Source organism: Salvia miltiorrhiza, chromosome 1 (assembly GCF_028751815.1).
Source record: "Salvia miltiorrhiza cultivar Shanhuang (shh) chromosome 1, IMPLAD_Smil_shh, whole genome shotgun sequence".
Lineage (NCBI taxonomy): Eukaryota > Viridiplantae > Streptophyta > Magnoliopsida > Lamiales > Lamiaceae > Salvia > Salvia miltiorrhiza.
Window position 1 is genome coordinate 46,312,711 of NC_080387.1, and position 72,089 is coordinate 46,384,799.

The window sequence follows — 72,089 nt, forward strand, 5'->3', positions numbered from 1 at the left end:
CACAGCCCAAAACCGTTTACTTCCTTTGCAAATGTTATTTGGAAATTATTATATTTTTGAGTTATTAAAATATATATCTATGAGTCGAGTTGTGATGAATTATCTAGTCGCGCCCCTACTTAGATAAATGACTTTAAATTATAGATTATATCCTCAGCAATGGAAATTTATTTTATACTCACATACATTAATTTAAAATTTAGCCATGAATAAATATTCACATAATATTCTTTATTTTGAGCCTAAATAATTTAAATTCAAATGTTGAACCTACTATAGTTATTAAGAATTTTCTTTCATGAGCCAAATTGTTTTGCAATTATTCAAATTTCAACATTAATGATTTCAAGGATTTGGATACCTTTCGTATTGCAAATTTCCGATTCCTGTTTTATTTATTTACATTTGTTTAAAGTAGTCTCCAAGCCATCAATTATAACATAGAGAATATAATCATGTCACCACTGACTTCCTATAACTACGAATATTTCTTTGAACTGCATAGTATTATTAATCAGGTACAAATAATTTACATTGAATCACGTGATGGAATATTTTTCAATCTACATGTACAAATATAAAAAATTTGTAGTTGAATATTATTAATCATATCACCGGTGAGCCAAATGAATTTGGGTTATACAAATAAAACAAATTCAATCACACATTTTTTTTCAAACTCCACTCATGTTTATTATTACCCCAATAACTATTACTATTTTTTAAAATCTAATTATATTTAATTTATCATTGACTCTTTCTCTTGATCTTAGCTATATCTATGTAATATATAAAAGAGGAGTTTTCTCCCTCCTTTTTTTTCCCTTTTTTTTTTGTATCTCTTATCCCATCAATCTTTTTACAATTTTTTTTTTCTTTTCTTTGTATAATTTTAATTCTTTTTTCAACATTTTTATATTTATTATTTCTTGTTTCTATTAAATATTTTAATTAATTTATTTAAATATACTCCCTCCGTCCCAGTAATGTTGTCCCCTTTCTTTTGGGCACGGAGATTAAGGAGTGTGAAATTAGTGTTGTAAAATAGAAGGCCCCACATGTTTAAGAAAAAATAAGTAAAACTTAATTAACTTTGTTTCTCTCTCCACACAGCCGCTGAAACCCTTCCCCTCCCCCAACGTCTCTCTCCCTCGGCACTCTCTCCCTCAACATACACTATGCAGACGCCGCACCGCCGGCGACGCCATGCTTCACAGGCGCGACGCCGCCTTCTTTACCCTTCGGCAGCAACCCCCTCCCTCTCTCTCATCCTCACGCTCAAAACAACACACTTAAACAGACGATGTTGCTCACCTTCCCTCCGAATCACTTTCTTTCTCTCTAATTCCGGCGTCGGCAACAACCTTAATAAGATTTCTATTTTTACAAAGCTTTCGTTTTGAAACATCACGTGTTCTTATTCCCTTAATAAGATCCCTAATTTACAGTGAGCCCTAGTTTCTGGGAAAAAAAAAACAGATGAGAGGCGGAACAGAGGGTGAAGGGGGGAGGAGCTCAAAGGCGCCGGAACACAGAGGGCAGAGGAGATGGAGCTGGGAAGGTGGCGGATCCCTAATTTTCGACGAGCCCTAATTTCTGAAGAGGCGGTGCCGGCGGAACAGACGAGCAAGGGAGAGGCGGTGCCGGTGGATTTACAAAGAGGGAGGAAGGGGCGGCGCCTGTACAGAGGGGGAAGGGCGAAGGCGAAGAGGTGAGAGGGCGAGCACTAATTTCTGAAGAAAAAAAAGAAAACAGAGGAGAGGCGAAGAGGGCGGAGGTGAGAGGGCGGACAAGCTCAAAGGCGCCGGTACACAGAGGGGAGGCGACGCCGGCGAAACAGAGGGAAAGGGGGGAGGCGACGCCGGCGAAACAGAGGGAAAGAGGGGAGGCGGCGCCGGCGAAACAGAGAGAGAAGGGGGGGAGGCGGCGCCGGCGCCAGTGCCGGCGGAACAGAGGGGGAAGGGGGAGGCCGATTTACAGAGGGGGAAGGTGGGGTGGGGGGAGGGGCGGCGAAGGTGGGGGGGGGGGCGGCGAAGGGTAGAGAAGAGGGGAGGCAAGAGAGTGTGGAGAGAGAGAGAGATAAATTAGGGTTTAGTGGGGGAATTAATTAGGATAGTGTTTAATTAGAAATTAATTAGTTCCTAAAACTTTCCTAAAAAGGAAATGGAACAAGATTATTGGGACAACCCAAAAAAGAAAGTGGGACAAGATTATTGGGACGGAAGGAGTATCATTTAATTTATCCACAAATATATTCAGCAATATGCTCATCATATATATTAACTTCTGCTCCATCTCTGCAATTTTACAAAGCAAAAACTATACTCACAAAATAATCAAGTTTTTCTCTCTAGCAGCAGATCAATCAACATGGTATTTGTTTTGAATCTATGAAATTTCTATTTCAAGGCAACAATTTATCATTTTCTGTTTTTACATCTCTGCAACTGCAAATTTTGTTGTTCTAAACATTCAATATACATATATATTCAGAAAATCACAAGCACACACCTAATCACTAATCATTTTCCTTTCAGTAGTAATCCATATATTTTAAGCATAAATAATTAAAAGAATAATGAGAAATTAGAGAAAATGGGGGAAATCGGGTGTATGATTGCTGGAGAGCAGGAGAGGCGAAGGGGGGAGCTGGCTAATAGGCGTCGCCGGGCACTGCCGCGCCACGGCGGCCGGCGAAAATGGGCAGGGAGGCGGCGACGGTGGTTTGGCAGCACCAGATCTGGAAAAGGGGAGGCGGCGGCTGGGGTGTGCTGCTGTCGATGCAGAAGCGGCGATGGTGGCAGCTGCCGTCGACCAGTCGAGGGGGAGATGAGAGGAGGAGTGGTAGGCACTGACAAGGCGGCGGGAGTCGCCGGAGAAGGGAGGCGGCCGCGGCCAGGAGAGGGACAGAAAGGGGGACGAGAGATGAGAGAGAGAGAGACACACACACACACAAAGAAGAAGAGAGGGAAATGGTGCGTGAGTTAGACATTTCCGTCAAAAAGGGGGTGCCAATATAAATTTGCATCTGCAAAACCACAATAAAAAATGGACCAAAACTAGAATCAAAAAGTGGGAAGTATTGGTTTCTATGGCAGGACACGTGGCGGAAGATCAACGTCCCCGCCTAGTAAGCGGGCGCCTAGGGTAGACAAAGCCCCCAAACCAACACAACACAACACAAAACCAAACCGTATTTAACGTCCTTGTTTCGTGTTGGCGCGTTATCTTGGAGTCACGACTACTCTCATGCCCAACTCGACAAATTTCTGGGTTGACCTTCATTTATTTTTCCAAACCTCAACAAAAAATTAAATTATCTCTTTCTCATAATTTAAACAGGAAAACTTTATTTTCTCCAAAATGACTTTTTTTTTTTTTGTGTGTGGATGACTCTTCATGGAAGCAGCCTAAGGCTTACTTTCTTTGACCAATACAATACCCCAACACACACACACACACACAGATTGTATCTATATGTATATATAGCCTGCTTTGAAATGTTTTCCGTATATTCGCTGCGAGTGCTGGAGTTTTCAGCAACCAAAAAGGCCAAAGCTTTTCCACTCCAAAGAAAACAAAGTGCTTAAAAATCCAATCTTTGAATCCCTCAAACCTCGTGGTTTTTGAAAGTGGGTATAAATCTTTGAATTAGACCCACCATTTTCTGCATTCCCATTTCAAGAAATTATTCAGAAATTTCTCACTGTCAATTTGTGATACTCGGAAAAGAATTCAAACTAGTCCTTAGAGTCCCCTTGTTGTACGCGTGCTCATTCGTATTTGAAGGTTCAAGTAGACTCCAATATTCAAATCCAATATTCCTAGAGACATATATATAGAGGGCGGTTGATATCATTATTGCATACACACATCACAAATAGACAAGAAGATATTTGCATACATATATACCTTCTCACTCCGAAGGGACTTCAAGATTAGCCAAGGGTCTTCCATTTTTGGTGAGTGATCCTTGTCTTAGCTCACGTTATTATTATATTTGATGTTTGGCGAGATAAAACTGGGGTTTTGATTTCTGGGTGTGTAGTGAATTACTGTGCTCAATTATGGTTGAATGATATTATTGTTGACATGTAGTTATCCAACAATTTTTGCAGGTGGGGGACTGAAAAATTTAATGGGATTGTCTCTCTCATTACTTGTATCAGCTTGGCAAGAAACAGTGAACCATAGACTTTTCAACTTGGCCTTTGGGGTTGAATTTGGGGGTGCAAAAAAGTTGAGAACCAACAGCTTTGGGAAATCAGGAACTGTGGCCATGACCATAACAAAAGGGCTGAGCAGCATGAGCAGGAAGAATTCTATAAAGTTGAGGAATTGTGAGCCTGTGAAACTGATTCTTGAAACCTCACTTTCATTCAAGGACTTGGTTATGAAATCAGAAGGTGGAGATGCAGCTGAGGGCCACAGTGATAAGTTGGCCTCTGCTATTGATCTCCCTGAGCCTGCTATAATGTTTTCCCCACGCCCCGTTAGCGAGCTGGATGCAGCCGCGGTGAAGCTCCAGAAGGTGTACAAGAGCTACCGGACTAGGCGAAACCTTGCTGATTGTGCAGTTGTTGTGGAGGAGCTATGGTTTGTGTTGTTGACTCATTCTGTTTGCCTCTCATGTTATGTGTTTTTTTTATCATTTGAGTTAACTAGTGGTTTCCTTGATGTGTGTAGGTGGAAGGCCTTGGACTTTGCAGCTCTGAAACGGAGCTCTGTGTCGTTCTTCAACGATGAGAAGCCGGAGACGGCTGTTTCGCGGTGGGCTAGGGCGAGGACCAGAGCAGCCAAGGTGGGAAAGGGATTGTCTAAGGATGAAAAGGCTCAAAAACTGGCACTTCAGCACTGGCTTGAAGCTGTAAGTCTTTGAGATGAATGAGTTTAGTTTCTCCAAAATTGGTGTTTGAGAGTTATATAGGGTTGTGATGTTATTATCTCAACTTATGTGTGCAGATTGATCCACGGCATCGTTATGGACACAATTTGCATCTATATTATGATGTATGGTTCAAGAGTGAAAGTGCTCAGCCTTTCTTCTACTGGTTGGACGTTGGAGATGGGAAGGAAGTAAATCTGGAGAAATGCCCGAGGCCCAATCTGCAAAAGCAATGCATCACATATCTAGGACCAGTAAGTCAGCACTCAAAATGACATAAGATTATGAGGTGGTATCCAAATTCTAATGAAGCATATATATCTTGGTGAAACAGAAGGAGAGGGAATCATACGAGGTGGTGGTTGAAGATGGGAAGCTGCTGTACAAAGCAAGTGGTGTGTTAGTGGAAACCATTGAGGGATCAAAATGGATATTTGTGCTTAGCACCACAAGAACTCTGTACATCGGCCAGAAGAAGAAGGGCCTTTTCCAGCACTCCAGTTTCTTAGCTGGAGGAGCCATCACAGCAGCTGGGAGATTGGTGGCTCATGGGGGTGTTCTTGAGGTAAACATACTTGCAATTTGCAAATAAACTAACACCACCACTTTTCTTCATCTAAACTAATGAATGATTTGCAGGCAATTTGGCCTTACAGTGGTCACTATCTTCCCACCGAAGAAAACTTCAGAGAGTTCATAAGCTACCTCGAGGAGCACTGTGTCGATCTTGCAGATGTGAAGGTAATGCCTTGGAATCACATTTTCTCACCAAATACTAATGATCATCACATGATAGTATACTCAACTTTGGTGTTTCGTGTTGTTGGTGCAGAGATGCGCGACTGATGATGACCGGCCTCCTGAGCCAATTCCAAGAAACGCATCCGAGAGCAGCCTCGATCAACAACGTAATGCCACAACACACGATCAAGATGTTCCATCAACGGAGCACCAAGATAAGCTGCGGTACAGCTTTGCCAAACGCATGTCGTGCAAGTGGAGCACGGGGGCTGGACCGAGGATCGGGTGTGTGAGGGAGTACCCCGCAGAGCTACAATCACGAGCTCTTGAACAAGTGAATCTTTCACCAAGGGTGGCCAATGGAGGTCTTGCCAACTACGGGCCAATCCCATCGCCCCGGCCTAGTCCAAAGCTTCGACTTTCGCCTAGAGTTTCCTACATGGGATTGCCAAGTCCGAGGACTCCCATAGCTGCAGCTCACTGAGGAAGAAAGGAAGGTAGAAGTGGGATTTGGAAGAAGCACCTTCTTCAATAAGGGAACTAACTTAAATCTTTCTTCTTTTATTCAATTTGTAAGTTTGTAAATGTCTCATTTGCATGCCAAGTCTTCTTTTTGTCCAGTTTTGGCTCCTTTTGACAGTTGCAAGCTGAGGTTTTAGTCCGTATTGCTTCATTTTTTTGTATGTTAACAAGATTCATACTATTAGTTAAAATGTTGTACATTTCATCTTCTATTTAAATGAAGAAATAAAACAGTTGAAAACTTACGAGTGCTTGCAAATATAAAACATACACACACAAACAGTGAGACACGCTGTGAAACAAGTAAAAACCAAAAATATAGAACCAACGATTTTGTAACAACCCCATTCTGTTTCTTATTGATATAAATAGCCCACCGTTAGACTGTGTGTAGCAGCGGCCTTTCTCCATGTGGTAGACGCCCACATGCCTAAACATTTGAAAATAAAATGAAAAATACAAGATAGGAGACCGCCCATGCTTCACAAGAGACCGGTCCAATCATCTTCTTTTTATTGTCATTTCATCCTTTTTTAATTATTTTTAATTGCTTTATTTTCTTTAACTATTGCTTATTTTTTTCTCTTATTTATTTATTATTTATATTAATTAAAATTTATTGTTTTTTGAATTGGACTTGTATGTTACATTAAATTATAGATATTGCCACATCCCACATGGTAATTAAATGCGTAAATTTTCATTGTTTGAAGAATGAATTGTATATTTTTAATTTCGTATTCGGATTGTTGTAATTTTTATTCTTAGTTTGTAACGTTTGAATTTTTATCATTTGGTCATTTTTGAATTTTTATCATTTTCTACTTATTTTAATTTATGTTCAACATAATTAAAACTATTATAATTACAAATAATAAGAAAATAATTATATAAAACATTGTAGTTGGGTGGTTGGAGTGATCATTGATAAATCATAAAAAACATGAGTGTGACTAGGGGTGAGTAAAAACCAAACCGCAATTCAAAACTGAACCGAACCGCACCATTTTAGTATGGTGCGGTTCCGAAAATTTTCAGTTCGGTTTTTAATTTTTGGTGCGGTTTTGCACCGAACCGATAAATATATATACTTTATTATATATTTATATTATAATATATATATGAGAAGGGCTAAAATAAGAGCATTTATTAAGATATAAAATAAGAATCATTTTCAGCTCTTAGATCATCAAGATCTACGGTTGATTCGTAATCCTATTGGATGGATTTATGGTCCTCAGTTCAAATCCCAAAGGTAGCAAAAATTTATTTTTCACTCAGTTCAAATCCCAAAGGTAGCAAAAATTTATTTTTCACAATTCATACCTTTATACAGCGAATTCATACGGTTATACATAAAATTCATACATTAAAAATCGCTCTTATTTCTTATTTTAAGATGTGCTCTCATTGTAGCCCACCCCTATATATATATATATATTTAAACTTAGATTGACACTATATCATTCATTTATATCTGCTTTAGATTTAAACTTAGATTATATATGCATACTTTTATGAAGTATTTTTGTAGTTGTTAGTTGTTAGGAATTCATATCAACAAAACGTAATGAATTAATGAAATGATTTGCTGGTTCACTGCATGGCGTTATAAGTGAGGAAGTCTACTCAGAACTCCAATCCTCACTTTTGTTCCTTTATTGTTTGATTTTGAGGGTTAAAACATTATTTTACGGATTTTAATAGCGTTTTTTTCGAATAAACAAAAAAGAATGTATCGGTTCGGTTTGACACCACCTATCGGTGCGGCGCGGTTCCAATTTTCAGCATCGGTTTGATTTTCAGTTTTTAAAATTTGGTTCGGTTTTCGGTTTTCAGAATTTGGTGCGGTTTTGCATCGAACCGAACCGATGCTCACCCCTAAGTGCGACTAGATTGAATAGATTGTGAATGATGTGTAAGAGAAAAAAATAATAATTAAAAATTAAAGAGATTGGATAATTGGGCCAGTCACTACCCCTTCCAAAAAAAACAAATAACCTAATTTATGGTGAGAGTGAAGTGATGTTTTCTTTTATTGATCGAGTAAACATTGCGACAAACATAAATGTTTTAACTATTTTCTTTTGTCAGAAGAGAAACATTTTTTTACCTCTTTAATCATTACCACTTAAAAGATCAATAAAGTTATTGTTATTTTTAGATGGAAAAGTTATATGGTAATTTAGGAAGGAAATATTTATTGAGCACCAGAACTTTTATTTTAAGAGTTTATGTTACAAAATTCTTGTGTATTTATTGTGTTTCACTAAGTCCTCGAACTTCAATTTTCATTTTTTTTTAGCCAAACTTCAATTTTCATTTTAATAAGCCGGCAAATATTAAATTCTATATTTAATAAGTCATTGTACATTTACTCTGTTTTTTGTCGGCCCCAGTACTTCTACACTTATTTTAAATTTTGCGTTTTTATGATGCCTTTAATAAAGCAAAATATCTAGTTTTTTTAATAGACTTGTTTGCAGACGTTTAAGAGCTAAGGAAAACACAATTTGGGCCTCAGTATAACATATAATAATGGCTTAGTGAAGCAAAATTCGAAGGTTTGGCAACATAGAGAAACAAATAAATTTGTTGCTAATTGTAGCCATCAGTAGGGTTACTTTCTCCAATTTGTCACACAATCATTACATTAAGATTGTGCATATCTTGTTATATGATTTTAGAATATTTATTTTAGCACATAATAATAATAATAATAATAATAATAATAATAATAATAATAATAATAATAATAATTTCTTGTATTTTGGTTTTTCAATCGGCTGAATTTTATACCGAATTAGCAAACAAAAGGGCAAAACGTGTTAATTTGGGGAAGGAAATAATCGACTTTGTTAATGACGTGGCGGTCATCAAAGTAGGTGCAATAAAAGACAGTACACAATAAAGAGATTTCATTCAATCACTTTCCAATTTATTCCAACATTCATGCATACATATGATATCTTTGTGACTTACATTTCATGTTTAACTATAACCTATGTTGCATAGGTACGGAGGTGCGGATGTGGGGGCGAGACGATACGAGTATGGGGATACAGATTTTTAAAAATTATAGGGTGCAATTCGACAAGGATACATCTAATTATTAAAATTTTATGATATATAATGCTTATAAAATATATACAATTTAAATTTTCTTAAATTAATTAAATGTAATTTATATTTTATTTTACCCAAAAGTTAAGCATTTTCAATTATATAAGTTAATTGAGCAACAATATAACGATTCAAATATTATTAGTCCAATATATAAGTCATAACTGAAAATAAAATTATCAAAATAACCTTATGTAGGCCTTTCGTGCACGAGATACGTGAATTTCGTCTATGGAATTTGCGAATCCGGTTTATTTTTATAAATTGTTTTAAAAGATATGCCACGTGACGAATCGGGTGCGAATCCAACGAGAATCCGAGAGAATCGCACCCTAAAAGAATCCGATTCACCGTACATGCTAATTTTTGAAGAATCCGTGCATCATAGACTATAACCAACATTTATAGATACCACATCTCTAATAGATATTGTACTACTGTATTCGATGACATCATGGCACATTATTAAAAAATAGAAAAAGAAAAAAAAAGGAGGCCTTGTTTAGCATATTCCTTTAGAAGGATGAAGAAGTAGTTTCTCCAAGACTCCAAAACAAAATATCATGCCTATTCAATAATGACTTAGAGCATTGGTGACGCGTTACACGATAGCACCTACTCGTGTAAGGTGTTGCTCGTGTAAGGCGTTGCAAGGAAGCCTTACACGAAGGCTACACAATAGATCGTGTATGCCCGATAGCGTTGTTTTTCCGACGCGTGTTTTACAAACACGCACCCTATTTAAAAAATATATATATAGAAATTCGATTTTAATTATATTTTTAATTAAAATTCTGTCGTAATTTTAATTATGTTTTTAATTTTTTAATGTAATTTTTAAGTTTTTTATTTTAATGACATTTTAATTATTAGTAAAATGTGTTATTTAAATTTGAGCAATTAAATTTAAGTGAAAAGCATAAAAATCAAAACTAAAAAAATCATGTAGGTTATCATGTAATCCCAATGCAACCTCCTTACACAATGTGGCCCCCCTCATCAAGTAAGCTATCATGTAAACCCAACGTGGATGCTCTTATCTACACATATTTTTGATATCATAAAGCATGATCAAGATAAAAGTTCAATTTTTTTCCACAGACAAGGGGTTCATGATCACGAGAAAGCAAGAAAATGCAAACATATAAAGAACTTCAAGCACTAAGCTATCTTGGACCAAGAACTAAATTAGATATTTTCTATACTAAATTCTGACGATACACTTGAAAAAGAAGCTAACTTTGCATTAAAAAACATCACAATCTTATAATATAAACAGAGGGCAAAAAGATACCAACACCTTCATAGATAACCGATCCTTAAGCTATATTCTCAATAAGAAATGAGGTCTTAATTCATCTATCACACAACTAAAGCAACTCGGGTTTCTGTAGCCTATAAAATCATTCATGATCATCCAAAATTACCAAGATTCATCTATTCAAAATCCAAAAATTCTCGATTAATTACCACATGATGTTACGGACAGGTTGAAGAAAGAAAGCATCAATCCACCACTTTTACAGAATGCCAGTTTCTGATCAGCAAAATTTTGATTCAGAATCATTCAATTCAATTCATCTCAGTGCGCGTACACACTTATGCATACTCGATACAATCATACATTTCACACTCTCTATAAATCACCCCAAAAGGGAGGTAATAAACAGGAGGTTAATCACCAGAATCAAAATCCAAAGTCCACCAAGAACCAAAATTAGGCATACAAAATACATACACGTATATATATAGAGAGAGAGAGAGGGGGGGAGAAGGGGAGAGATAAATACATCACCTATAACCATAGACCATGAGAGTATACCTGTCTTTGATCCACCTAAAACTCTTCTTGAAGGATCCCTTGACTTTCCCCTCAACTGTATAAGCCTTGTAGCTAGCAACCCTCTTCTTCCTCTGCAGCTCCGGATCAGTCAGAGTCCAGATTCTCGAATCCACACAATTCGTTGACTTCCCCTTTTTGAACTTCCACTGCTCTCCGCCGCCGGCCACCACGATGTCCAGCTGGCCGTTGTTCTGCGCGGAGGAGGAAGCGTACGACGCGCTGTAGCACCTCAGATCTTGCATCCCGCTAGGGTTTGAGTTGGGCTTGAAATTGGGGTCCGCCCCATTGTTGTTGCCGTAATAGGTGTACGTGTTCTCCGCCTGCATCGATCCCTCGTTCCTGTATGATTTGGATCTGTAATCCTCCATTTCTGCAAGAGTTTTCAACTTCTTTTTTATGGGAGAAAAATATAAAAAAGAAAAAAACGTTTGCGAGTGAAAATCTGAGTGCTAATTGTTATGTGTGGATGGTTGATATATAAGCATGTGATGATTGCGAGAAGCCCTTCTACTACTGTTTTTGGTGTCGGTGGGCTTCGGCATTTTCAACACGCTGACCGCTGCAAAATTCCTTTCTTTTTTCTTTTTTAAGTTGGAAAATACCATTTTATATTCCAAAATCTTAGTTAATTACTATTGTGAATTGTAAATTACTATTCAGATATATAGTAAATACTATTGTGAATTGTAAATTACTACCTACACTATTATTATTGTTGACAATACTATCATACAAGTGATGAAAAAAACAATGTTATTTTTATGCAACTTTAATTTTGACTGATTTAATCATGGATAATTGAGACCACTAACTACAAAATTCTCAAATCAATTTTTTAATTCCACATATGCTTGAACAATCACGAAATTTTAATTCTGCAACATTACACATATGCCAAATTGGAAAATTTTCAACAATGATAATCTGTGTATTAATTGCGTAGAGATGCAATTGTGAAAATTTTCAAAAATATTGGGATATCAAATGGTATATTTTCCATTTTAAAATTGTTGCATTTGTTTTTAATATCTGAGTTTGAAAAATTCCACCGTCCGCATTTATTTTAAACCATATTTTATCTAAAAAATATTTAAAAAAAAATACAAGTGCTTTAATAACTAGCTCTTACGAACTTCAATAGGCGAATAATATACAAATTAATAGTATATGTAAGGTCAGACTAATACTATTCATACTTATGGCAAAAACAACTTGTATATTTGAGATAAAAGTAGAATCTAAAATAAAACGGGTTGGCTTCTGATCATTTGACCAAACTTTGATAGTCACGTTATATTAGAGAAATCTGGTTCCCGGTGTTAATTGAGGTGACATCATTTTGTTAGAAATAATTAAATGGAAATAACAATGCTATTATTATTCATATATACTGTTATTTTATTTGACAAATTATTTATGTAAGAAAGCGAGATATATCTAAAATATTCTCACTTAAAATAATATTTGGCATTGGTCAATTTGAACCTCTTAGTACCACATATAAACTCATTAAATTTATGTGTGCAGTCAATTTCAAAAATAAAGGAGACCGCATTTATTTTAGTTTAGAAAACGTAATTTTTTCCGGGTTCTAATTATAGGCTTGTAGACTTTATAGTTGAGTTTAATAAGAATTGCATGATCTAGAATATTGTACCTAAACCTTCATAATTATAGACCACATTTATTTTAGTTTAGAAAACGTAATTTTTTCAGGATATATTTTTTTTTTTGAGGGGAGAAAAACAACTTAATTAAAATCCCGATGAAGAATATCTAAAAGGCAGCTCCGGAAGTCTGACTTCCAAATGGTTACATCATCAGTAGTAATAGCGAAATTCGCTAGGCTATGGGCAGCGCCATTAGCTTCACGCCGGACATGCCGGAAACCAAAAACACAATGTTCCTTTGCATGAGCAAAGGCATCAAACAGATCCTCGCAAAGTGCATCGAGACTTCTCTTCTCATCTTCAAGCACATGAACTGCAAGAATGGAGTCCGTAAAGACAATCATAGGGCCAAGATCATGATGGAGGTTGAAGCCAACACCCAAGAGAATGGCATGGAGTTCACCCATGAGAGTAGTGTGCGTATGACCGATCCTTTGCGCCATCGCAGCAATAGGTCTACCTCTAAAATCTCTGAAAATGAGACCCACTCCCGTGCGAATTCCGTTCTCGTGAATAGACACATCAACGTCTAAACGGAGAACACCTTTCTGAGGGGGAAGCCATTTTGTCGAACCTTCCTTAGGTAGGAGTACTTGTTGGTCCGAAAGGACCCGGGCGCGAGTCTCCTGGAACTGGAGCAGAAAACGATCGCAGCTCCCCATGAAATCCGGGTCAGGGCACGGCGTGTTCCCGTGCTTAGCTTCGCAAGTGAAAGTCAATATCTCATGAGCTGTCTCAGTCTAGTTGTTAGGATAATCAAGTCCAAAGTCTATGTTTGAAGAGGTAAATATTTTTTAGATAGTAAATGGTAAATGGTAAATGCTGGGTATTATATAAATATTGAGTGTGAATGAATTTTAAAGTACTATAAATGATGTATTGAAAAAGGAAAACACATAATTTTTGTGGAAGGACGAAAAATAGTAATAAACACACGATCTTTGTGGACGGAGGAAGTACTATTTATCAATAAATTTAAATTTGAAAATCTGAATTTTATTTTAAAAAGTTGAAATTTTGAAAAAGGAAAGAAGAAGGTTGGAGCTGCCGCAGGCTTGCAAATCTGCTTCTTCTTGAATGGAAAGTAAGCTGAATAGATCGATGAGGTTTGCTTTGGATGCTCAATTCTTTACCCACAATGTGTTGGGGAGCGTGGAAGCTTTGCTTCTTCTCCAGATTTTTTTTGGTCATCATTCATCAATATCACTTCTCCTTAATAGAATCGATCTAATTCTCTGAACAATCAGAATCAATAATTTTCCGGCGAAGCGCGGGAGGCTGTGCTCGGCGCGACGAGATGGTGATGAGATGGGAGCACTTGAAATTTCATTTATTTTTGCAATTGGAGTGCGTTCTCTTTGATTGTAAAATTATTATGGGAATATGAGGGATAACTAAAATTTCACTCTTAAAATCTTCCTTTGTTTTCCCTCATTTCCTACTTGACCCCTTACTTATTACTCATTTTCACTACAAATGAAGGATAATATTATCACACCATTTTTGGAGAGATAATATTATCCCTCATTTGTAATGTAAATGAGGAATAAGTAAGGGTTAAGTAGGAAATGAGGAAAAAGATTGGAAAGATTTAAAGGGTGAAATTTTGTTTTTCCCTCATTTTCCTATGATAAATTTACAACCAAAGAGAACGCACCCTTAATGTTTTTAATTACTAATATATTATAGGTAAATTAGTCTATCTATAATCTATAATATTATTAAAAAGATAATTTCCAATTTAAAATTAATTTTAAAATTGAATGAAAATTTTATAGTTATAATAAAATTGAAAATTTATTTGTAAAATATATATTTTTTTTTTACTTTTTTGTTTATCTTCTTATTTTTTCTAAATTTATGAAATTCGACTAACTATAAAATGTTTAATATGCATATCAAATTAAAGATTACGATTATAACTTTATTTTGATATGTTTATGTAAATATTTGATTTAAAATGTAAAATTTATACTAGTATTTATTTAAAAATTAAATTTTTTAAAAATTCTTTCTCATCTCTCACCTTTTTTTTTTGCATAAATCTATTTTTAATTATTTTTTATTTTAATTTTAGTTTTTTAACTTTTTTTTATTTTTTGCCTTTTCATAATATTAATTTTTATTTTTATTATGATGAAATATTCTTTATTTTTTCAATATTTTGCTCAAATATATTCAATTAAAATTAATTTTTAATTATATTTATAATTATGATGTGTGCGTGTGTTAGCCAAGCGATAAGGGGTTAATGCTTGAGGCCAAAGGTCTTGGGTTCGAGACTCTTATGGGGCGGCATTTAAATTTCTTTATTTAATACTTTTAATTTATCAAAAAAAAAAACAGTAACATAAGAAGTACATATTTATATAAGAAACAATACATCCACGTGAAGAAAACATAAATTTTGGCCATTGATTTAAAAAACACAAAATCTAACTATTTTCACGTTTTAAGACTGTTTTATCCTTAATTAGAGCGGACCGAATTTAGGTTTGCACGCAGGTTAGGTACACTTGGCACTATTAGTGCCAAAAGTACCAATAAAAAAAAATCATGTTGGTACGCTTGCCATTATTAATTAATGTCAATAGTGACATGCACCAATGATACTAGTGACCATCTTAGTGCCAATAGTATCATATACTTGTATTGATATATTGTCTTGTCTTCATTTAGGGTTTAGATTCCCCATTCAGAGTTTAGATTTCTCATTTAGGGTTTGCATTCTCCATTTAGGGTTTAGATTCTTCATTTAAAGTTTAATCATCGAATGATACTCTTGAGACTAATATTACCATTTGTGCCAAAAGTACCAATTTACTTGATTTTTTTTTAAATTGATGTTGGTACTTTTGGCACTAATATTGTTATTTGTGTCAAAAATACCAATTTACTTAGTTGTTTTTTTTTTAGTATTTTTGGCACTAATAGTGCCAAGTGTACCTAATCCGCGCGAAAACTCGAATCCGATCCGTCCTGAATAAGGGAAAAACAATCTTAAAACGTAAAATAATGACCAAATTTTGTGTTTTTTGGATGGGTGACCAAATATTGTGTTTTACTATTCAAAATGGCTATCTCAAAATGAGACTCTATTTATAATTATGATAATTTAGTTAGAATTAATTTTATATAAATGTAGAAATATAAAAACGTATTTCATAAGGTGCAATTGTTAGTTTATATGAAAAAGGTTATTAGAATTAATATATTTTTATTTTTGTGATTATCATTAGTGTTTTATTAAATAAAATGATTATTTAAAACTATTAACACATGTTTTAGTAAGAGTGGATTTTTAAAATGGCCACTTTCATATTGTAAAATTAAAAATTGTCCACTAAGATAAAAATATTAAAAAATGGCCACTGTTACCAAAATATCCTTCCACATTAAAAATTAAAAAAAAATGTCCACTTTACATCACCCCTTTAAAAAATCCCGCAATTCACAACCAGTGTGAATTCACAACCAAAATTTTTTGGTTGTGAATTCACACTGGTTGTAAATTGAGAATTCACAACCAGAATTTTTTGTTTGTGAATTCACAACTAGTCGAATTCACAGCCAAAATTTAATTCACAACCAGTCGAATTCACAACTAGAATTTTTTGGTTGTGAATTCGCGACAAACGAATTCACAACCAGATTTATGTTGGTTGCGAATTCACAATCAGTCGAATTCACAACCTGAATTTAATTCACAACTAGAATTTATTTTGGTTGTGAATTTGAGTTTTTAAAGTTTGAATTCACAATTAAAACTGTAATTTATTTTGATTGTGAATTTATAGATTTGGTTGTAAATTCAAGAATATTAAGTTGTGAATTCATCGAGCTAGTTGTGAATTCAAGAACATTAAGTTGTGAATTCATCGACCTGGTTGTGAATTCTTAAATCTAGTTGTGAATTATTACGATAGTGAATTCACGACTAAACTGAAACACTAAATTCACAACTGAACTGAACTGAAACATTAAATTCACAACTAAACTGAAACCCTAAACCCTAAACCTAAACCCTAGTTGTGAATTGTTACGATTGTGAATTCACAACTGAACTGAACTGAAACTAAACTGAACTGAAACATTAAATTCACAACTAAACTGAAACCCTAAACCTAAACCCTAGTTGTGAATTGTTACGATTGTGAATTCACAACTGAACTGAAACACTAAATTCACAATTGAACTGAAACTGAACTGAATTGAACTGAAACATTAAATTCACAACTAAACTGAAACCCTAAACACTAAACCCTAAACCTAAACCCTAGTTGTGAATTCACAACTGAACTGAACTGAACCGTAAACCCTAAAAACTAAACCCTAAACTCTAAAACCTAAACCCTAAACCCTAAACCCTAGTTGTGAATTGTTACGATTGTGAATTCACAACTGAACTAAACCCTAAACCCTAAAAACTAAACCTTAAACCCTAAATCCTAAACTCAATCTAAACCCTAAACCCTAGTTGTGAATTGTTACGATTGTGAATTCACAACTGAACTGAACTGAAACACTAAACCCTAAACCTAAACCCTAGTTGTGAATTCACAACTGAACTGAAACTGATCTGAACTGAAACTGAAACTGAACTGAACCCTAAACCCTAAAACCTAAACCCTAAACCCTGAACCCTAAACCCTAAACCCTAAACAGTCGAATTCACAACAAGAATTTTTTGGTTGTGTATTTACAACCAAAATTTAATACATAGCAAGAATTTTTTGGTTGTGAATTTACAACCAGTCGAATTCACAACTAAAATGTAATTCACAACCACAATTTATTTTAGTTGTGAATTCAAGAATATGAAGTTGTGAATTCGAGTTTTAGTTGTGAATTCAAGAATATAAAGTTGTGAATTCATAGATGTGGTCGTGAATTCAAGAATATTAAGTTGTGAATTCATATATGTGGCTGTGAATTCAAGAACATTAATCAATTTTTTATTTCTCGAAGTATTGAAAATGAACTTCTAATCCTAAAAGAATCACTAGATGAGAGAGAGCAATTGAAATCTATTTCAAAACTTAAAGAGAGAGAAATCAGATATTTAAAACATAAACAAATGTGAATTATTATTCACAAAAAAAATAAAACTAAAAGCTTCACTAGGTCCGGTAGAAATTAAGACGTATGATACTCCAGTTCCAAGATCAATTTTCCATGGACAAAAGGTTCTCCTTCTGCAATTGCATATTTCTCTTGTTTCTGTTAAGCATGTTTGTCATTTCTTGTCTTGTTTATGGCTGCTTGGTGACTTTAAACATGTTTGGTCTCATCAAAGTAGATCACCTAGAAGTTGCCTGTATTAAAGATTCATCACCTACATCTTGATTTGATAATTTATTTTGCATCTCATTAATATCAAAGAAGATTAGCCCTTTGATGATGTAAACTGTGTGCCCCTGCCTTCTGCTTTGTGCCCCGTTTAGTTTATTTCACAAGCACACTTTGTTAGTTTGCCACTCCCAGTGACCTGTTGAGATCTTTTAGCTTTAATCTTGATAAGAATTAATTCGTGAATAGCAAATGAAAGGTTACTTAAAATATTGTCCTGAAGTAGGTTGACAGCTGCTTTTGTAGTTTCAGGTTCGCCTTGTGTATACCAATACTAATTCCAGATTGAGACCAGAAATATTTTGTTGCTGATATAGAAGGACTAACTATCGTCGTGGCGTGAGGAAGCATGAGATATTACCCCAAAATGTGGATCTACCACCAGTATTGCCAAAGAAGAAGAAGAAGCCCTTTCCCATTCCTTTAAAGAAGATTCAGGAAGCAGCAAGAGAAGATAAGAGGCTTGCACAAATGGGGATTGAGAAACCCCTCGAGCCTCCAAGAAATGAACTCAAACTTAGGTCTTGAGCATTGACCATCATCTACATATACATCATTCATATATGATTAGAAACATGATTATTGTTTCTAGATTCATTCGTTCATGATTATTGATTCATCATATATTATATTTAGAGATTTCAACACCTACTTACAAACCCAAATATTATATTTTAGAGGCTAATTAAACACCTAATTTACAAACCCAAAATTATGAGCTCCCTTTACCACAACATATTACCACTTCTTCTTCTTCCTCTTAAAAAAAATGGAACTCAAATTCCCCAGATATTCATCATCATCATCCACCCCTCAATTCACATAATCGTGCAGGTATCGCTGGGCCTCGTTTCGTAAATCGGGTGGTAGCTGTTGGACCAGAGGGGCACCGACGGCGCCGGCGCCGGTGCCTCCATCCTAGCGGCGGGCTTCTCTTCCTTCTTGTCCTCGCCCACGCTCACAAGCTCCGCGTGACCCACGCCCTTCCTCAGCTACCGCGTGAGCTCCACGGCGTCGATTCTCTCTCCCGCCACCACCACCTGATCCTTCGACGCCCCCGCCAGCGCCGCCGATTCCACGCCCGATATCCCCACCGAAATTTTTAGGGCTTTGGATCGGGATTTCTCGTCGTTCATCGACACCCTCACCACAATCTTAATCTGCATCAAATCGAAATTAATTAAGCTGAATTGAAGCGATTTAATCAATTAAACGAAAATAGGAGTAAGGAAAAGGGAATTCTCCAGTTTTTGTAGTAAATTACCTTCATTTTGTCGATTGATGAATGTGATGCCGACGAAAGGAGTGAAATATTTTGCGAGGAGATGAAGATTCTGTGAGTAGTGTGAGTTGATTCGTCCCTTTGCAAGGGTTTCCGTCGAATCCGAGAACACCGCTTCAGATCTAGGGTTTCCGCAGCAAAACCCCCTAGCTCCGCCGCCAGAACCACCAGATCCTCACCAGCCTCCGCGCCACCCACCGCCGTCCGACCCCATCCTCTATTACCCGCGCCAGATCTGCCCATTCAGGGGTGGGGCGAGTCAGCAGTGGCGGAGCAACGCTGCTGCGTGCGCGGCTCCCTCCGTCTCAGAACAGCAGTGTAGCGGTGGTGGTGGGCGGCAACTGTGGAGCGGTGGTGGAGCGGCGGCGAGGACGAGAAGGAGAGGAAGAGGGAGAGAGAGAGAGAGACGTGAAGGTGAAGAGAGAGATGAGAGAAAGAGATAAATGAGTGGCCATTTTTTTAAATTTTAAAGTAAGGGGTATTTCTGTCTTTTCAATCAAAAAGTGGACAGTTTTTATTATTTTTATCTTAGTGGACAATTTTTATCTTTATAATACGAAAGTGGATAGTTTTATATATTAACTCTTTTAGTAACATTTGATTTTTCATTTAGCGTGTAGGGTGATATTACTTTCTATATATCTCAATCTTTCGTGTGTGTGTTTTTGTCCAAAACAATATCGATCTTTTAAATAATCTATACAAATATTTTAAATTTTAATGTTAATATTAATTCTATCATTTGAATTGGAGCGTAGGCACCTATAAAGTGAAATGACTTTCTCCCATCATAAATTTAGTTATATAATTAAAAGTCGGGCTAATTATATATATATAAATGTTATGCTACATACCTTATTTAAACTCCTTATGTGAGCACCGTTCACGTTTAGCATTCGTTAGCGTTATCTTTTATGTTTTAGACATTTATTTTTATTTTAATACTTCATAAATTGTTATTGAAATCATTAATTTTATAAATTATATAAAAATCAAAGTTCGATTTGTTCATATTCCCTTTACCTTCACATATTTTAAAGGTTGGGGTAATTTTAAATAAAATGCAAAAATAGGGAGAGTAATATTCGTAAATAATGTTAACTCGTTTTCGTAAGTATAGAACACTGATAAAATGTTTTTAAGTTCGATGTATTTATATTAAGGGATATTTGCCGTAAAATACACGAACTTTCAACAAATTCTGATTTTTCCCATAACCTTTAAAATTTGAAAAAAAATATACAACCTTTCGATTTTTTCTGATTTTTCCCATGGGCATAAAACACTCTCAAATAGAAATTAATTTTTGGACTTTTGACTTAGATTTTTTGATACCTAAACGTGTACGTCGGCTTTATTATGGCACCTTTATTATCCCCCACGCTTATGTATCAAAAAATATAAGTCAAAAGTCCTAAAATCAACTTCTATTTGAGAGTGTTTTATGCCCGTGGGAAAAATCAGAAAAAATCGAAAGGTTGTGTATTTTTTTTCAAATTTTAAAGATTATGGGATAAATCAGAATTTGTTAAAAGTTCGTGTATTTTAAGGCAAATATCCCTTATATTAATTTGTATCGGCAAATTGAGCTGACAATTTGAGATATTTTTCGAATTGTTTCTAAATCAAGTATCAGAAATTTGAGGCATCCTCAAAGTTCGAGTGTACGTTAGAGGTTTGTGAACATGGGAATTTGGAATACTATGCAAAAGTCGTCTTTTATCTCATCATGTCGTTGTTGTATATATTTTTTCCACTCAATTCCATTTAATTAAGTCTTGCTTAAGTTGTCCTTGACATGTATAGATATCTTTGATTTTTGGCCAACTCCCCTTACATTTTTCCACAACATCGTTTAAAATTGTATGATTTTTGATACTTTTTCCGTCTCTGAAAAATATGAATAATATGAGTGACACACGAGTGTTAAGAAATACTCTCTTCGTCCCTCATACATCTTCCTTTCTTTTCATTTTGGTCCGTCTCCAAAACATCTTCTTAATCCACTTTTAGAAATAATTACATTCACTATTATTACTCTTACAATCTTCACTTTTTGTGAACTCATTCTCCACTCATTAAATACAGAATTAACTTTAATTAAAACTCGTGTCACTCCCTTAAGAAGATGTTTGAGAGACGGAGGGAGTATTAGATAAGTGGAGAAGAGGTCCTATTTTATATAGTGTTATGGTATTTTAACAAAAAGTAATGATGGATAATGATGATTTTTTTATAAATAAGTATGAAAGATAGGAGTAAAATGAAAAGAGATGATTCAAAATGACAAGATGTGCATATTTTTTGGAGACAGATAAAGCATATGCTAAACAATATAGAAAATAAATAAATTAAGATATATAGTCTAAGATGGGTAAATTAAACAACATTTATAATGTGTGTGTCTAGGTAAATTAGACTAGACGGTTGTACGTGTATTCAATTCAAAATTTAAATCCATCAATGTCAAAAAATGGTCATGATCACCTTTTGTCAAATGATTCAAATGCGTTCAATCAATGAAAATAAATATTACTATGTGTAGCTAGCACGATCTGGACATGGATGTGAATACATTTACCCAAATTTGATTTGTCCATATCATAATTATCATTCACAAATATACCTCAAGTCCTCAACTGATTTGATCTCATGATAGTAAAGTACTCCATTCGTCCCATTAATGAAGACACACTTTTCTTTTTGGGTTGTCCCAATAATAAAGACACATTTCTAAAAAATGAAATAATTAGGACATAAGATACACTAATTAATTGCACCTTAATTAAGGTATAAATAAGAGACAAAAAAACCCTAATCTTATTTCTGCCAAATTTCGTCCTCTCCGCCTATCTCACTCTCTCGTCTCTCTCTCTCAATCCAGCTTCTCCGGCGAGCCTTCGACCACCGCCGAGCACCCCTCGCATCTCCGACCACCGAACGCCCCTCGCCCCTTCGGTGAGCCTTCGATTTACTTGATTTGATGGATTTACTTGATTTTTTGTGAAACTCTTACACATTTGACCGATTTGACAACTATCGGTTATAAAAGTCAACGATTTGACAACTATCAGTCAAGAGTATATATGATCGGTGGATGGTTAGATCATATGGCCGACCAGGCGGACACATGATTTCACCCGGCTGACACATGAAATCACCGATCGAACACATGATCTAGCCACCCAGATCATGTGTCCGTCTGGTGAAATCATATGTCCGCCCGGCCGGTCACATGATCTAGCCACCTACCGGTCATATATACTCTTGATTGATAGCTATCAAATCGTTGACTTTTATGACCGATAGTTGTCAAATCGGTCAAATGTGTAAGACTTTCACAAAAAATCAACCAAACCCATCAACATTAAAAGATAAAATAAGTACTTCACATAATTTGAGCATAAAATACTTAAGGGTTAAGTACCAAATACCCCCCCCCCCAACGTTGGGGCCCCTATCGCGTATAGGACCCTATAGTCAGGGTCCGCGCTGTTTACTACCTCAACGTGGCTAAACCTAAGCAAATCCCCCCCTCAAATACCAAATACCCCCCTGCATTAAGTCACCGTTGGGGGGTATTTGGTACTTAATACCTGACTATAGGGTTCTATACGCGATAGGGGCCCAACGTTGGGGGGGGATTTGCTTAGGTATAGCCACGTTGAGGTAGTAAACAGCGCGGACCCTGACTATAGGGTCCTATACGCGATAGGGGCCCCAACGTTGGGGGGTATTTGGTACTTAACCCAATACTTAAATTTATAAAGTAGGACATTTTTTATATACAACATAATAAATATGGCATTTTTGCCTATTAACACTAATTTTTTAGGTAGATGTTTTAGATCACTTTCTGGGAGAACACCTTAGATTTGTCATCAATTATCTATTTATTTGTTATTTTTTTGGAAAAATATTGAGCAGGAAGAAGATTGGTTGAAAAGTCATTTGAAATTTGAGAATTTTTTCTTTTGGATGATCTTTTATGCTGTTGAGGGAAGGGTGAGTCCTTTGAAATTTGAGGACATGATCTTTATGCAATTGAGGGAAGGGTGAGATTTTCTAATCATAAAGATCTAATTTAAAAAGTTTTAAATTTTGCCTAATACATTAGGAGGCATTTGCACATTTTTCATAACTCATCCTAAACTCTAAACCCTAAATCCTATGCATATACTTTATTTGCCGTTACATAGCCCTAATTCATTTTCAACTCTAAGATTATAACAATTTTCCCACAAAAATACTCCATAAAACTATGCATATAACTTGTGGGTTATATTATAATTTTATGATGGTCGAACTTGCAAACATAGTTTTAATGTCTTTATTTCATGTAGATTTTTCATTATTTTCGAAATAATCCGTGGTGAACTACTTTTGCAGCAAATCTGATGAAGATTGATCTAGAATCTAGATGGTCGAACTCCTCTAAATAAAGTGTACAGCTCCTAAATTTACAAGCATGAACTATTAATCACAAATTTTATACTAGTATGAATTTTATTTTTCGACTTGGAATTCATATATTACTCTAGTTAAAATTATCACATCAGTAGTGGACACGTTATGCTTGCCCATTATGGATAAGTAATAGTTTTTGATGCTAATAAATAAGCGTAACTTGTCTGTACTATATATAGTAAATTACTATGTTAAGTGCATATAAAATCACAATAATATTGTTTTTGAGTTGGGGATATAAGAAATCGAATGAGTATAGCATGCATCATAAATTGCGACCTGCCTTGCTAGGTATTCACATTTCAAATACTTGCAAAATATTCAATCAATAAATAGAAATTGCAATGTAACACTTCATTCTTTTGTTTTTGGTTCAATCTGGCAAATTGCTTCTCTTATATCAAGGAAAAGAACTTCAAATCCCTTTTTTTTTTTTTTTTTTTTTTGCGCATCAAAAAGGCTTTATTTTATTCACTTTGTGGGTGATATTTTATCAACACACAATATAAACTTCTATTTTCTTTTCCATTAATCACGATCTTTAATAAGTACTCCCTCCGTCCCATGAAACATGACACACTTCTTTTCGGCACGGGAATTAAGAAATTGGTATTTTGTGTGTTAAGTGTGGTAGGTGAAAAAAGTGAAAATGTACATAAAGAGTAAATTTTTTGCCATTTTTAGAAACGTGTCATGCTTCGTGGGACGGAGGGAGTATAATTTAAACGAATGCTTACAAATTTCAATATTTAATGAAGTTGAATTTTATACAACTCCTTTTCGCATTTAATTATATATATATATTGCTTGCATATTATCTATATAATATATACTAGAATTTCTAAAAGAAAAAATCGCAAACATTATTGCTTCTCACAATCACACGAGATAAGTACTCCCTCCGTCCCACTTCAATTGACACACTTGCCTTTTTTGTTTGTCCCATTTCAATTGGTATTTTCCTAAAATAGTACGTGGTCTCTACTTTATCTAGTCAAATAAAACAAGTGGACTCTACCTACTTTACACTCTTAACCCTTTATTCTTAATTTCCGTACCCAACTCAAAAGTGTCAATTGAAGTGGGACGAAGGGAGTAGTATTCAATAATTCATCTACATTTCCTCACAAAAAAAATAATTCATCTACATCCTACATCCTGTTATAAACTAGAGAGAATAGAGAAGAGAATATGTATTGAGCATCTTCAATATGAGGGCCAAAGGCCTCTATTTATACAAGTATGAAGCTAGGGTTTTAGGGAGATTTCTTGGTCAACACACATAAGATAAATCTATAAGATATATTTACAATATTTTCCCTTGATTGACCAATCCCTAAAACAAAAAATGTTGTCTCATTAAAACCTTGCTAGGAAAACCCAATGGGACAAAACCTAGTCGAAGGAAAAAGAGTACAACTACTTCCCCTGAACTTGAAATCATTGAATATCTTTGAGTCGACGCATGCCGATCTCGTGTACCAACTTTCTGAATATCGAGGTTGGTAATGCCTTGGTGAATAAGTCCTCCAGATTATCACTTGAGCGAATTTGTTGAATGTCGATATCGCCATCCCTTTTGAAAGTCGTGTGTGTAGAAGAGCTTGAGAGAAATATGTTTCGTCTTATCGCCTTTGATGTGTCCTTCCTTGAGTTGCGCGATGCAAGCAGCATTGTCTTCATATAAAACAGTATGTTTGGCCTTTGATGAAGCTAACCCGCACGACTCTTGGATATGACTCGTCACATTTCTCAATCATACACATTCTCGACTTGTTTCGTGGATTGCAATGATTTCAGAATGATTTGAGGATGTTGCAGTCAAGGTTTGCTTCACAGACTTCCATGATATAGCAGTTTCAACACATGTGAAAACGTATCTAGTTTGTGACTTAGCTTCATGTGGATCGGATAAAAATCCTGCATCCGAGTACCCCACTAGAGTATTTTCGGATTTTTCTTGATAATATAATTCAAGGTCAATGGTACCCTTTAGATAACGTAGAATGTGCTTAACACCATTCCAATGTCTCAAAGTGGGTGCAGCACTAAATCTTGCTAAAAGATTGACAGAAAAAACTATATCTGGTCTAGTATTATTAGTCAGACAAGTCAACGCTCCAATTGCACTTAGATATGGTACTTCTGGACCAAGTATTGTTTCACCCTCTTCAATTGGTCGAAATGGATATTTCTTAGTATCAAGAGATCTAACGACCATTGGTGATGCAAATGAATGTGCATTATCCATGTAAAAGCGTTTTAACACTTTTTCTGTATATGTAGATTGATGGATAAATGTTCCTCCACGGATACGTTCCATTTGCAAACCAAGACAAAACTTTGTCTTTTTCAAATCTTTTATCTCAAATTCTTTCTTTAAATATTTAGCAGCTTTATTGAGCTCTTCAGGAGTCCCAATTTAAATTTAAATAATCAACATAAACTGCTATGATTGCAAATCCACTTTCGGTTTTCTTAATAAAAACACAAGGGCAGATATCTTTATTCTTGTATCCTCTTTCAAAAAATACTCGCTCAGTCTATTGTACCACATACGACTAGACTGTTTCAACTCATACAACGATTTTTTTTTTTGCAGTTTAATTGAATACATGCTTTTGGGTTTTGACTGCAATCCTTTAGGCATTTTAAATCCTTCGGGATTTTTCATTTATATGTAATTTTCTAATGACTCATATAGATAAGCAGTTACTACATCCATAAGGCGCATATCAAGCCTTTGTGACACAGGCAGACTAATCAAAAATCTGAAAGTAATAGCGTCCATTACAGGAGAGTATGTTTTCTCATAATCAATTCCTGGTTTTTGTTAGAAAAACCTTGTGCTACGAGTTTTGCTCTATATCTAGTAACTTCATTTTTCTCGGTTCTCTTTCTAACAAAGATCCACATGTATTCAACATGGATTTTAGATTCCGGAGTTAAGGCTATATATCCAAATACTTTCCGGTTATCACAGGAATTTAATTATCTTTCTATAGCTTCTTTTCACTTTGGCCAATCAAGTCACTATTTGCATTATGCAACAGATTTTAGTTGAGGATCATCATTTAAAACATGAAGAGCTATATGAAAGGCAAATATATCATCAACAATGATATTTTCTCTCTCTAGTACCTGATGTAAATAATTTATTGAGATCTCATGATTTTCATATACTTGTAATTCTTTAGGAATTACATCGCTTTCATTTGGTTGATTAGTCGTTTTCGTCATTGTTTGGTTTCCATCTTGCCCCTTTCTTTTTCTAGGCATAGAATCTTTGGAACCAACTGGTCGACCACGTTTTTGACGAATTTTAGACTCATTTGCTGCCAAATTTATTTGTCCTTCAAGGACATTAATTTTAGCTGGAGTATTTGCAGCATGTATGTGAGATTGTGTCACTTTTCTTGTATCTACAAAAGCATTAGGAATTTGATTTGCAATCTTTTGCAAATGAATGATCTTTTCAATTTCTTGTTCACACTGATTTGTTCTATAATCAAAATGTGATAAGTTTTTCTCATTCCAAGAGAGTTACTTGTGCTTTTCTGGATGTAGATTTGTTCCTTCTAATGTTGGAAATGTCATTTCGTCAAAATAACAATCTGCAAAACGTGCAGTAAATAAATCACATGTTAAAGGTTCTATATACCTTATAACCGAGGGTGAATCAAATCCAACATATATCCCAAGTCTTTGTTGGGGACTCATTTTTCTTCGTTGTGGGAGGGTGCAATTGGGACTTGAACCACACAACCAAAAGTTCGTAAGTGAGAAACATCAGGTTCTCGGCCAAAGATAATTTGCATTGGAGAGTATTCATGATTGGTTGATGGCCTTAGTCGAACTAATGTTGCAACATGGAATATGGCATGACCCCAAATAGTAGTTGGGAGTTTTGATTTCATAAGTAATGGTCTAGCAATAATTTTAAGACGTTTAATAAACGATTCCGCTAAACCATTTTGAGTATGGACCTGAGCGACTGAATGTTCAATCTCAATTCCAATAGCCATACAATAGTTTTCAAATGCTTGAGACATAAACTCACTAGCATTATCAAGACGAATTCTTTTAATTGAATTGTCTGTGAATTGAGTTCTTAATGTTATGATTTGAGCAAGTAGTCTAGCAAATGTTGCATTTCTAGTAGAAATCAAGCATACATGTGACCATCTATAAAAGGCATCGATTAATACCATAAAATATCGAAAAGGTCCACAAGGTGGATGTACAGGTCCATAAATGTCTCCTTTAATTCTTTCTAAGAAAGATGGAGATTCAGTATTATCCTTCGTATATGAAGGTCTAATGACTAACTTGCCTTGCGCACAAGCATCACATGGGAATTCATTTGTAGAGAGAATCTTCTGATTCTTTATGTTGTGCCCATATGAATTATTGATTATTCGGCGCATCATAGTCGCTCCAGGATGTCCAAACCTATCATGCCAAAGCTTAACGCTTTTTGTATCATTGAACTTTACGTTCATGACATGGTTTGTCTCAATTGCTTTTATGAATGTGTAATACATTCCAGAAGGTAGTGTTGCTAATTTTTCTTTTGTCAGCTTATAGCTTAAAACAAAAGAATTTATGTAAAGATATTCATTGCTACATTCCGCAATTTTCTCGATGTGGTATCCATTATTGCGGATATCCTTGAAACTTAGTGAGTTCCTTTTAGACGTATAGGGCATTTTTAATATCTAATTTAGTATCATTTGATAAAATGATACAAGCTCTTCCGGAGCCTTCAATGATGTTTGATGCACCTGACATTGTGTTAACATTATGCTCAACTAATGTCAATTTAAGGAAATACTTCTTTTGAAGAATAATTTGTGTATTGTCACTATCACCAAGACAAATATCATAAGATTCCATATGATGTTAGTGTATAGATGTTTATGCCTTGTTAAAAACCTCTCCGCAAAAACCTTAAAGGAAAAATTCGGTAGAGAAAAAGAGTACAAGACATATATTTACGCATATATTACACTAGTTGTCTCGTTAAAAACCTTAACTAAGAAAACCTCGTAGGAAAAAAACTTAGTAAGGAAAAAAGAGTACAACCATTTGGCCTTTAGGGCACGGTCTAATTTTCAAAAGCATGTAATATGTGTTTCTATTCAAGAGCATGTAATATTCTTCAGGAATATTACTTGTGCTACTTTAATAGCATCAACTTAAGATCTTGCATGTAATATTATTCAGAACACTACTTGTGCTCAAGGTTTAATTTTCGTGAGCATATAATATGAATTGCTCTTCAAAAGCATGTAATATCCTTTAGGAATATTACTTATGCTACTTTAATAGCATCAATTTAAGATCTTGAATGTAATATTCTTCAGGAATGCTACTTGTGCTATTTAAATAACATCAATTAATTTTCAAGATCATTTTGAAAAAAAAAAAATAGACTGTATATATATAGTATATCAGAATATAACATGTCAAACCTCTAAATAAGAGCACAAAAAATACTGAATTTGGCATAGAAATTGATATATACCAATAAACTTTACATTAAACAAATTGATTTGATTTATTTAAATGAATATCAATTCATCGTATTAAAAGAAATTATAAAAGAATGAATTTGATAAAATATTAAAGTAATTGATAATCTAATCAAATACAAGCAATTAAGTAAATCTTTATGCAGAAACGGCTTAAGACCTCCATAGATGTAATAATATTCAATTCAATTGATTAAGTAAAAGAAATCAATTAAAAAGAACGTATTTTATTATTCATGCGTATTTATATGGATTGACATAAAATTAGAAAAGTAATATGAGAATATATATTCAAGTAATAGGCTATGGAGACAAAGCAATTAATCGAAACAATTTCGATAATCATATGTAAAAGCAATTCAAAACATCCATTGGTTAAACAATATCCAATTTGATTGGTAAGTAATCAAGATTTAAATTAATCACACGAGCAATATGATTTATAAAGCAATAATTAAAATGGGTTAATTTTATGATTGAATCCATCTCAACAAATGAATATGTTATCAATTACTCCATATGCGTGAAAGTAAGTGAAGGAATCCATCACCCATGGAAATCACCCTTTTCTATAAGCCAACAAGCCCGATGCAGTTAACAATAATGGTGGTTAGAGTGATATAATCAACTTTAAGGAGATTAATCACAATGCATGCACTCACTTCAATTTGGATCAACGCATTCAACATAATTAATGAAACAATTAAAATCGTTGATTGAATCAATTCACAAATCGATGTATATGAAGAAAATATATATTGATGGGTTCGAGTGTTCGGAAAAAAATTAACAATTCAAATAACACACTTATAATCGACAATTATATGAATTACCTTATCGGAAAGACACGATTCTTTCCTAGGGCATACCTTCAATATTTACTCAATTGATTAGAGACTCATGCTGATAACGTGTTATAAACTAAGAGAGAAACGAGATAATAGAGAAGAGAATATGTATTGAGCATCTTCAATATGAGGGCCAAAGACCTCTATTTATACAAGTATGAACACACATAAGATATATTTACAACACATCCGACTTAAATCGAAAATCTTCAATTTATTTGTCGTAGCTAATTTAATAAAAAACGTATCCAATACAATTTCGGAAAGCCCAACAGATTATTACTCCTATTAAACTAAATCAGGCCCACTCAACAAATTAAAACTCAAAAGACAAAACAAAAATAAATAAATAAACTCCTCCCTCGCTCTCTCTCTCTCTCTCTAATTCCTTCTTCAGCACTACCGCCTCAGCCCCTTTTCTCCCAATTCATCAATAAAACTGGTGCTGTCATTGGATTTCAGAAACTGCAACGGCTTCCGGCTCTAGCTTCAGGTAAAATTGTGGATTTTTTGTTTCTTGTTTAGCTTGAAACTTGAATTCTTTTATCATGGTTGCTATGTTCGTCCTCTCTTATTAGAATTGTGTAGTAATATTCTTTTTGATTATGAGTCTTCGTGCTGCTCTGTTGCTCAATTATGTTCGTGTTAGTGATATCCGCATTAACTGGATCAAAACTTGTAGTTTAAAATGTGCATTAGGGATTATTGATAAATATAAAAAGTTGGTAGATGATTTAAAACAATATAAAATATTCTTTTAACCTCACCCGAGTCTACTGCTTCCTCATTCTTCTCGTCGCACCGCTTCATCCGCCCGCTCGCTGGCACCGATTACACCCCATAGCCCTGTCGCCAGTAGCAGCACAATTCCCCCCACTAAGCTCTTAAGCCCTAAAGCACATCTATGTTCAAAGCAAAAGTGCTGCGCAACAGAAGGGGCTAACGTGAAATCTTCGAAACATAAAAAAGGAGAATGTGTTTATGCGTTTCTACTGTTGAGAAACTGAAATAAAATAATCTAAAATGCTGTTCGGTTGGAGACCCTTAGGATGCAAGTTATGATATTGATACATGACAAGAAGTTTGTATCAATTGGTCAAAGATTTTATGTATGAGAAGTTTATTATGAATTAAGAACATATAAGTGCCTATTAACGATGAAGTGGTGAAATTGGAACTGGATTATCTTTAGTGAATGAGGCAATTTACATCTTGTGCGGGTATGTTTCATACACTTAGCATTTTTGCTGTAAGAGTTTTCTTAAGTTGGTAATGAGTTATGGACGTTGGACTTTGTGTTTGGATCTGATCTCTGGATAAAATAATATTGAGTTTTGAAAATAACATAAATGATTGCTTACCTGTTTTCTGTGGTTTCCCATTTTTTAGCTTTAATTCATGAATTCATACAATTTTTGGCAGGTCAAGTATCATTGCGCTTGGTGAAAGATAGAACATGATTTATACGGCAATTGACACATTTTATCTGTCAGAAGAACAGCTGAAGAATTCACCGTCTCGTAAAGATGGTATCGACGAGGCCACTGAAACTACACTTAGAATCTACGGTTGCGACCTCATACAAGAGAGCGGCATATTGCTTAAGCTGTATCCTTTTGCTATGCAGTCTTCTGTTTTTAATTGATCTCTGTCATTTTGATGCTTTGGTGTAGTATAATTTTACATGTTTTTGTTACATGTAGAAACTAAATCTTAACTTCATTCTGAACTGCAAAAATTATATAGTAAAGTGATAATGCAGTTATTTTTATTTTATGCCCTTCTCCTCCACATTGGCTTTCTTATTTCCTTATCTATGCTCAGACCACAAGCTGTTATGGCGACTGGTCAAGTCCTATTTCATCGTTTCTACTGCAAGAAATCATTTGCTCGGTTTAATGTCAAGGTCTCTTTTGTTTGCTAATTTTTTCTCATATTTTGCCTAATCACATTTTTCATTTGTGAGTTTTTTTTTATCTTTTATGCCATGGTGACTTAGACTAGATTCGTTTACTTGCAGAGGGTTGCAGCTAGTTGTCTTTGGCTTGCTACAAAACTTGAGGAAAGTCCTAGAAAAGCAAGGCAGATACTGATTGTCTTTCACCGGATGGAATGTAGGAGAGAGAACTTGCCAATAGAGCATTTGGACACATCTTCCAAGGTTAGCTTTAGATCTTACTTTTATATCTAAGATGCATGTTTTCATACTTTTGATTCACTATGAGCTATTTTATTCTTCTGGTTATCATTCTTTGTCACAGTCTATAATGTGCCTGAGTTGATATTGTTTCTATATTTTATAATGCGGAGTTGAATTCATGTCTTTTGTTCTTTAACAGAGATACGTGGATCTGAAGGCAGATTTGATTAGAACAGAAAGGCATCTTCTCAAAGAGATGGGTTTCATCTGCCACGTTGAGCACCCTCACAAATTCATATCAAATTACCTTGCTACACTGGAAATTCCCCCAGAACTCAGACAAGAAGCTTGGAATCTTGCAAACGACAGGTGTATTTTTTTATACCATATATAATTTATTTGAAATTTTGGATAAATGATGTGAGACTGTCCGTTCCTACTTTAATGTTTGGTATTTGTTCTATTGAAAAGTTAGTTTCATCAATAGCTTAGTAGGTTCACATTCTCCATCCAAAGTCTGACATTGCAATTTTAATTTGGATATGGGATGTACTTATGTGGATGTGTGGACCAAGATTTTCACTCAACCAATTCTTCTTGACATTTATCTCATTTTTTAACACAATTCTAATGATGTTCTTATGTTGCATGCAAACAGTTTGCGCACAACCTTGTGTGTCAGATTTAAAAGTGAAGTTGTGGCCTGTGGTGTCGTATATGCTGCAGCCCGCAGATCTCAAGTGCCATTACCTGAAAATCCCCCTTGGTGGAAAGCATTTGATGCCGACAAATCTGGAATTGATGAGGTTTGCAGAGTTTTGGCGCATCTGTACAGTCTTCCAAAGGCTCAGTATATTCCTGTTTGTAAGGAAGGGGGTTCCTTTGCCACACCTACTAATCGACCATGGGATTCGCCACATCAGTCTGCTTCAAAGGTAAAAACAATACTGTTTAATTTATTCTTATTTTTTTTGTTTCATGTACCAAAACACATGTCAAAGCATTTTGCAATAGCTATTAAGCAAATGTAGGTGATCTGCTCGTATCTCATACTTCTTTTCAGGATAGTCGATTAGCAGGAACAACCACAAATGAAGACACCAATGCTGCAAAGGCACCTTCCACTGTTGTCAATGCAGAAGCTGGTAAGGATGAACTGGTTAAAGCTGCTCTCGACAAATTGAAGGATTCAAAGAAAAGTGACGACGAAGGTAAAAGCATAACGAATGGCGGCGAGTCAAGAGATGAACCTGAGGCTAAATTGGCATCGGACACTAGGACAGAGACAGGTGGCGAAAGGATAAAGGAGAGGGATAGAGACAGGGAAAGGGAGAGAACTAGGGGCAGAGACCATGATAGAGGGCGGGAATCCGACAGGGAACGGGGACGGGAAGACTATGAAAGGGGCAGAGACAAGGTTAAGGAGAGGGTTCATCGTTCGAGGGACAAAGGAAAAGATTCTGGTCAGTGAATGTAATGGATTGCCATTATTTCAGTCATCGTATATGTACTCTTCTCTAAAACTAACGTATAACTGACCTAATTACACAGGACGCATGGAGAAGTCCAAACATCATTCTTCTCGAGGTACTTTTGCTTATCCTTTATTATATTTCAGTATGTCTAGGACCCTAGTAGTTGTACAAGTTAAATGCTAATTTCTATTCTCTCGTGGAGATATTTGTTTAGATCACCACAGCTCGTCTTATGCATCAAAAGATAAAGATCGCCGCAAGCATCATTCATATGCTTGACATATTTGAGATAGTCATTCATTTTGAGCGACAGTGTTCTTCTTCTTCACAAGCGTTGCTGCAGATTACAGTGTTCCAATTTAAAAGCTGCTTGTACCTTGTAAACTAAATACTCGATAGATTGAAGCACAGCTCTGTTTTAGAACTTGCCACAATTTCAGTATAGCATTTTGATCTTTCCATGTAATGGCTCCACAGAGCAGTTTGGTGAATCTTGATCGAGGAATGTATGGTTTTATTTTGGCCGCAGTCCACTGCAATTTTAAGGTATGAGATCCACAAAATTATACACATGATACTGAAAATTTTTCTTCTGGAGCTCCTTTCGACTTGATAACTCGTTCAACTGATCACTTCTTTGATGCCCAAAAACTGTTGAATTTCACATCCATTTGAAATAATTACTTTTAAAAAGAAAAGTAACTATTTATTAAGATTAATTAAAATATTTAATCATTAAAAATATATTTACTTTTGAAAATTAATCTAAATAGAAATTCAAGATGTAATGAAATTATAATAATGAAAATAAAAATATCCCATCATGAAAATTAATTGACTATCTATTAAGATGGAATGAAATTATAATAAGAACAAAAATATTATCATGAAAAGCAAGCCCTTCCAAAGTCAAAAGCCAATCCTAACAATTTTCCTGAAAAGGGGAAAAATATAATTAAAGGCAGAAGTCGGGAAAAAAAAACACAAGATAATTTTCCTGTTATGAGCACTAACAAAAAATTATGTACAGACCGTCCAAGTCACTTGAGAAGGAGACATCAAGACAGGTCCTAGGATTCCAATGTCTGAAATTAGTCCTTAATACAGCCAAATAGTCAAAACCACCCTAATCAAGAGCACCTACCATTTGTTTGCCAAAGTCACACTTGTTTTATGTGTGGGGCAAAAACACAAAATCCACATCCAGCTAGCCATAAATCATTACCAGCCTTGGTAAACAAATGTGGTTTGGGGGATTACATGCTTTGCCTCATAATATTCACTCCTCGTGGTGATCGCCTGAGGTCATCACATCTCCTCCCTTCCAAATCCACACTCTTATGTGGGCTACAAAAACTCCCTGATACAGCAGATTTACCCTTTTCGTTCGGCAGTGAGCTCTCAACACCAGGACCATTATCTCTACACTCCATCTTTGCTTTTCCATCGACATACAAGTCATCAGGACTAAGAGGAATGGATGCAGGATCAAGTTCAAAGGAACCTATTGGCACTCCTTTCCTCTCCGCGCCAGTCATTTTGAAACTGGGAACACAGTGGGAGAACTTGTACAGCTCTGTCGGCCCTATTAAAAATGAACTTGTCTCATTTTGCTCACCCCTTTGGAAAAGGCTCACAAATCCAGCAACCTTATCCAAGTGGACAACTTTTATGCCAATACCTTCAGCAAAATTAGAGAGCACCTCTACAATTTCATATCTGAATTCCATATGATTCTCCGGGTTGGAACTCCAACTGATATCCCAATCTTTAAAAAGAGCCCAAACCTCCCCTTCTCTTGGGTATATAAAAAAAGAACCTCTCTTTCCGCCTTTTTCACAATGCACTTGATGAGAGAGTGACGCGCGCGCTGATATTTTGTCAGTTTTACCAATCTTAAAACTTCCACAACCGGCAGGTAACTCGTTCTTTACCCATCTTTTAAAAGAATCATGAATAGGAACAGCTTCCAGCCATGTAATATGCAATTCAAATGGAGAACCAACCTTCCTAACCTTAGCATAGAATCTTGGCATGCTATCTAATGTATCATATAATGCCCAAAACTGATCCGCGCGAAATTGGCTTTCATCACGCAACTTTTCAAAGTCACTAAATTCTGGATCAGGACACTCCAAAAAGTGTGTTTCTGAATCCTTACGTGGAGATAAATCTAGGTCAGAATCACTTTCAATTTGAACTGGGTCAGCAGGAGCACTGGACCTACCACCAGTTGCCCCTCTGATCTCAGCTTCTTTATCAAAGCCCTCATCCTTGTCCTTCAAACTTTCTTTGGAGTGAGCAGCTCCTGTTTCTTTGTTTTTAAACTTAGAAGAACCTGGAACTGTATTTTGATTGCCATGCTTTGAGTCTTCCCCATCTGCCTCTTGGGTTGTTTGAGCTCTCTTGAGAGGTCTAGAATGATGATCTTCATCAGCTTCCTTGTACGATACATGCTGCCTGCTCCGTGATGATCTACGTGCAAATTTAGAATGAGTAGATTCAGATTTCAGATCAGTAGCAGCAGCATCACCAAGATTCTCTTGCTCAGTATCAGAACCGTCACTAGATTCCAGCACAAACTTTCTCCCTCTCTTCTGGCCTTTGGTCCTTGTATTTCTTGATTCTCTACGAACTGGTCCCCCATTGGATGTTACGCCTACCTTTTTGCCATTCAAGTCCTCAGCAGTACTGGATACCTTGACACTCTCAGAACGACCTCCTTTCCGGACACCTGGCTGTGGTTGCACATTTTTCATGTTGGCAGCCCCTTGTGATCCAGCATGTGACATTGAAGGCGCTTTGACATTTTGCCTACCAATTTCACAATTTGCCTGATAACCATCAGGTTTGAGTATGTCAGGTTTTGATGGCACATGCTGAGAACCTTGGCGACCCACCTCAGCTGGGGAAACATATGGAGCACTAACTTCATATGCAACAAAACCCTTCGAGCATTTACTATTAGTGCACTGCAACAACTTTTTGATATATTGTCTGTGATACTGGTAGTTTACTTTGCAGAAAGGGCAACATGTCCAGAAAACAGAGGTAGACTGAGTATTCTGATAATGATTCAGGCTGTTGAAACCATTAGATGTGTTTTTGCTTTGAGCTCCGTACTGGTTATTTGGCTGAGAACTTCTGTTCGTGTGATGATTTGGAGGGTTTGTTGTACCATGTCTGGACCAGACCCTAATCTTATTGTCATATAATGATTTCTTTGCTGGATCTGAAAGCAGTGCATTGGCTTCACAAATTAACTTAAAAGCCCCCTCGGCACCAGGAAATCGATTCTTATCAGGATGGAGAATAAGTGCAAGCCGACGATATTGTTTCTTGATTATTGCCTCATCAGCCAACTTTTCAACTTGAAGGACTCCATACCAATCTTTTTCGGATCCTAGAATCCTGTTTTGAGCTGAGCAGTGCACATCACAGATGCTCAGCATCTGGGTAATATTTTCAAGTTCAGGGTAGAGGTTTTTTCCTTTCAAAGCAATCTTTCGGGCACCTTCAAAGTCGTTCATTTGCATCTTCTTTTCAGCAATTTCCTTGGCCCTCATAGCCTCATCTTTGTTGCACTCCATTGAAAATAACTAGTTTCCAAATTCCACAATGAACTACCTAAGTACACCAAACATGTAGATCGTCAGTTGTCATCTTCTGCAAGCATATTCGCAATCACACTATCCATGAACACTACTTACAAGTTTGTGTAAGCTAACAGTCTAATCTCATTAATAAACTAGAATATAACATAAACACAAGGCACAACCAACACTCCCAATACCAAATAATAAGAACAACCAAACTACAACACTCCAAATACCTGATAAATGGAAAAACACAGGAAACACATTTAAAATAATAGTAATACCCTTGTGGTCTGGAAGCTGATTTAATAGCAACGGCCAAGCACCACGAAGCGCTTGGCCTTCACAAGAACTTGTTGTATCCAAGCAGCAAAGGTGATCACAAATCCATAAATAACCAGAGCTTCAACCGCCAGTAAATAATCCTGATCAAAATATAGCAAGTCATCAAGAGGGAAAAAAATGCAACACAAAGCAGCATACAAGTTTCATGTTGAAGACTAGGAGACTAGAGACATGTGTGTAACATGATAGATAGAAGCACAGGGAAAATTGAGTTGAGAAGATAACATCCATCCATCTTATAAATAACTTCCCATATACGAGCTTATCTAATTCATATTATTTCTCACACAACAGTATCATTGAAGAAGCTACAATAATCACATGCACTGGACGTCACAATAATTAAATGGCACACATAAACCATGATTACAAGAGTAAGAACTTCAAGCTTCATCTATTATGCTGAATAACAGTCTTACCATACCCAAAATGAACAGATGTCTTTTACCGATTAATCACTTTCACATGTCAAGAAAAAGCCTAAAAAGCAGCAGCAACCAAACAAAACTTAGATTATCCATTTAACCGAAAAAGCTCCATCATAAGGATACATCACATCATCATCCCCACATTCTCATTTTTCACATAAAACTGGCTATTTCTAAAAAATATATGCTGCGAATTTTCTCTAAAAGAACTGAAGAAAGGAAACAAAGCATTGCTCAAACATGCACAAGAGAGTGCTCAGATATGTAACACAATCAAACAAGAGTTTTGACGGGCGAAGAAAGCTTGCGCGATTATCTAGAAACTTCAATTTCGAAAACATGGAGTCACATTTACAAGCGGTTTCCCAAATACCACTACCACACCAGAAAAGGTATCATCAAAATCACGCTCCGCAGTCAAATAAGCGCACACAACGAAAACAACGGAAACCCTAGAAACGACCGAAAACATAGAAGCCATAAAGTCACAGGCAAACCGTATAATACAAAACTAAATCAAGCATCTCCGCACTTGAATTTTCATAAACTAAAGCAAATGCAAGGACATATTTAACAAATCTCAAAACCATGCAAGTAATGTACCTTGTGTCTATTCAGAGAAAAGAGTGAGAGGGGAGGAGGCGAGGGAAAAGAGAGAGTCAACGGTTGGAAAACGAGTGGGGAGTGAGAAGATGGTTTTCCTGTAGTGTTTCAATGGAGATTTGCTGCAACAGAGAGGGAAAGAAAAGGAGGGAAAAAGAAAGAGTGAATTGTTTTTGGAGAGTGGTAGAGAAGAAAAAAAGGGGGAAGAGAGTTCCTCAGAAATTTAATTTGCCCCAAAAACTATTGTGAGTGCGTGCCATTAGCAACTTGCAAGGATGAAGTAAGGGTTTTTTCTAGTGATCACAAGATATAATGGAACAATCTAGAATATGGGCTTGGGCTTTTAGACCAAATTTGATTAGATTGGCCCAATGGGCCTTGATTCTTATAGAGGTGTAGGGAATGTCTATCGGGCCAATTCATTTAGTTTCGAACTAATCCAATAAAATTCGGGTTATTTTGGTTCCGTCTAATTAGGTGGGCTAGCCACTTGAGCCATAAATTTTGCGAAATTTTTAGGGTTAATAGCCGAAAAATACACGAACTTTCACCGAATTTGCATATTGCACATGACCTTCAAAAATAGCCCCAGAATACACCACCTTTGAATTTAATCGCAAATTGCACCCGCGTTGACTAACACCTTGATCGGCGGTGACGTGGCCATCGGAATTTGTTGACGTGGACGATTTTCCGATGTATTAAAACGACGTCGTTTTGTCAAGCTCTTTTAAATTTAAAAAAAAAAATGGAAAAAATCATTTTGTTCCAATTTTTCCAGTTTCCGGCGAGGAGGCCCGTTTCATTTTCCAGGCGATTTCTAGACGCCGAGCACCAGGCCAGCGCCCCAGATCCGCCGCCTTTTCCAAACGCCGAGCACCACCTCCACCTCCACCGCATCGCACAGCGCGACCTTGTCTCTGACCGCTGCGTTCCACCACCACCGTTCATGAACGTCGCCGACCACCGAGCCCTACACCTTCAATTCACCGCCAACTCTGCAAAATCCCCAAATCCAGAACCAAAACGATTCTCGGTCAACGATTTTAGGAGGTTTTGTTTGTTTGCTTGTTTGGGGTTCTAAAATCGCTGCTCTGCAATTTCTAAAATCGAGTGGTTGGGAGGTCGATGAAGGAGGAGGGTTTGCAGAGTGCGAGGCGGCGAAAAGTCGCGGGGGAAGAGGGAGGGCGGCGAAAGTCGCGGAGAAAGAGGGAGGGCGGCGGGGCGGCGGAAGTCGCGGGGAAGAGGGAGGGCGGCGGGGCGGCGGAAGTCGCGGGGAAGAGGGAGGGCGGCGGAAGTCGCGGGGGAAGAGGGAGGTGGCGGCGTCGATGAGGAATGGCGCCCCAGATCCGCCGGCGGTGGTGGAAAGCTTGAGGAATGGCGCCCCATATCCCCAGATCCGCCGGCGGTGGTGGATGAGGAATGGCTTGGTGGAAAGCCTCTGATTTTTTGTTTTTTTTTTTTAATTTTTTTTTAATAAAAATGACATGTGTATTGCCAAATCAATTAAATTGCCACGCGTATTGCCACATACAATAAAAATGCCACGCGTATAGTCCACGTCATTGCCGGTCAACTTTAATTATGGCCGGAGTTCTCGCCGTGTGCAAATTACAACAAAATCAATAGCTCATGTATTCTGGGGCTATTTTTGAAGGTCATGTGCAAAATGCAAATTTGGTGAAACTTCGTGTATTTTTTGGCTATTAACCCAAATTTTTAACATGCATAAATTTCATTAATAAAACGATGATGTTTCACCTATAAATTGGACGAGGTGATTTATCGTTCCGTCGTCGAATTGTATAATGGGACATTTTCTAAAAAACGATAAGGACTCGTTTGGTATGCAATATAAGATAAGGTTTGATATTTTGATTGAGATGATTTTTACTATATGTCATATTAATACCATGTTTGATAGAATGCATTAAAATATCTGTAAAATATGATATGTTGCTTGGTATGATATAGTAAGATCATGAAAAATGAATACTCCCTCCGTCCCACGAAGCATGACCCAGTTTCCTTTTTTGGTTGTCCCACGAAGCTTGAACTGTTTCTAAAAATGGTATAAAATTTACTCCATTTATTCACCTTTTCATTTTTTCACCTACCACACTTAACACACAAAATACCAATTTCTTAATTCTCATGCCGAAAAGAACTAGGTCATGCTTCATGGGACAGAGGGAGTAATAATTATAATTATGATTTGTATTACGCATGCCACCTCCTTAAGTAGTATACAGAATCACTCAAATCAGTATAATATTTTTGACTTTTAATTTATAAAGACAGTGTGTTTCGTACTACTTCTTGCCAAACAGGATATCTAAAATGTCATAAGTATATTATATACCATAATCACTCATATCAAAGGAGCCCTAAAAGTATGAAATATTAGAATAGAAAATGAAATTCGAGGATATTTTTTAGAAAACAATGAAAATTAAGGACACATAACATGATTATCTTAATGGAATGTATTTAAAGTTAATTAGGAGTTAATTCGATCATATTTTTACAACTATCTTTAAATATGAATGGATTATTGACATTAAAATATATGTACTTTTCGTTTTTTTTTTTTTCTCTTCATTTCGCACTCTAACTTAAATTGATACAAATAATATACTAATTTGAACATTATTATAATTTTATCACGATTTTTTATTAAGTATTTTTTACCATACCTTGGACAGAAAGATGAATTTTGATTTGACCAAACTATATGTACATTGTATGTATATATTCGAATCGTTGGACCTAACTATATAAATCATTGATATTTATTTGAAGAAAAATACAATTCTTTCCGTTCCTAATCTATAAGGATGATATCGATGTTAGTGTGGTGATATTTTATAAAACGATGGGTTTATTTGAAAGTTATGACAAAAACAGAAAATTTGCAGTACAATTTGCAGCAGGGCAGCTTAATTTCTCTAGTTGATAAGAATATCGTTTACAATGATTACTAGAGAGTAATTCAATTTCAATGAATCTATCTTAAAAGTCAAAAAGACCGATAAAATCCATATCTATATAATACGCCCTCCGTCCATGAAAGAACTTCCTAGGAGGGAGTGACACGGGTTTTAATAAAATGTTGTATAGTGTATTGAAAGTGGAGAAAAGGTTGTAAAGTGTATTGGGAATTGTGAAAAAATATTAATAATTTATTGTGTTGTTTTAATTAATGTTATTTGAGTGGTGAGAATTGTCTTTGGTGGGATATTGTCCCAAAATAGGAAAAAGTAGGAAGTTCTTTCGTGGACGTCCCGAAATAGAAAAATAGGAAGTTCTTTCGTGGACGGAGGGAGTATAAAGAAGAGTTTTTTCCTTCCAATTTTTACCTCCATTTTTCTCTCTCTTCTTTCACTATATTTCTCTCTATTTTTTTTTCTTCAATTTTTTTTCTAAACATCTTCAAATTTAATTCATGAAAAAAAAAACTTAATATACTACATCTTAAATTTAAGTTTGTGAAAAGATCTTTAATATGGTATAAAAAATCATCAAAAATAAATTTAAAACTAATAAATTATAAAAAAATTAAAATTAATTTTTTTTTGTTCTCTCATCATTAACAGTTTATAATTTTTTATTTATATATGTTTATGAAAAATATTTATTTATTTATTTATTATGGCACTTAATAATAATAATAATAATAATAATAATAATAATAATAATAATAATAATAATAATAATAATAAGGGGTAATTGCATGGAAAAACACCAACTTTGATCAAAATCCAAATTTAACGCAAACTTAGGATCTTCCAATTTAATACACCAACTTCCAATCTTGTCCAAATTTGACACGGCTCAATGTTTAAAATTCGAAAAATGACCCCTTTTTGAAACTAATTACACAAAGACCTACTTATGTTTTAATTTGGGATATCTTAGCCCAAAAACTTTATATCCTTATGATGTTTCTTCTAATTATGGCTTGAATGGTATATCGGCTGGAAACTTTCCTCGTGCCCGATAGATTATTTTGTAATCTGGGTCTGGACTGTGAGACAATGCCACGTACTTTCAAGCAAAAAGTTAAAACAAAAGATCCTTGTTGAAAATGGTATCAGAGCGGGTTTTTATAGAGGAATTATATAATTTTTAATTTATTTTATTATTAACCCATGTGGGAGGAGACTCCACTGAAAATTTATGGATCCGGACGAGTGTCCGAGATGTGTACACTACAGGAACTCTCTCCAAAATCTGGAGATAGAAACCAGTCGCTTCATAAGCGATCTCAAATGGAACAATCGAGTCCTCGTTACCAACCTACGATGAGGAGAAGATATCGAGCTTATTCGCGATATCATCGCGAGTATCCAATTCTATCATGAGCACCTCATGAGAATGGCCGCTGCCAGAACGGCCATTGAACGAAGGAGAGACGAGGCCCATCAGTCACACGATTGATGGAACCAAAAAACAAGGCGGGAGTAGCTTATCCAAGCTACCACAAGATCGAGCCAGACTCTTCCGAGAATGTCAACCTACGGGAGATTCAAAAGACGGTGGAATATTACGGCGTCAAGCTGTACGATCTACCGATGGAGCTGAGCAGAATATCACTCAAACAAGAGGAAATACTAACCCTCTTGCGTGATATCCAGACAAGAATGGAGGAGATCGAAAGGCGAAAACCATGTTCCGGAAAAATTCGGAATCAATGGTCCAAAGATCCGACGAATCCATCCATATTTGATGCAACACCCAAAGAGTTGCAGCCGAAGGACATAATCCGAATCATGAAAGGCAAATATCATGAATAGCCTTGACAGAATCGGATTGGAAGATCTACAAGAGTTAGCAGAATCTTTTGCTAACCTCAATATGGTTGATCTAAAGATGAACCAAGGAGATGAGGTTCCCAAAACCGAGCCTCAAGAAAAAGAATCGTCAAAGAAGGGGTCAGCTCAAGACGATGCAAGCCAGTTCCAAAGAACCAGGCGACGGAGGCCTCAGATGCAGGATACTCCTGTAGGAAAGGTCACACTAGAACCAATCCATCCATACGGATTGATTCTCAACCTTGACGAAGCCAGTTTCAAAGAATGGGAGGGTCTCATCGACGAGTGGGCTTCATCATTAAAAGTCGTGGTTGCTACAATTGATTACGACAAAAAAGAATTTGCCAGAGTCTTCGAAGCTAGCTTGGCAGGGATGGCAAAACAATACTGGGAAAAACTTGAAGTTTTGACCAGGGAAGAGTTGTTTAGTAGCACGTCCTTATATGACGTCATTAAGGAAATTACTAAACAGATTAAAATCCATTTCTTGGGAATGGGTTTTTTCGAAGGATCCGCAGAGGAGAAGCGCAAGAAATATCAACAGGCACTTTACAATCTAAGATTGATGGTGCTAGAGCCCAAAGCTCTCGATGAATTTCTGCGTCTATATACCCTATATGTCCATATGGGGGAGGTGGAAGATCAGAAGGCCATGGACCTCTTCTTTCCAAAGTTTCCAAGTCCATGGAGGGAAATGCTCATCAATGAGTATGTTTCACCAGGAGGATATCCACTTGACAGTGCTTCGAGGAGGATGTCTTATGTTCACAAGAAGCTGTCCGAATGGTGCCAGAAGGCAGCGGACCAAAGGAATCTCAAAAGGTTGAGGAGACTCAACAAGAAATCCCCATTGATGTGCGACAACATTGATCTTCCAACAGAGATTGGTGCTGAGTTGCTGTATCAAAAGAGGAGCCGAAAGAAACATAGGTACCAACCCTATGAAAGGAAGTCCAGAAGAAGTTCTTGGAAGCCAAGAACTATGTGGACTAGACAGAAGGCACGCTCCTACAAATCAGGCCAACGGAGCGGACCATCAAAAAACCGATTCTCATCCCAGAAGAGAATCCCGGCGAGGAAAACTTTCAGGCGTACCCAGGCCAAAACAAATGAAAGTTTTAAAGATTGCAACTGCTGGACATGCGGTGCAAAAGGGCATATATCTACCAATTGCCCAGACAACGAGAAAAAGATGATAAGGAGATTCGAATCCACACCGGATATCGAAGACGCCATCTATCATCAAGAATTGATACCCGTGTATCAGTTCGAAGATATATCCTCTGATGAGAGCATATATGAGCAAGAAGAAGTCTTTAGTTCTGAAGATTCGGAGATGACCGATGGATCAACCGGAGACGAGTCAGACTAAAGAAGAACACGAGGTTCATCACATCCAGAAGGAAGATCAGAATGGATTCACTAGCCATTTTCTGATTCCCCAGGAAGAAGTGGTGAAGAAGCTCGTAAGGAAACTCAACCGAGAAACTGGAGAGGTACAGACATACCAAGGGTTTTCTAATGGGAGATTGAATCGAGTTTTAAATAGCTTGATTCCAGCCAAGAGGAAGCATCATGTGTATTTTGGTGTCACAAACCAAGAAACGGCGCTTCCAATTGATATTACAAGTAATCAGGTGGAGATCCAGCTGATTCCTGCCGAAGATATTATGCAGGATCTTAAGAAAATGAAGCCAGAAGTCGCTAGAACGATGAAATGGATTCATATTGGAGCAATTCAGCTGGTAATCAAATCGTCCCTCTCCCCAGGGACAGACCAACCAATTGACGTCGCACTTTGCGATAAAAGAATTAGAGATGCTAGAGCGTCAGTTCTTGGAGCATTCTCGGGCAATCTCTATGCCAAAAGGATTATAACAGAGTTCTATCCACAGATCTCTTATAATCTACAGGATTCATCCTTTAGTCGAGCCCTGACCCTCTATCAGGACTACAAAAAGAAGGAGCTTATGACGGGAGGAAATAGGCCATACTCACTGACTTATCAAGTCTCGTATGCCTTATCGAATTCTCATCACACAGAGTTATTTCTGGGAAAAGAATTTATTGAAATTCCAGAAATATTCAAGGAGGTTGCCAAGGCAGTACATCCAAACTGAGTGGAGATTCCTCAGATCGGAGAAATCGACATCGATATTGGAGACAAGCAGGTGCTCAACCACACTCAAAGTCTCAGACTGGGAGCACCGAGGCTATCATTCCAAGGAAATAGGCTAACTTCAGGGCCTATAACAAGAAGTTTCTCTCAATCATATGAGAGAAGGGCGATTCAGGAAACACCAGCTCAGGACATGAGAATTAAGCTCAAATGTCCCGAAGGATGGAGACAAGTTTCCACAAGATTTGATACAACAAGCAGGGAAAACCAGTTTCCTTGTAGTTCGTTGTATTATTTGGCAAATCCAGGGGATAACCGATACATCGGAACTCTGGAGGTTGGAGGTTTTGAAATTCAGACCGAAGGCCAAGCCGGACAAGAAGCAGACGTCCTAATTCTAGGACGAGATTTCCTTGATAAATATAAGCCATGGTCATGGAAATCAGGAAGAATGGAGATCACAATCGGACGGCAAAGATTGATGATCTAATGACAAGTCCATTCTCGATATACATCTCTGTAGGGATGTTATACGAGAAATACAAAGCAGAATATTTTGCTGCTTATGTGGATTCAGGAGCAGGAATCTGTACAGCAAAACGAGGAGTCTTTCCAGCAGAAGTTGAAGAAGATCTACCTCGAATTGCAGGAAGGGATTTCTCCAAAAAGATCTTACTTTTATCAAAGGGAGTAAAGCAAACGGAAATATTGATCGGCGGAGCAGGTCAGACACCTTGGTACAAGGTTAAAACTCCACCAATTTATTTCCATGATACCGGAGCAGATATATTATTCAGAAATAATTTTCTGCAAAGCTTCAAGCGATACATACAAGACAATGAAGCCAGGAGGCTAGTGTTCACAACCAATTGTGATCACAAGATCATTGTGCAAAGGCTCAGTGGAGCTTTTCATCGCTCAATGTCAATCAGATTTCGCAGCAAGCGTGGTGATGATGGCAGACTCCGGAGACCCCAAATGAAGGATCAAAGGAGATTCGGAGAAGTTCTGCTCAAATGCAGAACTGAGGGATTCCCAGATCTCTCCGAGGAAGAAACTCAAATCCTCAAAGTATCCCTGATATCACACCAAGATATCAAGGAAGAAGAACATGTGTCCATTGCCGATGTCAAAAGGAAAATCCAGAAATGTTATCACGAGGATCCTTTAGCATGGTGGGACAAGAACCAGCTCAGAGCAACCTTGAAAGTCAAAACTGGAAAGGAGCATGAGTTCGTAAGGTTCAGACCTATCCTGATGAACCCTAAAGATCAACAGGATATGATGAGTATAATCAAGGAACACCTTGATTTAAAGCTGATCGAAGAAAGAAGATCGCCCTACAGCAGTCCTGGATTTCTGGTGAGAAATCATGGGGAGATCAAACGAGGAAAACCAAGATTAGTTATTAATTATAAAGGGATTAATGACATTCTTGAGTTTGATGGATACTTCATCCCAAGCAGAGAACACCTCATCAACTGCATCAGAAGTGCAAGGGTATTCTCAAAGTTAGATTGCAAATCGGGATTCTACCAGATTCGCATGGAGGAAAGGAGTAAGAAGTTCACAGCCTTCTCAACTCCACAAGGACATTATGTCTGGAATGTCATGCCAATGGGGTTAGCCAACGCGCCTCAGATATTCCAAAGGAAAATGGATAATCTCTTTAAAGATTATTCTTCGTTTATGTTTGTTTATATTGATGACATCCTTATTGCATCAAAAAACATTCATGAACATGTTAAGCATCTGGAGATCTTTGCGGATGTTTGTCAACAAGAAGGACTAGTGCTGTCTGAAAAGAAGGCAGTCATAGCCACCCAGAAAATGGAGTTTCTGGGGATTGAGATCGATGAATCTGGGATAATTCTGCAAGATCATATTGTGGAAAAAGTCCAGGGATTTCCGGAGGATCTCAAGGAGAAAAAACAGCTCCAAAGCTTTCTCGGAGTTGTCAATTTTGCAGGGATGTTTATCAAAAACCTTGCAGAACACAGAAAGGTCTTCAGTCCACTACTGAAGAAAGATGTTCCATTCATATGGAAGGAGGAACATCGAGAGGGTATGAAGAAGTTGAAAGAGATTTGCAAAAATCTCCCAAAACTTTCAATACCACAAGACGGGGATGACTTGGTCCTCTACACCGACGCGAGTGATTCATGATTTCCTTACAAGGGATGGAGCTCCCTGAAGTGGAGGCCATCGAGGCAATACAGGCGCAGCTCTTTGAAAGTCTAGAGTTGCTACAACAGGAGTGGCACAAGTGTGTGCTACATACCAAACAAGCAGGGAAGATACAAGCAGCTGATGAAGCTCAAGTATCTAACCAAATCGATGTATGTTTCATGAAGATGTTCAATCTTCAGGAAGCAACCAACAAGCCGCTCTTGCGCGCTGTTCGTGAAAATCGGACTAAAGCAATGCTTTCCGTACAGGGCGGATTACCTGTAGCAGGGGATTCAAGTACCCCTAGCACAAGTCCTGAGACAATGGTTTTACAGCCAGACTCTCGAGGAAAAGATGTTGTTAAGGGGTCACACCCTGAATCAACATGTCAACCCTCCACCTCTGGGGTAAAAGAGGGAGAGATCAATCTTAGGCCCATGACAGGCCAAGTTAAGATTGATACTGACTTTATTGAAATTTCTCCTTCTTGGCAGATGCACCAGGACATGTGGGAGAAACTTCTCACGAGGAAGGGCATTAATCCGGGAAATTGCCGGGTTGATGTTGCCGGAAAATATCCAAGGGTTTGGAAGACTCCAGGAGCCAATCCAAACGATGTCAAGGAATGGTATGAGTTTGGGGCTTTAGCCTCAGTTTATACCACCGCCCCAGCCTTCACCGAAATCAAGGGTCTACCAAAATGGATCCAGAAAACGGTGTTCGACACATGGGAGAACAACGAGTCCCTCAAAAGGGGAGATGTTCTGGAATTATACTGTTTTAGTGCAGCGCCAGAGCCAGTCGGAAAAGGAATCTGAGAAGCTTTCCACTTCATTAAGCTTCGGAGACCTGATACGGGAGCCCTTAACAGGATCAAAGTTCCCGATTTCCAGGCCGCAATCGTCTCAACATTCACGGAGGAACAAATCTCCATTAGACGAGCATGGGGTCTATGGGTCTGTCTCACAGAGATGGACAAAATGAAGTCCAGATTCAAGTTCTATCAAAGCTCGGATCTGGGAACGTTCCTAGTTAATACCATGACAGGAACAACAACTCCTTTTGCCGAAGAATCCTTCGAGAAGAAACGGCAAATGATTTGGAAGAACAGGATTGCGGGGAGCCAGGAGACTCGTCGCAAGTTTTATAATATGGCTCATCTAGGCCATTGGATCGAGAAAGTCTGCGATCAATGCTCATCGCAGAAGGAGCCAGAATTCGGCAAAGGATTCTTTCCAAAGCCGGATAAAAGGAGGTTCCGATCTGATGAACATGATAAACATCAAACTCCAAAGGGAAGGACACCTCGGGCACCAAAAAAGGAAGGTGGCCGACAAAGCTAAGTGAATCATGTGATTCACAGCAAGGATCGCACCCACAAAAGAAACGACAAAAGTGGGTGGAAGAACAGGAGGACCACTCACCAAAAGCTCCAGGACAAAAGTGAGTGGAAAGAAAAGCAGCCGGCCCCTACCAGCATTATCACAAGGCGATAAAGCAGGGGTCCAGAACCATGTGATGCCACTAACAAGTGTCGGTAATCAAGACCGACAAAAGAAGGTGGAGGTCATATTCAAGCAAGCTGGCCACGAGGAGGGAATCCGAGGCCACCAACCAAGCAATAATAGAGGGTTTCAAACCTCTATTTAAACTCAAGTGCTGGAGAGAAGAAATATCAGAAAATTCACAACCTATTCTTCACACACCACTTCCTCTCTCTAGAAAAAATTTCTTTGTAATTTTTTAATTTTTAGTTTTCAAAGTTTTTTCCGTTTTAGTTTTAGTTCCTTTTATTTTATGTACCCAAGTATTAGCTACTATGTGTAGCTAAACAAGTTAGTCTCCTCCCTTGGGGAGTTTTTATGAAATAAATTAAATTTTATATAAATCCTCTATAAACGCTTTGTTTTTGTCCAACTATTCCGGGTTGAGTAAAAATATTTTCTTTATTTTTCCAACAAAGTATTAAGTCGGCACTTAGTGAAGGAGGAGGGTTGCAACCATTATTTGCGAGTGTGTGGTTGGTGCGTGCCGGGGAGGCAGACGAGCCGTAAAACGCAACAAGACTGACTCCTGAAGAAGACCAGTCGACAAAGGTATAATGTTGGTTTAATTTAAGAATTATTTTGAAGTGTTACGGAAGCATGTTGGGCCTGATAATTTGTTTTCATGACAATATAATTTTTAGAATCTCATAAGGATTTTATTGCATTGGAAAGATACATTTGGGGTTTTTGTGATATATTGGTTAATAATTGGGGCAGAATTCTAATTAGAGAAAAGCTGGCGTGTCAAAAATGGACAGAACTCTAAGTTCATGTATTTTATTGGATTTTCCTAAATTGGCGTTAAAAATAGAATTTCTCCATAGTTGGTGTATTTACACGCAAATTTCCCTAATAATAATAATGTGTAATGTCCATTTTTATTATCAAATAATTTAAATTTATTTAATAACTCTTATCATTATATTTTATACAAAGTTGAAAATATTTGTTTCAAATTCAAGATTTTATTGAGTAATTGATATAGATTATTTTATTTTATTTTTAAAACATAATTTTCATTTATTTATATTTAATTTTGTTTAATATTTAAATATATCATTTAATTTCGATGTTTGTCGTGCATCGCACGAATGGACGTTCTAGTAATTAATGAAGCATCAGCTACTACTAACCTTTGAAAGTTTGTTGGGCGTCCAAAAAAGTTAAATACAATCAGCTTCATCAAAACAATTCAAATGTAAATCTCGATTTCTGATTAATATAGGAGCATAATCCAAGTTCAATATTCGCTCCTCAAAAGTAGTCCCAAGATATCATTTTTTTTTAATTTTTTTACAAGTATTATTTTGAATACAGTTATTTGGTGGGACCTTCATGACAACCGGTAGTTTTATCGACTATAACTATATTCTTTAAAATAGTAGTATTATATATGTAGATCTAGAAATCATAATGCAGTCGACGTACAACACACATATTTTCGCGAGAATATACAAATTGTGATATAGCACAGAAATAAAAAATGTACAAATTCAACCCATTTCCAGTGTGAAAATGTGGATGCTTCATCAAATTTTAGAGCATTCTGTAATTCCTTGAAAACTAGACAAAACTTTGATGGCCCCTACCCCCATTACAACAAATCATAAAGTCAGGAACCGAGGCAGATAACAAACTACTCCAAGCTGTTTCAGACAGATAAGATGCAGCAAGTTCTCTATCAGCACACAATCAGGATTCTTCTTTTCTTCTTATTTTTTCGGGCGAGGGGTGAGCGGGGGTGTTTTCTACTTGGAACATAAACTTTTGAGGATGGATATCCCTACCTTGCGCTAGCTTTTCGATTCATCAAGTCATGGTAGTACAGCAGCACACACATAGGTTGACCGAAGATGCAGAAGAAGCACCAGAACATCATATTCCCCACCTGGTGGAGAATACAAATTACAGGCATCTTATCGACTTGAATTTTATGAATATTTCTAATTTATGGATGTACAAGAGCAAAAGAAAAAGAAACATAAAACGCAACATGTCTATAGCCGTTTAAGAATATAGACAGATGAGGAAGTGTAGTAACTGATTGTATTAACAACTGGATCTTTTCACATGTACACAATTTCCAATCAAGATATTCCTCTGAAGACAAAGTAGAGCTTCTGCCGCTACTGATGAAAGGACCGCTCAGTGCTAATAGACTATCTTTCAAACTAGGTGAAGGAACTAAACCTTTTAAGTAGAGTCAAATCGAGAAATTAAAGAGATTCGAGACAATAATCCGGGAGACTAAGGAGGTGTCTGGCTGAGCTTATAAGCTCTTGACAAGTGTTTGGCAAAATAAACTCCTAAACAGCTTATAAGCTGTAAAATAAGATCCAACAGCTTATAAGCCCCCAAAAAAATTCCTCAACCCCAATGTATTTTTTCATAATCTTATAAACAACAATCATATTACAAAAATATCCTAATATGGTTTGTTTTTTCCATCATATACCATACCAATTTCACATCTCTTCAATTTTCTCTCTCTAACTCACAACTCTCTCCCTAGCTAAGCACAATTATCCAAACACTATGACAACTTATAAGCTTTTGAGACATTACATCTTATAAGCTCTCTAAAATAAGCTCATCCAAACACCCTCTAAAGTAAGTTTTAGATTCATACATGATAGCTTTGGACAAAGGTCTAGACCACATGAAAAAATACATTAAAGAACGCCTAGTTATTCTGAGAAATTTTCAAGGAATTAATAAGATAAGCTATAAGTCAGTTATTTGCATCTACTCTAACTAGAAGCTCTATCCAGCAATAAGGAACTAGTTAACTTCTAATGTGCTTTATAGTACTAATGACCACATTTTTTTTGGTTGGGGGGAGGGGGGATTGTTCGGGCGGGCAATTCATAAGGTCAAGTCATTCACAGTCAAAGTGGTAAAAGAAGCATAGCAAATGAACAAAGTAGTAAATGCGATAAGAAAGAGGAAGCCAACCATTGAGTTTTTGAACTTGTCTTGCAAGTAATTAGTCACGATTACAAGAGGAACCTGTTCAAATACAAAGTAGTGGACTGAATTAGAAATCCACCTTTACTTCCCCCAAGGAAAGGATGGAATTTACAAAAATGACACCGAAGTTGTTTCATTTTACCAGCATTGCAGTACTAACCAACATAGAGAACTGTTTATTCCATGCATTTCTTTGTTACATTGAAATATAATGTTACTTTAAAAAAATTAAAAGCTGGGCATTTAGCTCGATCCAGTGTTAAACAAATAATTTAAATTCAATTTGGTCTTGATTGACCATATTTCCTGTGCAGAGTTTCTTTTGATTTTGTGCTACTACATTCTGAAGGCAAGCCTCCCCAAATCAATACGTTGTAAAGCTCACAAGATAACTTTAAACAATGGTGTCATGTCATGTTGGATAGTCAGATTTACAGGGTATAAAAGTTCATACCTGAAGCATGATACCAGAGAATGCCCAAAACTTGAAGATGTGGCAAGGGACAGCAATGCACAACTGTTTAGCACATATAACCCACGGTTATCTAACTAACTGCTAGAGTTCCTGAGTTCCATGAATTTTATAAACCAGAAGAAGGTCATCATACCTCATGGAAAATTGCAGACACAAGAAATGCAATCAAAACTGCCACTATCTGTATCAGAGAAACCAAGGGACATTTTAAAATAAACAGAGGAGACACAAGCAAATGGTAATGTGCTTCTCATAATTTACTAGCAGCCTGATGGCTTGATCTAGAAACATAAATATCATTAAAGAAATAACTACCATGGTCAGACCTCGCAAGAGATGTTAGTTTCACAAAAATGAATTCAGAAACTAGCAGAGGAAAAGGCACTTATATCATGGACAACATTAACTAATTGTTTATTTTGGATGCAGTTGAATGAAAAAAATATATATATATCAGCACCTTGAACTTTTATTGTTTTGACTTACAGTATTTGGTTACAGAAATTACAACTTATCACAATAAGATGGGTGATATTTTAGCTAGTATGGATGCATCACATACTTTTAAGGTCATCATCAATATGTGACATGATTGAAAAAGGAAAGTATGAGAAGAGCTCCTGCAGTTACTACAGAATGAAAATCTGTTAACAGGCACGGAGAGATTGGAAGGTAGAGACTATAGAAGGTCAACAGAGCATAGGTAGCAAAGAAACCAAATTGATCTAACCAACAGAAGTCTCAAAGCTTGTCAGATTCATGTGAAAGATTCAAGTGTTTAAACCATGGGTACAAACCTATCAAAACATTTCTGTTATAAAGTATCAACAAAGATTACCAAGCTTCAATTATAAACTAGGAAGCACCGGTACGAATACGAAATACGAATACGATACGAGACGAGAACGAAAATAAGTCAATATCCCAAAAATCACAATATGAATACGTTAAAAATACATTTTAATTTTTATAATAATTTTATAAATAATATTAATATATATATCATAGAAACTAATTCATAACCAAATATAACAAATAACTACTTAATTCTTAAAACTTAGAAGTAAATAAATAAATAGCAAAATTAAACCCACCCCTTACCTACACCAATCGGCCACCCAAGTAAATAAATAATATAATTAAACCCACCCCAATATACCCACCGCCTACCATCAATATTAGAGTGTTTAATATTTAGAATTTAACCCATCGATTAACCCCCAATCTTCCACGATACGCACCCCCAATATAAACCCAATTCACACTCCAATTCATGAACTGCTCCAGAACAGCGGCGGCGGCAGTCGCGACGCGGAGAATGGGCTGGGATTTCACACTCCAATTCATGAACTGCTCCAGAACAGCGTCGGCGGCAGTCGCGACGGCGGAGAATGGGCTGGGATTTGCGCCGTTTGCATATATGTAGGGTTTAGGAGATGAGAAATTCAGAGAACTAATTCGCGTCAGTAGGCTTGGTCTTCTTTTTTTTCTTTTTTAAATTGGGTCAAACGTATTTTCTAGTCAACAGGCGTATTAAAAACGTATTTCTCAAACCCTAAAAACAAAAATACGAAAAAAATGAAAAAGACGTATTAAATACGTATTTCAGACGTATTTACACGTATTCGTATTTTTTTCGTTTTAATACTCGGACGCTACCCTCAGAAACGTACTGGTGCTTCATAGATTATAAACATTTTAACTACAAATTGCATAAGCAACTATGAAGCACCGATACGTTTCTGAGGGTAGCGTCCGAGTATTAAAATAAAAAAATACGAATACGTCTAAATACGTCTGAAATACGTATTTAATACATCTTTTTCATTTTTTTCGTATTTTTGTTTTTAGGGTTTGAGAAATACGTTTTTAATACGCCTGTTGACTAAAAAATACGTTTGACCCAATTTAAAAAAGAAAAAACAGAAGACCAAGCCTACTACGCGAATTAGTTCTCTGAATTTCTCATCTCCTAAACCCTACATATATGCAAGCGGCGCAAATCCCAGCCCGTTCTCCGCCGCCGCTGTTCTGGAGCAGTTCATGAATTGGAGTGTGAATTGGGTATATATTGGGGGTGCGTATCGTGGTAGGCGGTGGGTATATTGGGGTGGGTTTAATTATGTTATTTATTTACTTGGGTGGCCGATTGGTGTAGGTAAGGGGTGGGTTTAATTTTGCTATTTATTTATTTACTTCTAAGTTTTAAGAATTAAGTAGTTATTTGTTATATTTGGTTATGAATTAGTTTCTATGATATATATATTAATATTATTTATAAAATTATTATAAAAATTAAAATGTATTTTTAACGTATTCATATTGTGATTTTTGGGATATTGACTTATTTTCGTTCTCGTCTCGTATCGTATTCGTATTTCGTATTCGTACCGGTGCTTCCTAGATAAGCAATATGCCATTGATAAGGATGAAACTTGATAACAGCCATCTAAGACATAAACATCACTACAAATGGATAGCCGATGACCCTTGAGTTTCAATTAGAACTCAACTAAGGCACACTAGATACACTAGATAAGCATACAAAATTAACTAGCAGCCGTTGCACCAGTGATGTCGAATTGTATATATATTTGCATGTATATGCATACAAAAGAGCAAGACCACACATAGAAAAAGACAACGTGATGTTGAAAAATAAGGTACTACCAGGAAAATACCTGCCTACAACCAATAAATCCGCACATGCATTCATAGAAAGTTGATTTAACTAACATACTAGTTATAAGAAAATACCTTTGGTAACCCATTCTGTAAGCATGGGCAATATATATGTCGAACCATCCATTTATGGACAGGCTGCGATGAACAAAAGACAATAAGAAAATTGTATAACAGAAGACAGTAACTGCAGTAAACCAGCAGAACTTAGAAATGGTAGCAGAAGTCAGATATTTATGTACCCCCTAATTATGTAACATATGATACTTCTATGCATTTTTCCCAAATAAAAACTAATACCTACTTGTAAATACTAATACTAGTAATTGATACCTATTTTGGAACAGAGAAACCATATGTGACAATCCAGCTAGCCCAAATAATTTACCAAAAAGTGCACAGTGAGTAAACATTTTCTGAAACGGATATAAAAACTTATGGCCAACATGAGACATGCACATCATTCGGAGCTCTGATTCTTAAGCTACCTGTCTCCTTACCACACCCCCCTTTTCCACAAGCAAAACACATTCCATGTTTCTGCCACCAACTAAGTTTTAGAAACTTTAGTATAAACCTAACTAGTAAAGTTGTTGAGCACAGGATATATTTATCACAGTACTTCTTTGAGATAGAGAAGGAAAAGGATGTTTATGCAGCTTAGTGAGGCTCTAAAAGCAAAAAAACATGGTTTTACATAGAAAATATGGATGGATAAAAACAACAAATGTGGTAAGCACATGGATGGATAAAAGTAATAATAATAAAAGATGGCAACTGATAAATAAAGATAACAACGATGATTTCCCATCCAAGCCATGCCCTTATCCTTTGCTAGACACCTAATTACAGATTCTCATTACCAATAAAATGGGGGGTACATGATTACGGACAAAAGAAAACACAAATTTATTCTAGATTGGCAAGACATATACTGATAGAAGATATCATGTACTCTATGGGGGTGTTTACTTTGATGGATTGAAGCTTTGGGATATCCCAAGGCCCTTGATTATTTTTATCATTTAAGATAGTTTTGCTTGATTCTTATCCCATTGAAAGGGTGGGATTGGAGAAATCCTGAGGAAAAAAATACTCAATCATGCATCTTATCAATCATGCAAAGTGAACGCCCCTTGTCAGTATGTGGAGATCCTCTAACACTGATCATTAATAAGAGTGAACATCTGTGTTATGATTATAAGCAGATTTTCTGAGAGCCATTAGTTGCCCAAGTACAAGTTCACATTGGTTGCATTTGGGTACTACCGTACTAGAGTTGCTTATCTTCCATATCTTTGAAATATTACATAACCATGTCACAACAGTTGGTTGGCATGTGGGTTCTCAATGTAATTATGGGAGTCCACATTGAGAGGTGATGAAAGTTTCAGCACAAAAATTAGTTCAACACAGATTAAAAATGAATTGGGTCAATGGATTCAAATTCCCTTGCAATAAATCAGCTCTGAATAACCCAAAACTCACCATATTCCACATTCTCCAATACTGACGACAGCAGCAACATTGTCCCAATCAATACATAGTAACAAAATAAAAAATATTGTCAGACATGATTTATGTTCTAATAATGAGAAGAATTAGCAGATAAACAATAGTAGAGGATAGTATTCTACCTCCTCGACTGTCTTTGCGTTCCACCAATCCTTATAAAACTCACGGTCCCCAAAGCATAAAAGTTCAGCAAGTATATTTAGCCTATATCATAGCACTGCATGTAAGTATATGATCAGAGCAATGCGATTACAAGGACAAGCTAAGTTTAAGTGGTAAACCTAGTTTCTCATCATATAGAGACTTCAAAAATCAGAAAAGAGAAATGGTCTGTGAATTGTATGGTGCCTATGCTACCTATAAGAAAAACTAAATCGACAAGGTATTTAAAACAAGCTCCAGCCAAAACTACTATAACCGAGCATATTATGTTTGCCCCTTTTTCTCAATTTTTTATCCTCCAAGACTGGACCCATGATAAAAATCAGGTTCAAACCTCTTAACAAGATACGGCCCCCAGACAAGATCAGGCATTTTGTGTCAATTGTCTCAGAAGCAAATTATGGGCTCAACGTAAGGTTTCTAACGGTATTTTCAATTGCAAGGTTCGCGGAGATGAATTCTAAAAGATGTCTAATATCGCGGGGGCTGGAGCCTGAAAATGGGTCTGACTGCTAATTGCAATAAAAATACAAATCAAATATTTAACTGTTAACTTTCAAAAGTCGTGACGAAAGAGAAAAATGAGGTATAACTTGTGATTTAATATGCAGTTTTCCCTTAAATTTATTAGTGTCCACACATTTATAAATTTTTTGTTTCTTCACACATTTTTCTAGTTCTTATTATAGATACTCAAATATGCTAAAGATTATGTGTATTTGTGAATGTGTAATATCTCAGGTTTCAATAATATACTCGTTTCCTGAAAATACTACATAAATCTCATATTATGAATTATAATTACTTCATTTTATGACATTCTTGCTTTCTGTAAACAAAATTTAAAATTCTTCTATTGTTTTCTTTTTTGTGGCTTATTTCTAAATGGTGTACCTTGCACCTTATGCCTTTGGCTACTGTACTGGACACTCAGATTATCTTCTTGAGCAAATATTTGTAATTCATATGGCCTCAATTTGAAGTACATATCAACTAAGTGAAAACAGGAGTGATTTCAAATCACTTGAACCCTCTTACAGTCTTACTTACAGCGTCGTTTATTAGATTTTTTTTAATGATCATGCTAAGAAACCATGCTCTCAGGTCTCAACTTTATTGAATCTTAATCCCATGATGAAGGCAAAAATTGGACGCGTAGAGGTCATATAAGCAGATACACTAACTTTTAATGGTGAAGGTCTAACCTTTTACCAACCATATGTTTGGAAAAAAAAATTTAAACAAGTATCTGATGAAGCATATAATTGGAGCATAGACTATCTACAATACATCAAACGCAACAGTTTGCATTTGGTTAACTTTTTTTTTTTACCTCTACACGAAAGTTTGGAAGATGCTGCACCAACACTAGCAGCTTACATAACGGTTCACATGCAGTATCATGAATATATACCTCTACAGAGAGGCATGCAAAAGAGAACCAACTTTTGAACTTATCCAAACAAATATCAAGAGTTTTCTAGGCAAATATCTATGACTAGTTAAGAACACCAAATTAGTCTTGCTAGTGATTAATAGCGCTTTCTAATTGAGTATGAATATTTTTGTGTTCTTTTTCCGTTGCTTAAAATTCTTCATGTCTTATATTTTGTGGAGATATATGTTCTAGCAAAACCCTATTATCCATATTATGCCAGGAATTATTCAGAAACCACTCCGCTTTCACCATGTATACACGACTATCACATACACCATGTATACACGACTATCACATAACAAATAGCAATATCAAAATGAACAGAGTTTAAAAGCAGAAAATAAAACAGTGATAACACTCACTTTTCTATGGGTTTTAATGTTCTTAAGATGTCACTTTTATAGGGAATTGAGTGTTTGGTAGTTATTTTGTGCTTGAATTATTTTATCTTGTGGTGAAATTTACAGAAATATTGAAGCTTAATTAGGAAGAATGGTCTGAACGAAAAGTTGTAGATCATCACTATACGAGTTCGTGGGCAGAAACAGGTCGCAAATCAGAGTTCAGATTTGAGAGATATGACCAAAACAAGAAAGTCGCGCACAACAATGGAAACGCGGCGAACATCTCGGCAATCGCCTGATCGTCGAAGTCTCTTTTTTTTGAAGAGCATCTCGGAGACCATTTCGGTGAGCGCCGATTTTGTGAAGCAGAGCAGTTATAACTTGAAGATTCAAGACTTGTTCATACTGAATTCTTTTCGAGTTTTACTAGTTTTAATTGATTCAATTATTTTTCTTTTAATTATGTCTTTGATTTATTTGATTATGTTCAGCTAATTTGTGCGTTTGATATATTAATATAAATTTACCCTCTAGTTTTTGATTCATGATTATTTGTGTGTTCGTTTTTCAATCCATGTGGATACGATACTCTACTTACTACTTGCTATCAATTGCACTGTTTAGTTGCAGTATTTCATTGTGTGGATACGATACTCTACTTACTACTTGCTATCAATTGCACTGTTTAGTTGCGGTATTTTATTGTTAGTATTTTAGTGATTAAACAACCATATAAATACCATAATACTTCTTGAACCGAAGTAAAGCAGATTAATCTATCATGGTATTTTGACTGTGAAAATATCCTATAATCTTAAGGAAGAAAGAACATACCAGAGGTGGAAAAAACAATAAAACATGCAGAGCCACACGTATAAATTTGGAACTGAAAGCTTCAAGACCCTCTCGATGGCATACAAAAGATTCCCTTTCAGGGGATGTTGAGAATTTTGAACAATCGGATTTATATACTGCATTATAAAAGAAACCAAATAAAGCCATGTTTCACAGTTAAGTAAGCTGAACGATCTCAATTTGAAGAGGAAGAAACAGGAAATCACCTGTTCTACAATAAATCCCATGAATCCTGTAAATATTACCAGCTTAATGAGTTGCCTCACCACCCAACCCTTTCGAATGCATGATGTTCGAGGGTAGCTTGGCTACAAACAATAGAACTTCAATTAATAGGCACAATCACATTAGCTATAAAACTTATAGTTGAGGTTCTACAGACCAGAGTACTGCTAAGGACTTATGCATCACAGCATCAGTCACTAGCGCAACGCAGACCACAAAAATTGAAATAATTTACTGAGATTAGGTTAGCGAGAATGACTCTTCTTTCTATGCAGATTAAAACATTTGTACACGCAACAGAATACGACTCCAAGTGACATTTATTCCTCATGTCGACTGAATATGCACTATCAAGATTGGATGTGTGATCTTGGAAAAGCACTCCGTCCAAGTAACAAAGGCATTAACTGAATGTTAACTCAGTACTTTTTTCATCACCACTTTAACTGATAATGAGACAATGCTTCCTATTAACATGTTTAACAGACACAAACATGTTTAGAAGATACACAAAATGCATAGTAGATCAAATTAAAAGAGAATTTGCAACACACATGACTACATGAGTGAACCCTAGCAAATCATAGTAAGGCCTTTAAGAGCCGTAAACTTGGTAAGAATATCTCACAAATAAAGACTAGGCTTTCTACGTAAGGCAAAAGAGATTTCTTACTGAAATCTACAACCTTGCATGTTAACACATAACCCTTCAAATCCTTAAATTCACTTTTATTGCAGCATAGACATATAGTTTAACTAAAACTGATTGAAGAGTTAAGTATGCAGTCTCTATTGACAAATTGCAAGAGCAAGTATACCTGGTAACACAACGTAGGAGCAACCATGAAATACACCAGACTTTTAAAGCTAACATCATAAGAGTAGTCAAGGTTCCAGTATTTGGATACAGCTTCCCACTGACATCATACAGTAAACTTGTTATGAGAAAATATCCCAGCATGGCTCCATCTTTGACAAGGGATTCAAGTAAAAATTACTACTGTGTCCATGCTTGTTTAGTACAGATCTGAGGACAATGTGGTCTATTATCCTGGTACTGGTACTATAAAATTTATGGTGATATATATGACAGAATGCACCATGCGATGACAGAAATATCCCTTCTCATTACCTTATCAAGTGATTTTGCTAGTACTCTCAAATCATAATTTGTATGTGCGTATGAAACCAGCTTCAACCATACAATGCAAGCAAAGAGCATCAACGCGACACCAGATAGTACAGCAGAATCACACCTGTGCAGCAGTTGAATCAGCATATTCACATCAGGATTGTACTTTAGACCAGCTCAACTGTGATCCATTCTCTCTACTGAATATCTTAAAACTAATGTTTTAATGATCCCCTCTGTAACAATCTTGGAGGAACTCTAACCTTTTGTGCATCTTACAACTTGCAATTAACTAACAAAAGAGACTGACAATATGAAATGTCTCTTAAAATTCTGACATTCAGTATCCCAACTTCATATTGTCGATAAGATCATGTAAACAGTAAACTCCAACCTAAACTCAAAAGGTATAGGGTGAATGGTGAAGCAGGTATAGCAAACCCATCCATCAAGTTGCAAGACCAACTCACAAAGCTTAAAAAAGTCGTCATGATGGTAATACAGAAAGGCAGAAACTAGCATTTCTAATATCATGTCACAATTTTTAGGAATGTCCTCCTCTTTTCAACTAATACTGAGATTTTCTTTATGCGTTCCTGAGCAATTAAATTACCTAAAAGTGGACTAAGAGACCCATATATTTCAATTCAAATTGATCAATTATCAGTCACAGTATTAATTTGTTTATTCACCAGTTTGACTGGCACAGGTTCATCATAGATGTTCAATTTCAATGATATTCTTCTCTCTAGCAAATCTAAGAGGAAATTGAGTGAACATTTAAATATTTTTTCTTATATATTAACCGGTACTATAGGCCATCTACGAAGAAGAATTTAAACAAGATAATTCTCAACCTAGGTTAAGGCATCAGCATACCCAGCATAAGAAAAACCACTAAAAACCCTGCACTGCCTTCACATATCAGAGCACAATAGTGCTGTAATTTGTTTTCTATTCCATATCCAATTATAGTGGTCTGTCTAATAAACAATGATAATTACGACTTCTACCTAGAAAATGCCATCCAATCATACCAAATAGAGTGGTGGGAGAACAAAGAGTAACTAAAGCAAGTTCAAGCATTCCAGATGAATATATGTTCATAGAATCTGGCAATTCCCTCATTTTAGATAAATGTTATACTTCTGTAGTAGTCAAGACATACCTAAGAATGACAACAACCGGAAACAAGATCGCTGTTGTTGTAATTATTATGTGTAGAAAAACTGCAACCTGCAACAGAAAAATTCAACTAGGACTATATTCATAAATATTATCTGCATGGACAGTTAAGCACAATGGTCATAACTTAATTTAAGCTCATACCAAATAACAATAACAATTATAACATAATAGGAAGGTCAACTAACAATAATGTGAAGAACACTGCGGAGTTATGTCCCTACTAAAACATTAGTTAGCCAGCATAATGGTTAAAACCCCATAGGAAATGCAAGAGTTTAAAAGTTCAAGACCTATTATTGAAGAAGGTACTACCTGTATCATCGTAAAAGTGAAAAAATAAATAAATTAAAGTCAACTGTATCATAATTCAACGAGACATACTAGTTCCCCATGAAACCTTTACAGTGGATACCACATATTGACCCATATTTAACTGTTAGCTAGTTTAACCCAAGAAGAGTTGTTGCAGCACTAGCTAAGTTAATTAAAGATAAGAGGAAAACAAACATTATCAGCAAAAAGCAACTAAACATCAACAGCATTCATGAATTCTCCACTGTTGCAAAAAACTCTCTAATGGTGTCAGTGTCACTAAAATATTTATGTAATTCAACTGTAAGCTTTTTTATGGTATTATAGACAATGAAGCAAGAGACTTCTATGAAGATGCAAAATTCAGGAGGCAAACTTTGTCCATTCACATTACATTTGTGTAGAAATGAACAAATATTCACTTATTTTTATCATGATTCAAGGCACACGCAGCTTAGCATTGTACTGAAAGGAAAGTAGGCATAAATATAGTCATCTACATGATAATCGCAAACGAAAAAATGGGGGAAGGAAGAAGGAACTGACTTCTACTTACCCACTCATGTATATACTTCAGTTTCACTAACTTCTCCACAAGAAATGCAGCAAGTGCAAAAATGGGAAGACAAAGACTGCAAAAACAATGTAAAAAGCAACCATTAAGATAATCTCTTGTCAATCATCCCAAATTTCAATAAAAAGGGTTCAAGATGCAATTACCAACACATTAGCAGTGGCCAATCACTAAGTGATGTCGAACTAAACCAAAATCCTGCTTTGATCAGCCATCCATACTGAATAAAGACAGTATTAGATAATATCGACAAAAACAATTCAATTAAAAAGTAACAAATACATACTTAACTACCTAACAAAAACTAGGGTGAATATTTCTTAATGTAAGAGTTTGATGAACATGCATCAATGATAACTAGAGACTTTAGATAGCAAACATGTGATAAATCAAAGCACCAATATTTGTACGGGTAAAAAAATGGCCCTATGCGAAAGACGCACCTTCATCAAATTCTCAATTATAAGTCTGCTATTTACAGCAACAAGCACCACTATACAAAGGTTGAATAAACCAGCATGGCTCTGCAAGAGGACAAATAAATCATTACTGAAAACCAAGTAGTTCCATTTCCTTTCAACATCCAAGTGTTCCAAAAGTGTGCGTGTGTTGGCCTAGCGGCAGGAGGTTAATGCCCAAGATCTGAGGCCCTAGGTTCGAGTCCTCCGTCGCGCGGTCTTTAAATTTCTTTATTTACTTGTGTAATTTATCCAAGTGTTCCCAAAAAGATAAATGTTTCTCTTTAAACCAACATTTGGGGTTAGGGGAGTTGAAATTTAATAACACCAACTGCATATTGCTTTATTTAATCCAATATACTTGGCCCCATTTCCTGAGTCAGATCAAATAAACATTCACAATAATGACAAACTCTAATAATTAACCCAATTTACTTTTGTGTTCACCTGAAATAACAAGGCTGTTGCATGATTGCATCAGTTTTAAGAATTACTTTTTCAAATACACCACACATTTGAATGTATCATAAGAGATGATATTATATGCTTATGCTAAAGAAACCTAGCATAAGCATGAAGGTACAAAATTAAGAAATTACAACCAGTAGCATCGAAGACAATATTCTGCAACAGTAACAATCTTTCCAACCCAACCAAAAGAAAACAAGGGACAACTGAGACGCAGCAAAATTCTTGCAGATTCTTACTTCAAACTATTTCCTGTTTTTCACTTCAACCACAATAGTTCTGCACCACCAACTAATACCCGGAGGAAATAGGAATGAAATGAAGCAAGAGAAAGAAAAACTGCAACCTCGAAAAACCAATGTTTAAGCATTTCACCGAGTTTTTGCTCTCTAAGTTCCGAAGGTCTCAAACTGAATAGTTCAATTCGAGATTATCACAAGTTGCATTATACTGGCACAAGTTCACTTACAGAATAAATGAAACTGAAGCGTGTAAACACAAAAAAGAAAGAAAAGGTCCTAACATGGAGTTCTACTATTTTAAGTATTTCAATAAGTTGCTGGCTTCTACATACTAAATGGCTAAAGTCGAAGAGTTCAATCCAATATTTCTTTAGGTTGCCCTCTCCGTTGGCAAACATTAATCAAAAGTCCAATCATAGATGTAGTTATAATAACAAATTAGATGCATGTGACTCTTACTGTTAAAATTTTTCTTATGATTCTTCAGTGCAAGCAGAACAGGTATCTAGCAAATTAATCACAGCAAGCATATTATTACTAATCTTCGGTCCTTATTCTATATACATTGTGCAAGAAATAAGCTCATATAATCTAAACTTGTCATCCATTCTTTATACATAAAACTATAAGAATAGCAGCAAATTATAAGCAAACAGCATCTGGGTGATAAGTGACGCAATAGCAATAATTTATGAACTTACCACCATACATTCCAGGAAGAAAATATTAAGCTTGGAGTTCAGGAAACCTAAAACTGTTCATGCAACGCCATATAACCTCAAAGAAGTTTAATCTACCTGTTTAAAGATAGCGTCGGAGCTGAGAGGACTCTCCTTATTTTTGCGGTGTGCTGGCGCCGCTGCTCTGAATGTCAATTTGACAGCCAAGGCGTCCGTTCCGCTGCCATTACTACTTTCTCCATTGTCCTTCACTTTGCCCTCCTCCTCCTCCTCCTCCTCGTTAACATAACTCAACCCCACATCCTGCTTCTTGTTCTCGGATTCCACGGCTCCGCGGCGGGGATTCCCCATCAAATTAGCGTCGTTTCGGTCATCTTCGGAATCATTGATTGGGCTCTCCACCTCCGGAGAGCTGGAATCGGAGTCGAGAACAGGCGGAACAGAGAGCGCACTCTGTCTCCGTCGAAGAGTGGCGTGGTGTGCGCCACCATTTTCGGCGCCGGACGATGTCGCGCCGAGGATCTCCGGCGAGTCCAAGATCGCCATCGCGCGGAAAATTGAGAAGAAAGAAGTCTAATTCAGAACTCGCCGACAAGAATTCGGTTCAAGAGAGGTGAAGATACAGATTTAATTAAATTTTTCAAAGAGATGTCGTATTAGAAATTTAAGGGAAACTAATAAATTATAGTAGTAATAAAATTGAGGCGGTTTGCTTAAGTTCATGCATTATTTTGATTTGTAACTATGGTGGCGTATTTTAGCTTTTACGGCGCGCGCGGTGGAATGGAACACTATGAAAAAGGTTGCTCCTCGGGAAGATGCTGATTTTGGCATCATTGCTTTAACATTCATTGTGTATATCCATGGCAATTTATTTATGGATTATTTATTACTATCACATATCTACGAACGGAAATTAGGTTCTATGTTCTTAAAAAAATGGATACGTGCAAAAATAGTTGGCATATCGTTTTATTGGAAACGCACATAAATAATCGTTTACGAATTTTCCCTGTTTGGTCATGTAATATTGTAAATGATAATTACGCCTACGCAAATTTTTCTGTGCGGTCAACCGTATACGACGCGGACGGTTTAAAAGTTTACATTTCTTCACAATAATGTTTACTTTTATTGATAAGAACTTTTACTTTTAGTTATTTTCACTTATTAATACTTTTATTCTTAACTATTTGATCGAGTAATTATTGTGGTCATAAAAAGTAATTATTGTTATAATAAAATATAATATGTCTAAATTATTACATTTATTCATGATAAATAGTACTTTTATCCATGAGAACGTGTACTATTACGTAAGTATACATTTGTGAGAACAAATATATATCTTATGCTTATTAAATGTAATCGTCCGCATATTATGCGGTCAACCGCATGCAAGACCAACTCTTAGGCCTAATATTGGTTGTCCATCTAATTTTTAAAAAAATATACATATAAGTATATATTCCAATGTACCACCTCCGTAGATTAAAGTAATATCGATTTTTATACGTGCAAGTAATTAAAATATGATAATCACTTGGGCTCATGGCAGCTAAACAAGACAATTTGAGGCATCTAATGACCTTAAATAACGAAAAATTCGATATTGAAACCTAAACACAGAAATAGAAATCAAACATGCAACGAAAATTATTTGGTTAGTTTCTCACAAATAAAATATACTTATTGATCAAGATTTGTGGTTAGGGAAATTAAATTTGTTGAATATGGAGCATGAAAGCAGTGTTGGAGCCGAGGGCTAAAGCCACCCGAATTTTAATTTTTTATATGTATAAAAAAGTAGAAATAAAAACACAAACGGGACTTGAAATCCTTTGCCTCGCTAGACTCCATTCCAAACACCACAACTACCACCACCGGCTGCTCGCACCATTGCCAGTCGACTTGCTTCTTCCACCACCGTCGCGTGAGCGACAATCGCCGTTAGAGGAGAACTATACGAAATGTTAAAAAAAAATTGGTAGGAGAATTATTACCTATGAACGTCGTACAAGTTCAGCTCCCTCTCTCAATGAAAATTCTTGGCTCTCCCATTGCCTGCAAGTATTTGTACGGAGTTCGAGGGCGGTAGCCCTCAGAGCCAAGTTTTTTTGGCCAGCCCGTATAGTTCATTTTTATGTTCAAGTAGAATTTTAATGAACTTAAAACTATAACTCAATCACTTACTATAATAAATAATTGTTCTCGTTCAATTAATCCAACAACAAGTACATTGAAAGCACACAAAAAACAACATATATGCATTTTATTTTAAAAAATTGTTTCATTTTTTACACAAATAAACTAGTTTTCATTAGTAATAGCTCATACTCTTACTTTAACTAGAAAATTGACTCAAATTCAACATTGAAGTTTAACTAACAAATTAAAAAATAACAAAAATAATACAAATTTAACAAACTAGTATAACAAACAACGTTAAAATGTTAAACAATTAGCTTGAATACTACAATTATTAAAATAATGTATTATGTTATTCCTTGTATTTATTATATATATATATATATAATAAAATTTTCGCTTCTTTTAGGATTCAAACCCAAATGTTGCATTCGTCCACAAAGATGATGCATTCACCGTAGATCTTAATGATCAAATGACTAAAAATGGTTATCTATTCTTATTTTATTTAGTGGTTCTTACTTGAACCCCTCTCTCTCTCTCTCTCTCTCTCTCTCTATATATATATATATATATATATATATATATATTGTTGTTTTAGTGAGAACTACATTTTCGTTATAACCATTATAATTAATGCATCAGTTATAAAAATTAATACATTCGTTGTTAAAATTAATGCATTCGAAAAAATAATTTTTTTGCTCACTTCATGATTCAAACTCGGGTGATACATTCATCCAGTAAGAAACAATGCATCTGCGTGGCCATTTTGAAGAAGGAAACACAAATTTTGGCCACTTATTTGAAAAACATAAAATATGGCCATATTTTACGCGTTCTGCCCAAACTACCCTTTTACCCATCGGTCACGCTACGCGTTCTGCCCAAACTACTCTTTTACCCATCGGTCACGCCTATTTGTACTGCACAAATGGTACGAGTGACCATATTAGTGTCAATATTGTCATGCACGAATGATACTAGTGACCATATTAGTGTAAATAGTGCCATACACATATGACAATTTTAAACACTTCCAATTAGGGTTTAAATTATCCATTTACGGTTTAGATACTCATTCAGGGTTAGATTCTCCATTTAGGGTTTACATTCTTCATTTAGAGTTTAGATTCTCCATTTAGGGTTTAATTATCGAATGATACTTTTGGCACCAATATTACCATTTGTGGCAAAAGTACCAATTTTTTTTAAAATTTCTGTTGATACTTTTGGCACTAATATTTTCATTTGTGTCAAAAGTACCAATTTACATGGATTTTTTTTTTCTGTTGGTACTTTTGGCACTAATAGTGTCAAGTATACCTAATCCGACTCTGATCCGCCCTAATTAAGGGCAAAATAGTTCTAAAACGTAAAAAATGGCTAAAATTTATGTTTTTTTTATATTAGTGGCCAAATATTGTGTTTTACTGTTTAAAATGACTACCTCAAAATAAGACTCGAATTATTATGTATTTTTATTTTATTTAGTGGTTGTATGAATCTTTTCCAATATATTTACTTAAAAAAAAAAAAAAAAGTGGAACGGGACTTCAACCGCCCTGCATCCGCTTGGGTCAATTGTTGGAAAATATTGTAATGGTATGGTCCGTATGGAGCCGAATTGCTGAAACACTTTGCTAATGCATATTAAACACAATTCAACACAACACACGCGCACGCATGCACGCAACACAAGTTACACAACATCGTTTTTTCAACCCCAACTGTATTAATATTCAAAGATTATACTCCATTAATAGTGGGTACCATTAGAATTTTCATCTGATTAAATTTTTAAGTTAAATATATAGTTTGTGGACCTTTTTTTTTAAACGATATAGTTTGTGAACTTAATACTTAATGATATGGTCGAAATATTTTCGGTTGCAAGGCTGATTTGTGATATTTTGCTTGAGTCAATGTTTCGACTTTAATTCCATATTGAATTTCAAAATTACTTGAAGACCTTCGAAGTTAATTATAGGTTATATTTGGCCGTTCGACCGGCAACAAAGTGATTATGCTACAAAGTTAATAGCAATTAAGATTTGTTTGCCTTTAATGAAAGAGTTACTCTTCAAGACTAGCTAGTGGGCAACACATTGAATTAAACAATATTTATACTCATCTTACCAAGTAAAATTCAAATCCTCAATATAATTTCTAGGCTTGCTATGACCATATTACATAAGATATACTACTTTAAAAAAAATATAGATTAACAATATTAAATAAATAAATTTAAAGGTTGTGTCATGATGGACTCGAACCCAAATACCTTTGACTTTGAGCATTAACCACTTTGCCGCTTGGCCAACACACACATGCACATGATATACTACCTTTTACTAATAGGTAGCTAAATCGAGATTGTATATAGAAATAGATGAAACATGGAGAAATCGCAGTGGAAAAATAGAGCGAATGTGGATAGTATTTGTTTAGGGTGAAAAAATAACATAAACGCGCGCACGCACATATGTATATACATAGAATAAATTAAATGAGAAATTATATTAAATCTAAACGTCGGATATTCAAATTATACAGTTTAAATTAATCATGTGAATTTGAGATTAACTAACAAGTTAATAAAACACACAAACAACATTTGATCCTGAATTCGAATCCGGGGGAGGGGGATGGGGAGTGGGGAATTTACCATATTAATTTAATATGCATGTTTGTGCATTATAATCGATTTATTCATAGATTTTTATTGATTTAATCATAAATTTTATTAACTATGTTTTATATATATATATATGTATATATATATATAGGGTCACATTCAATGGAGACCATTTCTTATATAGAGAATGAAGACCAAATCAAGGCCATTCATCTCAATCCAATCAATGATCCAGATTATTTCCTGATTTGATTTTTCATGTAATTAAATAATGGTTAATTACATTTATTTAATCCAAAAAGGGCAAAAACGTCCACTCAAATCCACGAATTATGGCATCTGGTTGAACAAATCCCGAAAATTACTCTCTTCCAATTCTGGGACCTGATCCGTCAATGAACATAATAGGTGAACATTAGTATGTTCATTTGTTTTCATATGAACATATTGATTAACATTAGTATGTTCATTTGTTTTTCTACGAACATTATCATGTTCATTTATTTTTCAACGAACACAATACAAAAAAATCGATGAACATTTATTTTTTTCTACAAACATGACAATGAACATTATCATGTTCATTATATTTTTCTACGAACACAGTACAAAAATATCGATGAACACATGGAAAAAATCGATGAACAAGGGCGATAGGCGGCGTCCTCACCGGAGGAGCAAGGGCGGCGGCGACGATGTAAGATCTGAAAAGGGGAGGCGGCGGCTGGGCGGATTTGCGGTCGTTGCTGCCGCCGCTGAGCAGTAGGAGAGATGGGGAGGCGGCGGAGCAGCAGAGATGGAGGCGGCGGAGCAGCAGAGATGGGGAGGCGGCGGAGCAGCAGAGATGGGGAGGCGGCGGATCAGCAGAGATGGAGGCGGCGGAGCAGCAGAGATGGGGAGGCGGCGAAGCAGCAGAGATGGGAAGGCGGCGGAGAGGAGGCGGAGCAGCAGAGTTGGGGAGGCGGCGGAGAGGCGGCGGAGCAGCAGAGTTGGGGAGGCGGCGGAGCAGCAGAGATGGAGGCGGCGGAGCAGCAGAGATGGGGAGGCGGCGGAGCAACAGAGATTGAGAGAGAGAGAGAGAGAGAGAGAGCGTGAATGAGAGAGAGAGTGAGATTAGGGTTAAATAGAAAATGACATGCTTAACCTTTTGATTATAAAATAAATAAAAATTAATAAAATTAATCAATTAAATTACCACCATTAGATTAAGTTAGATCAAGGGATCAGATTTGGTCTTCATTCTCTATATAGGGGAGTGGTCTCCATTGAACTCTCCCATATATATATATATATATATATATATATATATATATATATATATATATATATATTGTTAGAGTATGGATACTCTATGTGTATTGTCATTATGTAGACGGTATCAGAGACAGTATCAAATCTGTCATATTTCATAGGATAAGCACAAATCTCCTATTTGAAGTATAATTGTTGTATGGATATACTTCTTATGATTTAGATGCCCCACGAATTTATTCAGCACCATATGATTGGACTCTTATGTCTTGAAGAATAATTATCAGATTAATAGATAAAGATCATCCAAGCAGAGTCCTCATCAAGCCAGAACTCCTGTTTCCATCTACGATCATGAAAGGATTAACTTGGGCTACAAGATAAGATTGGAGGCTTGAAGTCTATAAAATGAGGCCATATTTCGTGGAAGAAGGCTGGAGATTTTCGTTCTTAATTGCTCTCGTTATGTAGTCGAGTATTCTTGTTCATGCTAGGTATCGCCCAGGTCTGGTACCATCTATAGTATTGTTTCTGATATTGTACTTTTCTTTTTTCTAACAGAAGAGTGTTGTGAGTTATACACTTGAGCGTACATTGTAAAAGAGTCATATACTCTTATTTATTGTTGGTTTTTATTTCTCGAGGGATTATGTGGTGTTCGCCGGTGTTCACGCCTAGAAAGTTAGTCATTGTCTAGCTTTCAGGTATTCACCGTTGGTGAGGTTTTTGGAAGATGTAGAGGCTAAGTAACAGGGAGTCTTATTGTATAAGTCCTTTGTACATCTTAACTTCATAGTGGATAATTTTTCCTGTGCGAGGCCCCCTAGACGTA

The 72,089-nt window shown here is 36.1% G+C and overlaps 6 protein-coding genes across 9 annotated transcripts; 2 read left to right on the plus strand and 4 right to left on the minus strand.

Moving 5' to 3' along the window:
- Positions 1–3,370: 3,370 nt before the first annotated feature.
- LOC130986855 (IQ domain-containing protein IQM1-like) lies at positions 3,371–6,393 on the plus strand. Its single transcript, XM_057910392.1, has 7 exons — positions 3,371–3,962; positions 4,119–4,596; positions 4,687–4,867; positions 4,963–5,139; positions 5,220–5,450; positions 5,525–5,626; positions 5,718–6,393. The coding sequence occupies exons 2-7, from the start codon at positions 4,139–4,141 to the stop codon at positions 6,108–6,110; spliced, it is 1,542 nt and encodes a 513-aa protein (XP_057766375.1). The 5' UTR covers positions 3,371–3,962; positions 4,119–4,138; the 3' UTR covers positions 6,111–6,393.
- Positions 6,394–10,805: 4,412 nt separating this feature from the next.
- LOC130986865 (uncharacterized) lies at positions 10,806–11,803 on the minus strand. Its single transcript, XM_057910396.1, has one exon. The coding sequence runs from the start codon at positions 11,480–11,482 to the stop codon at positions 11,063–11,065; it is 420 nt and encodes a 139-aa protein (XP_057766379.1). The 5' UTR covers positions 11,483–11,803; the 3' UTR covers positions 10,806–11,062.
- Positions 11,804–18,708: 6,905 nt separating this feature from the next.
- Positions 18,709–19,658, minus strand: LOC131008899 (disease resistance protein RGA5-like). Its single transcript, XM_057936007.1, has 2 exons — positions 19,398–19,658; positions 18,709–19,293 (listed from the first exon to the last, which is right to left on the minus strand). Exons 1-2 carry the CDS (start codon positions 19,656–19,658, stop codon positions 19,126–19,128), a joined length of 429 nt encoding a protein of 142 aa, XP_057791990.1. The 3' UTR covers positions 18,709–19,125.
- A 10,929-nt stretch (positions 19,659–30,587) lies between these two features.
- LOC130986890 (cyclin-L1-1) lies at positions 30,588–34,407 on the plus strand. 2 transcript variants are annotated; one of them, XM_057910439.1, is made up of 9 exons: positions 30,588–30,757; positions 31,687–31,872; positions 32,089–32,170; positions 32,285–32,425; positions 32,604–32,773; positions 33,063–33,339; positions 33,468–33,867; positions 33,956–33,991; positions 34,094–34,407. In XM_057910439.1, the coding sequence occupies exons 2-9, from the start codon at positions 31,721–31,723 to the stop codon at positions 34,156–34,158; spliced, it is 1,323 nt and encodes a 440-aa protein (XP_057766422.1). In that variant the 5' UTR covers positions 30,588–30,757; positions 31,687–31,720; the 3' UTR covers positions 34,159–34,407. The 2 variants fall into 2 exon arrangements, with proteins under 2 accessions (XP_057766422.1, XP_057766414.1); XM_057910431.1 differs by having other exon boundaries at positions 30,603–30,757; positions 34,082–34,407.
- A 447-nt stretch (positions 34,408–34,854) lies between these two features.
- LOC130986874 (uncharacterized) lies at positions 34,855–39,132 on the minus strand. 3 transcript variants are annotated; one of them, XM_057910416.1, is made up of 3 exons: positions 38,852–39,132; positions 37,712–37,900; positions 34,855–37,506 (listed from the first exon to the last, which is right to left on the minus strand). In XM_057910416.1, exon 3 carries the CDS (start codon positions 37,467–37,469, stop codon positions 35,136–35,138), a length of 2,334 nt encoding a protein of 777 aa, XP_057766399.1. In that variant the 5' UTR covers positions 37,470–37,506; positions 37,712–37,900; positions 38,852–39,132; the 3' UTR covers positions 34,855–35,135. The 3 variants fall into 3 exon arrangements, with proteins under 3 accessions (XP_057766399.1, XP_057766390.1, XP_057766402.1); XM_057910407.1 differs by having other exon boundaries at positions 37,760–37,900; positions 38,852–39,131; XM_057910419.1 differs by having other exon boundaries at positions 34,855–37,900.
- Positions 39,133–50,938: 11,806 nt separating this feature from the next.
- LOC130986904 (diacylglycerol O-acyltransferase 1A) lies at positions 50,939–66,101 on the minus strand. The gene is made up of 16 exons (XM_057910449.1): positions 65,338–66,101; positions 63,816–63,896; positions 63,519–63,592; positions 63,355–63,430; positions 62,467–62,534; positions 61,299–61,422; positions 60,985–61,083; positions 60,148–60,249; positions 59,921–60,057; positions 57,265–57,346; positions 57,116–57,136; positions 55,703–55,765; positions 53,079–53,126; positions 52,925–52,987; positions 52,456–52,509; positions 50,939–51,388 (listed from the first exon to the last, which is right to left on the minus strand). Exons 1-16 carry the CDS (start codon positions 65,764–65,766, stop codon positions 51,284–51,286), a joined length of 1,626 nt encoding a protein of 541 aa, XP_057766432.1. The 5' UTR covers positions 65,767–66,101; the 3' UTR covers positions 50,939–51,283.
- Between the last annotated feature and the right edge of the window lie 5,988 nt (positions 66,102–72,089).

What these genes read in the sequence shown, in the direction of transcription:
- LOC130986874 (XM_057910416.1), bottom strand. Translation starts at nt 37,469, where the DNA reads ATGGAGTGCAACAAAGATGAGGCTATGAGGGCCAAGGAAATTGCTGAA.
- LOC130986890 (XM_057910431.1), top strand. Translation starts at nt 31,721, where the DNA reads ATGATTTATACGGCAATTGACACATTTTATCTGTCAGAAGAACAGCTG. An exon ending in TTGCTCGGTTTAATGTCAAG is followed by an intron (nt 32,171 to 32,284) that starts GTCTCTTTTGTT and finishes GTTTACTTGCAG; the next exon opens with AGGGTTGCAGCTAGTTGTCT. An exon ending in TGGAATCTTGCAAACGACAG is followed by an intron (nt 32,774 to 33,062) that starts GTGTATTTTTTT and finishes GCATGCAAACAG; the next exon opens with TTTGCGCACAACCTTGTGTG.
- LOC130986855 (XM_057910392.1), top strand. Translation starts at nt 4,139, where the DNA reads ATGGGATTGTCTCTCTCATTACTTGTATCAGCTTGGCAAGAAACAGTG. An exon ending in TTCAGCACTGGCTTGAAGCT is followed by an intron (nt 4,868 to 4,962) that starts GTAAGTCTTTGA and finishes TTATGTGTGCAG; the next exon opens with ATTGATCCACGGCATCGTTA. An exon ending in TCGATCTTGCAGATGTGAAG is followed by an intron (nt 5,627 to 5,717) that starts GTAATGCCTTGG and finishes TTGTTGGTGCAG; the next exon opens with AGATGCGCGACTGATGATGA.
- LOC131008899 (XM_057936007.1), bottom strand. Translation starts at nt 19,658, where the DNA reads ATGGGCAGATCTGGCGCGGGTAATAGAGGATGGGGTCGGACGGCGGTG. An exon ending in CATCAATCGACAAAATGAAG is followed by an intron (nt 19,294 to 19,397) that starts GTAATTTACTAC and finishes GATTTGATGCAG; the next exon opens with ATTAAGATTGTGGTGAGGGT.
- LOC130986865 (XM_057910396.1), bottom strand. Translation starts at nt 11,482, where the DNA reads ATGGAGGATTACAGATCCAAATCATACAGGAACGAGGGATCGATGCAG.
- LOC130986904 (XM_057910449.1), bottom strand. Translation starts at nt 65,766, where the DNA reads ATGGCGATCTTGGACTCGCCGGAGATCCTCGGCGCGACATCGTCCGGC. An exon ending in ACGCAAAGACAGTCGAGGAG is followed by an intron (nt 57,137 to 57,264) that starts GTAGAATACTAT and finishes TGCTGTCGTCAG; the next exon opens with TATTGGAGAATGTGGAATAT. An exon ending in TGTCTGCAATTTTCCATGAG is followed by an intron (nt 52,988 to 53,078) that starts GTATGATGACCT and finishes TGTGCTAAACAG; the next exon opens with TTGTGCATTGCTGTCCCTTG.